The sequence below is a fragment of the Taurulus bubalis genome, assembly GCF_910589615.1.
Source record: "Taurulus bubalis genome assembly, chromosome: 20".
Classification (NCBI taxonomy): domain Eukaryota; kingdom Metazoa; phylum Chordata; class Actinopteri; order Perciformes; family Cottidae; genus Taurulus; species Taurulus bubalis.
This window is the reverse complement of record NC_136608.1, coordinates 12950048-13022136: the sequence shown is the minus strand read 5'-3', so window position 1 is coordinate 13022136 and position 72089 is coordinate 12950048. Positions and strand designations below refer to the sequence as shown.

The window sequence follows — 72089 nt, the reverse complement described above, 5'->3', positions numbered from 1 at the left end:
ATGTGATTTCTGACAGTGATGTAAAGGAGTTGAGGGCCACATGGAAAAAAAAAACACAACCCCTGCTATAACTTGAGATCGGCGTCGCGGTGCTATCATGTGAGTCTCTGAAAGACAAAGAGTTGTTTGTGCGGTGGAATGGCTGCTCGCTCCTGTCAAACAGTCTGACCTCAGTCACAGCAGCCCAAACTTAAAGTCCACTGAACCATCTCTCAGGGGGAACTGTAAACAAAGGCAGGGTGTTTGACTGGTGGCTGGCTTTCACGGGATAGACTCCCACAGGTCACGTTACCTCTTCGAGTACTGCTTTAACTACTACTGTTGCACTGCAACTAATTATGGTGAAAGTAAAGCGGAAACAATTAGTGGATTAATTGGCTGTTTTTTAATACAAAGTATCAAACCCTCTCTGCTTTTGACTCCTCTAATGGGAGACTTTTCTTTTTTTTTATATCTTATATGATCGCACAATGAATATATTTGGGTTTTTGCCAGTCGATTGGAAGACCCTGTCCTTGGGCTCTGGGAGCTTTGGATTTGGCATTTTATTAATACATAAGAAATAATAATCAGCAGCTCATGTTTAGTGACAATTAAGTTGCAGTTGAAACCCTAATTGAGATACAATTCTTTCTGCAAATATCATTACTCCTAACGATACTGTTACCAGGGCTGTCCTCGACCAAAGAAATTCTTAGCTGACTAACACTCAAATTATTTTGTTAACTAATAAATAAAAATCTGAAAAACTGAGTTTCTCTTCACCTCTTTAAATCTTGTGTTTACTTGCGCGATATGTTCAGACGTTTCTTGGAAATAAGTCATTCAGCATGTAAAAAAGCATATAAACCAGACTAATTGACGCAATAAATCTTAGTTGACTGAGACCAAACGACCAATGAGACTAATCGACTTGAAGAGGGCAGCTCCCAAGCCTGACTGCCACAAATACTTTAGTTAATTAGTTGGTTTATTCATTCAGAAACATTTTTTAAGGGTCAAAATGTCTTTTCCAAAAAAGAGCATAGTGTATGAGACTATGCAAGTTTATGGAAAACTGTACGTTTGGTGTTATTGTTCAGCTAAGGATGGTCCATATCTTGGCAACTCGGGTAGCAAAGATTTCTATATTAAAACAGCGGTGGCTTCTCGATGCATTAATGACATCTGACTTTGTTATATTTCTCTAGATAATAAGGTTGACAGGTGTTTTGAGTAAAGGATCAAATATGAGTTTAATCCAATGCCAATGGTTTAAGAGTAGTGGCAGCAACAAAAGCACGCAGTATATTTCATAACCCAGCAGCTCAAATCAGAACTCAAATTCCGTTTTTAATTGACAATCAAGATGTTCATCATGACTTTCATATAGGACAATCTGCTGATGCGGCCAAAACGAAAGACACATTGTCATTTGAATTCTCACTTTATCAGCCAAACTATTCATTTATTCATCAAGAAAATAATCGGCAGATTCATCGAAAATGAAAATAATCGTCACTTGCCCCTCTGATGGTTTGTTAGAGCTACTGCTGCCATAAAATATTATATGTAAGTGTAATACTTTTATTAACATTTCAATAAAGATTACATTTGTCAGGAAGAGTTTAAGTTCTTACTGAAAATATGACTTAAGCCAGCTAAAAGTAGAATACTTGTAATTAGTAGACTGCAAATTATTTAAACTGATTTTGATTGACACTTGTGATTTAAAGCCTCAGACAGATTCCCAAACAATGCAACTTAATTTGACCTTTTATCCAACAAGCAACAATGTGATCCACCATACTGGGACCAGTTACTGTACTGGGACCAGTTACTGTACTGTGTGTGAACAGTTACTGTACTGTGTGTGACCAGTTACTGTACTAGAACAACTAACGCTGTTTCCATTACTATTCTGAGCCAGTTCAATTCTGAAATGCACATCTGTACCACAGCTGGGAGGAAGCTATTGGATTGTGTGAGGCACCAGAAGAGGCGTGTGTTTGTGTATTTATACGTTTGTGTGTGTGTGTGTGTGTGTGTGTGTGTGTGTGGGGGCCCGACCACTCAGCTTAGGGTCAAGTAATCTCAGCCTATTTTCTTTGCAGATACTATGCCCCTCCCCCTCCATACCTCTCCGTCTACATCTGGTTGATGTTAAAACCACCTTACAGCATAGTCACATTTGTATTTCTATAAAAAAAAGACTTGGAAATGTTACTTTTAGTTGATCGCATTCAATCCTTTTTAAACATGTCTGTGTGAACGATCTGCAGAGGATCAGTGAATTGTGAGCACCAAGCCTCAATAAAAGTGCATTCAGAACATGCAATGAGTACAATATCTTGGACAAAGAAGTACATTTTTATGAAGCTGTCACTGGTTCTTTTATCCTTATTCATGTTTATTGCAGAACATTCTTGTCAGATAAGGTTAGGTAATGAAGGTTAGCTAATGAGAAGTTATACCGTCTTGACAGGAAGAAGTGGGCAATGCCTTTTCAATACATAATATCCCTAAAGCATATCTCTACAACGCCTGTATAGTACCAGTTAAAGGATGATTTTGCTGTTCTTCTGTTCTATGTGTCCTCTTAGTGTCAAACAATCTCACAGAAAGACCAAAACCAACTGAATGTTATCCATTTATCTCTCAATACTCCCACAATCCCATTAATTTACTCGTGTAGATGTAAATCTGTAAAAACGGGTCACACATTGATCGTTGGATTTAAAGAAAGCTTATGTAATTTCCTGGCCACGGCAAACTTTACTCGAACAGGAGTAAATAATGCATTTATTGGAGGCTATTTTCTGCGGTGGATTAATACACATGTTGTGCTTTGGTGGGTAATTAACGGGTGCAACAGTGTGTCTCAGACTGTTTTAATAGTTTTTGGACCACAATGAATGGAGCTCTATGGCACAGAGCAAAAGGATACATCAGGCTTTGTCTAATCAGGCAATACTTATAAATACGTTCAATTCATAGTCGTAGTAGATATATTTTTTTTTAGGGTTACCACCGCTAGCTTGAATCAAGTCCTTGAGGTTTTGTCTGAAGGATGCAGGGGAGGTCAAGAGAGGTCAGCGAGGATGTCAGTACCAGGCGTTAGTGTTTGGCTTTTGGGATAACTAACCTGCTCAGGAATGTGTGTAGCGCTCACTCCTACACGGTTGCGTTATCAATCATCATTACAGGCAGTTCTGCACACGGCTTGGGAGATGGACCCTCCTCTGTGGGCTTTTCTCTTGAGGTTTTGGTTCAGAAGATTCTTCATGGATGACCTGCTCATCACTGATGCAAAAATAAGTGGAAAATACCTCAGCCTGGCATTTTAAAGGGCCTCGTTTTATGAGTCTAAAGAATGGACAAAGTTGTTCATGTGGCACGTTTCAGTGCCATTTTTTTGCCACAGGAGCAAATGTAATTCCTGGTTTGATTCGAACTCTGGCATAAATAAAGCCTTAAATTCTAAATTGTGCATCGGCTGAGGTGAATCTCTGTTTTCCACTGAATTTAATATCTCATGAAACCCATGATGCTAGTTTTGATGTGGCTTTTATCACAAGACGGCAGCCGATTAGTTTTCAAAATGTTTTCATCCTACTTTTCTCTCGGCCCGCGGGTAAACAAAAAAAGACAAAAAAATATTTTGATTCTCAACCAAAAAAACAGCAGAAAAGAAACAAGCTTTAGATTTCCCCTTTGGGGCAAAAGCAGCAGCTGACCAAACACAGCTTGGTGAGAGTGAGCGACGGTTTTCCATCAAACTCTGGAAAAAGTATTTGTCATAATACTTCTTGTATCTGTGTGGCACTCGTCCACGTGGAACTGAAGCAGTTTTATTTTGAAAATTCCGGCATGCTTATTGATCCGAAGTCCTGTTTTGTCCTTTTTAGATGGCTCAAAATGCTTCATGCGTTCACATACGTCATGCAAATTTGGTTCATAATGAATCTTAATGTAACATTTGTAGAATAGGACAAATACAAAGCACTGTGTATGATGCTTTGGAAGAAACTAGCTTTCCTTTCTGTGGGGTGTGTATTTGAAATGAAGCACTTAAGGCCCCTTGTTCTAACAACAGCCCTCAGCTCATAGTGAGGCCATTGGTTTAATTACGCTCTTAATGCCCATGTGTCACCCTGCTGGGTGTGAACCTGTGACCCCATGAAGGAGGAAATGAAGTCAACCCTGCAGCCCAATGAGACTTCTGAACAAGTAAAGCCACTGTTTTAACGTTGATAGGTCTGGGCTTCAGTTCCGCTCTTGACGCACTGCACACCATCTTAACTCCGATTTAGTTTGAAGTGCTGTGTGCAAGTGAAGGAGAGAGCGATACGCGTTTTGAAAGCAGCGGTCAGGGGGATACGGTCCCGCGTTGTTATGGATGCTTGAGATGCCGAGCATGCCGATGCTACGAGGCCCGAGACCCCTGGGAGAATAGTGCCACTATTCCAGATAGCAGCCCGCCCACGAGCCCCCGTGACGGCCTGACCGCCGGAAATACGGCTTGCTGCGTAATAAGTCCCGGAGATCGCTTTGTTTTTTTGTACAGACTGCAGGGTTAATTTGATGCAGCAGCCATTTGAAAAGGAAGAATTAGAGGTTGTACAATAACAGGATGAGTGATGACACTTGTTTTGTTTTTCAAATAGTCATGAAAACACTTGCAGGCAGGTTTTTAAGCTTAAAACTTGTGCTTGTACAGAATATAAGCAATGGTTTGAACTTTAAAACTAAAGGGGATTAGGGCGTAAGCAAATGAATACATGAATTATTGATTAATCTGAAGATGTTTTCTTGTTGAATCGGTCTGGTCTCTAAAATATCTGAAAACGCTGACGATCACAATCTCCTCAAAGCACGTTTGTGTCCTTAAACGTTCTTGTTTTGTTCAATAAACAGGACAATAATATTTTATTTACTAAAGAAGACAATACACACAGTTGCGAATCTGAAATTACATTATCATGATTACATGATTACTGTCATTATCGGCAGTAACCACTGGATTTTTGTCTGAAGTGGTTACCGACTGTGGGGATGTTTACTATAGTGAGCTGTTATGGCCTTTGCTTTTGTTGTAATTTAATTTATAAAATAATCTCATCACAGGGTCCTTTTTTAGTGGTTGTTATGAAGTTTTGATCCAATCACACAATCTTCTTCAGCGGATGGATGTTTTATCTATTTCGTCTTCTGTCCTTCACTTAAAATTCTTCTTCTTCTCTTTTTTTAATTCAGATTAATCGAGCACAAGATGATGTCCGACGCCAGCGATATGTTGGCAGCAGCCTTGGAGCAAATGGATGGCATCATAGCAGGTAACCACATTGTAGACTTGGACTTTCAGACCATAGCACTTCTTTAAGTGGGCATGGCGTAATATGGGGTCCGGCCACATCTGGAAACCATTGAGTTGCAAGCTGGGAATTCTACGTCCAGTGGACTGTAAACAATGTGCCCTTCTCCTGCAGTTTAATGTAATCCCCCTGACTATATATATTTATACGTAAATGTTTGGAATAATGCTGAATGTGTGCTGCTGGATCACTGGCCCTTTCTGCTTTCACTGCAATCCTCCACTGTGAGAAATGAAAGAAAGTTTCCATTGTCCCCGCAGTGACGGAAACTAATGATTATTCAAGCTCCCTGAGTTTGGAATACAAACTCCTGCTCGGGAACTTTTTGGCATCTCCGCACTGGTGCAGATGAGCAGAGCAGGCCTCGCTTTTTCAGAGGTCCCCACTTTTCCGCTGATGTGTGTAATTATAGCGCTGACATTTCCAATGGGAGCGAGGCGGCTGATCACATGACATCCCCCAGTCCCCACTGTTTCCTCAGAAACCACAGCCGTCATCGAGCCCCACTCCCTCGCTACCGTGGGGGAGCCATGCTTTTTAATCTTTTTGTATGTTTACTTATTTAGCCCCCTTTTTGTTAGCGTTGGCCCGCTTCATTATGGCTGACATTTAAGACCGATGGTGAGGAGAAGGCGGAAGTACACGGTGGGAACATAATGCACCGGAGTTCAGTCAACACGCTGCTGCATTTGCCTCCGAGAAAATGTGGTTTCCACAGATACGGGAGAAGATTTATTTGATTTTATTGTGTCACATGATGTTTGATAAAAGCCTTTGCCTCCAAGCGAGGTGTGTGTGTTGATGAAGAGGTGGACAGAATAGCATTAAGTACCTAAGTACAGTTATTTATGCTGCTGAATTGGAAAAAAACAAAACTCTTGCGTAGGAGTAAAATTATAATCAATGTCCTCAGGGAAGAACTGAGTGTTCTCAGAGGAAGTATGATACAAATCTTTTAATTAAAACCCTTTTTTGGAATAAAGTGAATAAACAGAAAATGAGTATCAAACGACTGCAATGCCCTTGGCGAAGTCCACAAATAAGCGACTCAATTACTGCAGGAAATTAGATATTTTTTTAGACGATCAATCGTCTGTCTATAAGTTATCTATCTATTAGTCTGTTTGGATAAAAACCTGCCATTTTGATTACTTTGATTATTGATTGAACACATTAGATTGATAGCGGCTACAATAATGATCTGTTTCTGAGCTTGTCTGAATGATTCGTATGAAATAACCTGTTATTCTTATTGTCATCCCACATCCAACTCTTCCTCTCCAGGCTCCAAGGCCATGGACTACTCCAACGGGCTGTTTGACTGCCAGTCGCCCACCTCGCCTTTCTTGGGGGGCCTTCGGGTGCTGCACCTGCTGGAGGACCTCAGGGGAGTGCTGGAGCTCATGGACACCGAGGAGAGGGACAACCTTCGGTGCCAGATCCCCGACTCCACTGCAGACGGGCTGGCAGAGTGGCTGCAGGGGCGATTGGTAACAAGTCCATTTATAAAGGGCCGTTTGTTGCGTGCGTTTGAAACAGAAGATTCGATATGTGTTTATATTGGAGCTTTTCTCACTCTGGGGCCGTTAACACTTGTCATTTCAAGGGTCCTGTGTCCACTTGAGAGCCAGATGTGATTTATCACGGCAAAAGACTTCAGCATCTTAGCTACAACAATAACACTTCTGCTCACAAGCTAAGAACCATCCATAAACTAACACAAACACATGCATGAATCATATTAAGGCATCACAAGGCAAGGCAGATTTACAGCGCATTTCATACACAAGCACAATGAAATTAAACAAAAGGACATTCTATTCTAAAAGGAACTTAGTTTACGAATAACCTTTGGCTTATCTGATTGTAATGGCAATTAATTCAAACCGGCGGGTGGTCTAAATTATGATTTGGCAAATACTTTTCTCTATAATTCATTATGCTTACGTTCTTCCATTCAAACTAAGTATACTCGTCTCCCTTGTCATTACAAAGTGTCCAGATCCTCTGGTTTCTATCCAACCTTTTATATCTCCCACTGCCCGGAGGAATTCTGGTGCTGTTCACTCTTAAGGTTACAAATAGGCTGACAACAGGTACTTTTTGAAAGTTATTTTTTATATTCTACATAAATATCACATGATGTCATACTCCAGCACTAACGTTGCCACTTTTGCTGTTCAAAAGTTATTTTAAACCAATTGATGTTGTTCTGCTTTTGTGTGAGTCAGTTTGTGCAGGTTGGCATTTTACCTTTTAGGGTATACTTACATTGATTTGACGTGTAGATTTTCAAATATAGCAATCGTTTTCCAACCCCTCACACTTCACATGCATATGACATAACTTGTCAAAAAGATCTTGTTTAATATCTACAGGTAAAATAATAAGCAAACGTTGCTCGGGAAGTTTGCTTATGAAGCTCCTTAGTGGCAATTATAATAAATAATGACATATAGATATTTAAAGCAATCAGTCTGTAGGTTTTTTCCCATTGCATACCAACTGTAGTTTACTAATAGCAGCTAATGATTCCATCTTCATTTTGGAGATCTTTGGTCCATCAGTTCAGTGGGTCACAAACCCACTGAATTTCTATTCATGAGGCTGACCTTAGCAATGAAGTGTCTGTGAGGTTGTGTGTGTGAATGCATGAACGTGGTCTCAGATGCAGCTATTGCAAAGTTTTTTAGCAGTTATATAACCATTTTTGTTTGTTGCAGCACCATGTATAATAATGTCGGTGTGTTTGAGAGATGACCTGCTTTGAATCATCCTCTGAACTGCTTTGCGTCTCTTGATCGTGCTCCGTTGTCCATACTGTGACTGTTTATTGTAAAAGTGCTGTTATGACGTGCTTTATGGATGATGGAGTTTCTATAGGCGTCCTGCTGCAAATAGTTTCCATCTTCCAAACTCCCGTTGGCTCGTTGGCCGGGGCTCTTGTTTTTCTTCCCTCACGGCCTCGTGTCTCCATGTGTGAGCTGGAGAGACGAGGCCGGTTTGCTTTTGATTCAATTTTCAAATCCTTTTGATGTGAGAATGCTATTGACCCTCACATGTTTCTCGTGAAAACTCACTTCGCCTATCTGTTTTTTTTTTTCTTCAAGGGAAAACCATGTGAGTTCATTGTCAGGGAGGTTATATAGTTATCCACTTAAGGGATATGCGCCCATTAGAAAATCCATGTGGCTCAAGGCTGGTGTGTATTTTCATTTGGACTCCGCAGCCAGAACTGCATTTCAACATGTTGGCCAAAGGCCGGCCCCCGTCTTCTTCCACAAGCTCTCGACTCGGTGGAGAACCGTATTGAAGTCGTGCAACAAATTCAGCATATTTGTTCAGACGTCACAAATCGACACGCATTGTTTCTCATTTCAGACTAACGGCCACGGCCCAGAAGCAGTCTACCAAGAACGCCTGTTGCGGCTGGAGAGTGACAAAGAGTGTCTTGTTCTTCAGGTTTGTGAGCACCACTCTTTATTGGAGCGTCAGCGCAGCAGAACAATTGCTCTTGAATAGGCGTTAAGTCATATTTTTTTTTAGAGAGATTTGCTTGAAAGTTTGGTGGCTGGGAGCATATGATCCGTATCATCACCATGTGACCTTTAAAAAAAAAAAAAAAAGCATAGGTAAAGCCAGAGAAAAGATTATTCATTAGTTTGTTTAGGTTAGCGATACTGTTTTCCTTTCTCAAAATAGTTGCAAGATGAATTAAAGGGTGGCATGCTACCTAAAGATGGCGCTACAGCTATTTGATAAAAGTAAAGGTCAAGGCATTACTCTCTTTGTGTCAAGAAATCCCATGAAAACAACCCCCTGACCTGTCTGTGGCTCTCAGCCCCGCAGCCATTCATTCATACTGAAGATGTCAATTCACAACAAGTACACTTACTTTACAAAACAGCTGGGAACTGTAGTTTTTAGCAAACTTTACTCACGATATATTTTGTCGTGGCCTATGTGCATGTTATTGGTGAAAAGGAAACATGTGCAATGGTGTGGCTCTTTAGTGTGTTTTTAATAGTTTTTAACAACAAAGGAGCTCCAACACAGATGAATGAGATGTATTAGGCTCTGGTTACACAGATAATACTGCTTTAGGAGAAAAACTGTTGATTTGGGCTATTAAATAATGTTAGTTAAAACCTTGAAATGGCAGTTTTTAGTGGTTATTTTTTTTTATTTTAACGCAAGTACACAAAGAAACAGTACAATTGTGATACATTTAGCATTTTTCTTTCCCCCCCCACCCCCAAGCATTCAGGTCAACAGTATCATTCTTATGAACAAACTCCCTCCCCGACCAACAAAAACAACAACCTCTTAATTGAGGATCCACAAACAAACAAAACAAAACAAAATCTAATGAAAAATAAATAAAATGTAAAAATAAAAAAAATGGGTACAGATTAGATTTTTTTATGTACACTTAAACAGTTTTTGAGCAACATAATCATATATGTTAGAGGACTATGTGCCTTTGAAGGACCAACAGTATGTGCTCTCAGAGTACTTTGTGTGATTCATACCAATGTCTCTCCGTTGTCCAGGTAAGCGTTCTCACAGACCAGGTAGAGGTGCAAGGTGAAAAGATTCGGGACCTGGACAACTGCCTGGATCTTCATCAGCAGAAACTAAATGCTACTGAGGAGTTGCTGCAACAGGTAAGGCCTCTATAAAAGTTACCATAACTTCTATTCATCCCAGTCCATTTCAAAATGTTCACCTCTCCACTGAATATTTAAATGCAGCTTTTGCCAAGTGTGCGCCTTGCTCCACAGGAGCTGTTGAACCGGACCACACTGGAGACCCAGAAGCTGGAGCTGATGGCCGAGGTGTCCAGTCTGAGGCTGAAGCTGACGTCCGTGGACAGAGACCACAGGGACAACGAGGTACAAACGCCTCCTTAAACCGTGACGCCACGTGAAGTGGAGCAGAGGTAGCCCAAGTTTCTCCGCTGCACCTGCAGCTTGTTTCATGCGATGCGTGACTCTGAATCCTGGAAGCCACCCAGTCTCTGTTTTAAAGTCACAAAGGTCCGTCTCACTCGACTGGATGTGTCATGTGGTGCAGGGTGAACTTCGTTAAGGGTTACAGAAAGGGGCTTAAACACCACTTGTGCTCCAGCCAGCAGCTGTTTCCTGCCAGAGCCCATACCTCTGCCCCTCCCCCTCTCTAAGGGGCTAAAAGGTTGGGGGATTTATAGTTTCCATACACTCTGTCCACTCGCTGGGACATATATGTTTCCAGACAGTAGACGTCTGAAGGGAGTTGGCTGACTTGAATGCAACTGCATGTCTTTGTTTTTGTTTCCATTTCCCCCATTAAGCTTTAAATCAACCTGCAACACCTGATTTTGGCCAGACATCACTTATATACTGTCAGAAGTGAACCATGTTTTGTTAGCTTTCTTCAAAGAGAGAGTATTTTGTGTTATGTTGGACGAAGCGTCTCTGAGTTTTTCTTTTGCTTAGAGGTCTCAACAGTACAGTCTCTCTTGCATGAATACACTTCCTAATTATTTGAGGAAAGAAAACATTGTGTGCATCGTTACAAATGTCTACTTTTTGTTAAGATTGCGTGAGCAACTTGTTTACATTTAAGGCGTTCATCCTTTTGTGTTGTCTGAGATTTTATAACCAGGATATCTTATTGAATAAAAACAAGAAATAATAGTTGGGCACACAAGTCGTCCCAGTGCGTGTTATCGGCCACTCTATTGATTAATATACAGACATTTGCTGTGTGTTGAAAAACATTTGGACACACAGACAAGAAGCCCAAACAGTATAAAATTGTGTCATCTTTTTTTCCTTTGCGTTTTACCGCTTTATATCCATTACTTACGCATAATATGAAAACTTGTTTGGCATTCACTTCCTGCAGAAGTACCTCCACATTTTTTTGGGACTTTGGTGCTCCACCCTCTATTTAGTTTGGGCATCTTTCATGAGGGTGTTTACATATGCTAATTAGGATGAACTGAGACGCTTTTAATTTACGAAGGCAATGGGAACAGGTCTTGAATCTGACTGACGTAGACCTTTCTAAGGACCTTTCTCAACAGCAAATTTAGGAAAAAAATATGAAAAACCCTTTAAAGATATTGGTGAATGAGGCCAGTAGAGATGTTAATGCTCTCCTCAAAAGAGAACAGTGTCCAAAGCACAGGACTCCGACAGTGCTGCGGATTGTGAAAAAAGCAGTTTCACAATAGATGACCGTGACGTTTCACTTTTACTGCAGGATTTGTCTTTTTCAAATTCCCTCCGATGGGACATCAGTCTGAAAATAACGTTTGGTGCTTTTGGCAGGAATTCTCCCATGACCTCTCTCCCACACGGTCTCCATAAACCTCCTCAGTACAGGTTTCTCTTCGACTTTTAATGGGTAATGGGAGTTCTTTCTCCTCCCCAGGGCTTGTACCAGGAAGTAACGGACCTGCGGTTCAGGGTGACTGACATAGAGAATGAAAGACTGCAGTGTGAGAAGAAACTCAAAGCTACCAAAGTGAGTGTGTGAAGCTCCAGATAGCGGACGCTTTACTCTTTTACATTTGGCTGTGGGTCAGAATGATCCTTTAAAACGCTTCATTACATGTTTAAAACCCTGTGATTTCCCCCCTGTGACATCTATTCTCTGCTCCCTTTCCTTACTCCCTTTTTCTTCTGTGATTTTAACATCTCTCTGCAACATGCTAACCTGTCAAGCGTCCGAAGCGGAACAGTGAGCGGTTCACTGGAGATGAGGTGAACGAGGTTTGATCTCCAGCCTGTCCTCTTCTTCCTTTCTGGCCCTTAAGATCCTCTAAACCTGCTGCTTCTCCACTGCTGCACACTGCTTTCCTGACTTTCACCACACTCGCTGTAAGTGCTTTCAGCTGTACCGGTTTTAGTATTTGTACCTGGTTCAAATCCTCTTTTTAGCTCTTTTTTTTTTATCAACACCTGTAGACTGAAACAGCATATTTACGAATGACTAAAAGTACAAACAGTCTTTTTTATGGTATATCTTTCCAAGATACACATCTTGTTAATCAGTGCGTCGTCTTAGTTTTAATAGATTTTCAATTTTTTAGATGCATGTCCAGTTTTTCCGTGTGTCCACAGTTTAGTGACTAGTATGAGCTCCCACTGAATCCTGTCACCACCAATCACAGTGTGTTAAATAGAGCACAGAAACTAACAAATCTACTGGCTGATTCTTATTATTTTGTGTTGAAGGGGAACATTTAAATCCAATTTACTCATCTGGAGTACTGTGGCTCTGAAGGTTCATTGTTTTAAGTCATTTATTAAGCAAAACTCACAAGAATTATCTTGTTCCACCTTCTCAAATCTAAGGATTTGTCTGGTATATGTCATGTATTGACTATTTTGCTGGTCGAGCAAAACAAGCCATCTCACTGAACTTGTGATGTGCATTTATTTATGACTATTTTCAGACATTTTATCAACTAAAGAATGGATTTGACAAGAAGAAGAATAGTCATTAGTGATGATGGTGTATTGTATTATAAGTGTTGGTCATGACCTTCCCTTTTTCCCTGTTCATCTTGTTATTCAAAAGCTATTCTGATTGTATCCGTCTCCCCAAGTTTCATTCACACAAAGTGATGAGAATCCCAGATTGACGACTTTCCATCTTCTCTCATTGTAGGAGGAGCTGCAGCTTCTGCAGAGGCAGCTGGAGGAGCGAGAGGAGGACCTGAGGAGGCTGAAGGACGACAGCAGACTGAGGGTGGAGAGCCACAGCAGAGCCGAGGGAGGAGAGAGAGGTGGGGGCTGTTTGGATTAATGTCCGGGAGCTTCTTGGACTATTTCACGGAGTCTAATATTACAAAAAGGGTTTTGCAGGGATTAAACAAACAGACATTTCACATTCCAACAACACCAGATTCCCCTCCAGCATCCTCGCTGAAAAAATAACGGCTGCTTTGCTTTCATCTGGATTTCCCCATTAATTATTTTTTCACTATCTTCCATTTCACGGACAGTCTGAACTATAATGAGGCGATCTGAGGCCCTTTTGTTTTTACTTAACTCCTTATCTGTCTGTCTGTCTGTGGGCTCCATACCAAACATATCTGACTGCTTTACTCCTTCCTCCCACCTCTGGCTTTATCTAATCCACTGATGGAAGAGGAATGCCACGAGCTAAATGAAGGGGAGTCTCCTCCACATGTCTGCTGTAAACACGTGTTCGACACGATAATCTGATCGGCTTTGTTTTGTCTTCCAGCTCAGTGTACAGACACTTGTTGTGTGTTCACTAACAAGATCAAATCTGCAAAGCTACGCCCCTGACTGGGTCAGATGTCTGCGGTTAAGAGAAGAAGAAAAAAACTTCAACAAAACAAATTAGGATTTTGAAATGACTTTGACTCAGAAATCTGTTATTTTCTGGATGTTTTGCGAGACACTTATTAGCACTGAACTTAAAACAAGTTTATCAAGCCACTATGCCTCTGCAGCACTAAAAGAGAAATTGAGAAAACCTATATAAAAGAATATAAAAGAAAATGCACATACTGTATATATATCTTCGGTTCACCGCCTCGCTCAGAGGTCATCTATAAGAACACTAAATTCGCGATGGCTATATTTGCGTATATTTCTCGTAAATGTGTGAGTTTTTATTCTATTCACTTTAATTTAGAGACAAATCTTTTTTTCTCTCTGATATGTTCGTCTTAAATCTTTTTTTCTTGGAATATTATCCCTCTCCCCAGTCTCCTTACTTTTGGTGTCCAACTCTACTCATCTACCTCAATGTAATGACAAGTTCTACTGCGGTACACACACTTCACGTCTCACACAGGGTTTTCTCTGCAGATAAACATGGTTTGGATTAGATTACCAAGTGGTGAGCATGTGTTTAATTGTGCAAAGTGTCTAGTAAAACACGCAGAAAGTCCATGTTTTTGATAACTTGTGCTTATAGTTGAAACAAGAGTTCATTGCAGCAACACGCTGAAACAAGAGCTGCACACTGAGCCCCAGTGGGTTCATTATTTCTGCTGGTTTCAGAGCCAGGGCGGAAAGTATAAAGTGTGTGTTTTCGCCCCAGATACAGAAGTGTTGAAGATGAAGATGGTGTTGGAGTCCTTGGCGTCGGCCAACGACGTGAAGGTACAGTGTGATGTGACGCGTTGGTCATCAGCAGCAGCTTTGATTAACTGAAAGCAGTCGTAACTGGAACATCCTGCGTGTTTCTCTACAGGAACAACGGATAAAGGAGCTGGAGGAGTCACTCACTAAGTGCAAGAAAGTGCCGGAGCAGGTCAGAGGTCAGTCAGTCAGTGTAATGTTACTCTTTATTTATCGGCCTCCATATTTGCATTCCTGTTATGCCAATGTTGAGCCAAAGTTTTTGGAAATTTGTAGGATTTTGCAATTGCTTTGGCCTAAAAATCTCTTTGTTTGCTGATGCATCACAACAGTTAACATTATCATCACTGAATTGTAATACGCGTTGCATTTTAAGTTCAACTTTTTATTATCAATTAAATGCTGCCAGACAGCAACTAATTCTAATCAAAACAAAGTCTGCAGCGCTCATTTCCTCAAGATTGGACAAATAGCAGCTGGAAAACAAAAAGTGCAATGAATGCAGAAGACAGAATATGAAATTATGTCGAGCATCATCTTCTCCATAATAAACTGTATTATTGTAAACAAGTATTTTACATAAAATGTTTTATATTTATTTATATATAGACTCTCCTGTTCCTGTACTTTAAATATACATTTAGTCTATTTCATGACGGTTTATGGCAGCCTGAAACTTCAAAAGATAAGCTGGCATCCCTGATGAGTGTCCCAACTGTCCTCCCTCAGAGAAGTTTAATGAAGACGACTATGACGATATCCCAGATGATCCCTCGGTTTCCGTGTCCATGGAGGTGGATCAGGTCACACCGACGCTGGAAGGGGCGGCAGGAAGAAGCTCAGGCGAGGTAAACACAACCTCTGTCTAAACAGATTGGACACAGGATGAAACCCAGACTGGAGACTTCCTTTTAGAAAAGCCCAATTTCAGCCTTCATGCAGAGCTTCTGTTCGAGGGTGCAAACGTTCTGCTGTTGGGGAGAACATGTTCAATGAACTGTGTTTTTCTCTGTTGTGTCAGTCTATTCCATGCATAGCAGTGCTCTCTGAAATGAACGACCTGGACAGAGAACAACAGTTACAGGCGGCCAGAAGGTAAAACAGATCTAATTATTGTTCCCACATGTTATTAAAACTGCTTTATTTGAAACTAGATGCACTGAAATGAGTGAACTAAATATTAATTTACTCTAGAAGACGCTTTGGATCTCTCTACAGTTTGGTCACAGACATTTCTAAAAGACTACAGTGTGTGTTGAACAGTTCTTTTTTAGACAGATTTATTCAGCATATGGAGTGTGGGTGGAAAGAATTGCTCAATGTTTAAAGTTAATTTAAATAACAGTTACTTTAATATCGCTCATACCTACATTCTGGCTGATTAGACCTCTGTGCAGGTTGAAAGTGGGCGTGGCTATGTGAAGTCACCTGACTATGTACCAATAGGAAGAGCAATGGTGACATTAGTCCCAGCCTAGTATCCGCAACAATCTGCAATCTAAATTGCGTACTTTTTATTGTTACTTTAAGTCCATACTGCGCCTGCCCTTACAGAGGAAGTACTGTTGCATGTAGCATGCATTCAATTGGGACAAACTGCTTCGTCAAGCACCTTGAACTTTGACCCTCTTGTTGATCCATCTGACATACAACATATCTGATGCATGATATCTCTGCTGTCATCTAGCTGCCAACTGTGCTCTCAGTGGCTCAGCAGATGTAACGTATCTTCCTCTGTGCAGAGGATTGTGGGTCAGAAAAGCATGAGACCGGATGCATCCTCTTATTTTTGGAAGACTGTGTTTGGCAAACTATGTATTGGGACATCCTAAATCTTTATCTGACATCCTACATATTATGGTACAATATGTACAGAAGATGTTAATGAAACCAAAGTCTGTGCACGCCCACACGGCGCTGATGAGAGGTCTAACTAAGCTACGTGTGTGTGTGCACGTGATACGTCTGAAATGTACTGTGAAGTTTGGAAGTAGTTACAGCTTATGGCCAGCAAGCTGTCATTCAATTTTAGTCAGTTTATCACTTTGTTGTGTTGAAGTTTGTGTCAAATAATGAAGTTATTTGTTCTTTTTGCATGTAACTTTCTCAGTACATTTCTATATGAACTCTTTCTTTTAGTCGATTTTTTTCCTGTATAGTGTCTGCAAAGTAACAGTATTTCTACGGTACTTGACGCTGATGATATTTCAGGATTCTTTAACCTTTAAACACTTTAATTCTTGTTGTAATTTCAGTCTGTCAGACGTCCCACAGCCGGGTAGCTCAGCCACAATGAGCAGCACTGACCAGGTAAGAGCAGACGAACATGCCGACTACAGAGACCTGCAGGACTCGCTGTGTGACATTGTCCTGCTCTGACACCAAGTGGTTAAATAGTGCAACTACACTTTTTTCTCTCTTGTACTTTTTGAATTTAATTAAAGGCAAAATGGTTTGTTTTTGCCCATATCTTCAGTTCTCTACACTCCTGTATTTCTCTTTTTTTCACAGTCCAAAAATAAAGCAGGACCTGGTTCCTCGTCTCCTTCCAGAGCAAGTGACGGGAGCTTTGGGACCAAGAAGGCCCGTTCTTCTTTCGGCCGTGGCTTCTTCAAACTGCGTGGAGGCAAGCAGACAACCAGCTCTCCAAACCTGGGTGATTCTGAGCTCCTACTCGCTGGGCTGTCCCAGAAAATGCATCACATTGTTCCATATTTTGAGACTCGTCTTAATGTTTTGTTACTGATCCTCGTGTTTCTTTCTCTGTAAATTGTGAAGATCGCACCCGGAGTGCCAGTGCACCTGCGTTAGGTACAGTAGAGCAGAGTGGCCTTGTTGGCCTGCAGTATGGCAGCTCTGGATTATACAGCTGGATGTGAATAAAGACAGTACTGACGTCAGATGATCACATACCGTCATACTGATGATCCAATTTTCTCTAAATCCGTGGTTCCCAACCTTTCTGACTCGTGACCACCTTGTCACAGTCGCAACAAATAATGATTTTGTATTTCATTTGACCAATTTAAAGGCTTGAAGAGTTAAAACTACACACTATTTAACAAGAAAAGTTGGAAACAACTGCTCTAACTCGTTGTTTCTAGAGTTTCTTGCTCTGGTTTGAGGTATTTCTGTCCGTGATCTCACTAAATCATCCAGCTGTCCCTTATCCATGACTTTAAACCATCTGCAATGAAGACGTTCTGTTGGTACTTTCCAGTTAAGTAGTGAAGCGTTTCTCATTCGCTGTAAATGAGAGAATCTGTGAGTTCTGTCGTAGGACTTTAATACTCCTTTGCATGGGTGGCAGCTGCTGTAATACTCTTGTTGAATTCATTATTCTTTAGTTTGTTAACATTGGGTCGTAGTGGTGCGTCTGTAGTCGTGTGTAAACTCTGATCCAGCTGTGTTGAGGTTTGTCACGGTAACGTGGATGTCATAACCTTTGCAGCTGAGACTGAACGTAAAGGCACAGATCACCTGGACTTGGCCGGCGCTCCTCCACGAAAATCTCATGACGGAACCCTCCTGCCGTCGTCGCCGGAAACCAAAAAGAAGTCCAAAGGCTTCAGGAAATTCTTTGGCAGGTAACATTTAGGGGTGCGTCAGCTGTACTTCAGGGTAATACAAGACCGTTATTTGCTTAATCATTTAGACTGTGATTCTCCTGCAGGCTAAAGAGGAGCCACTCCAGCTCCTTCCACCTCGACGATGAAGCGGACATTGAGTTCAGGAGGGGAGGAGTCAGAGCCACAGCCGGCCCGCGACTCGGCTGGTCACGTGAATCTAAACACAAGTAGGCGTCAACGCGGTTCTTAACTGGCAACGGTTGCTTTTGTTAAGGTTGCACCAGTTGATCAATATTCCCTCTCTGTCTCTGCCAGTGTGGTTGAAGTTCCCTTCTCGCGGTGGAGTAAAGATGAAGTCTGCGCGTGGCTGCATCAGCAGGGCCTCGGGCTTTACATCGCTCAGGGGCAGAGCTGGATCAAGTCGGGGCAGACGCTACTGAGGGCATCGCAACAAGACCTGGAGAAGGTAGGGAGGTTTTGTTTCAGCGAGATATCGTTTTATTTATCACAAAACTCAGCATTCAAATGATTGTTACACTGCAAACATTATGAGTAGAAAGAAGTTATTGAAGACACACAGAATGTAGTTTTTTACCATTGAAATCACATTATTTTTAGCTTTCCAAGCCCAAGTTTAGACGTCCAAAACTCACTGTTTACTTACTCTGACATTTAGGCAACACTATATTAGAGCTGCAAGGATTTATTGTTTTGTTAATTGATTTGTGTAATTTTTGGAGACAGAAAGGCACAATTCTCTGATTCCGGCTTCTTAAATGTGTGTTTTTATGTGACAGTAAACTGAATATCTTTGAGTTGTGGGCAAAACAAGCAATTTGAGAAGGTCATTGGGACTTTTCGTAAACAATAATTGACATGTTTCACCATTTTCTGACATTTTAAAGACCAAACAACTAATCGATTCATCCAACAGCAAAAATCGACAGTGAAAATAATCTTTTAGTTGCAGCCCTACACTATATGACGTTGTGTTTCCCCTCTTGTTCGCCTGATCAGGAGTTGTGCATGAAGCACCCTCTCCACAGGAAGAAGCTGCAGCTGGCTCTGCAGGCTCTCGGGTCGAATGAGGACGACCTGAAGGGCAGACTGGACCACAACTGGGTGACCCGTGAGTTGTGACGTCACCTTTTCTAAATAAAAACGTCTGTATTTCCCCCCTCGGCTTTGAAATTCACAAATACATGTTTCAGGGTGGCTGGATGACATCGGCCTCCCGCAGTACAAAAGCCACTTTGACGAGGCTCGTGTTGATGGCTGCATGCTGCACTACATGACGGTGGTGAGTGGAAAACCTCTGTGGAAGCTTTTAAAGCCCCTTTAAACATTCATGTGACACCTTCCTTTCTAATACTTCTTTAATATTCCGGCTGAACTTTCCTTCTGACTAAATCATCTTTTTGGTCATTGTCTGACCCCGTGGTGGTTTTCCCAGGAGGACTTGCTGTCTCTGAAGGTGGGCAGTGTTCTCCATCACCTCAGCATCAAGAGGGCCATTCAGGTCCTCCGCCTCAACTGCTACGAACCCAACTGCCTCAGGCGACGACCCTCTGATGAGGTATCACACAGGAAGTCACAACCCATACTCTTTCCTTCCTTTTTAGTTTTAAAGCCGCTTTGGCTGTTTCTGCCCCCGAAAGCTTTTGGATTTTCTTTCATTTAAAACTCTCTGGTTGTTGTTGTCCAGAACAACATGACACCAGCGGAGGTCTCCCAGTGGACCAACCACCGAGTGATGGAGTGGCTGCGCTCTGCGGATTTGGCAGAATACGCTCCCAACCTGAGGGGCAGCGGTGTTCATGGAGGACTGATGGTGAGAGGGCTCGGATCAGGATTAGATGGAAGATCCTCTTGAAATAATACAAAAATATATAAAACCAATGTTTCAAATGCTGTTTTATTATTGGCGTACACATTGCAGTAATGTTTTTCTTTTGCACAGTATGCTGCAGGCAGTCTCGCTTTATGATTTTAAGACGGCACAACAATATTCCCAGGCGCCGCTCTGCGTCAGACGTCGTTCTCTTCTCACCGTGATGTTTTCTCCCATGTCTGAAGGTGTTGGAGCCGCGCTTCAACGTGGAAGCGCTCGCCCTCCTGCTCAACATTCCTCCCAACAAAACCCTGCTGAGACGCCACCTGGCGACACATTTCCACCTGCTCATCGGCTCCGAGGCGCAGCGGCTCAAACAGGACTGTCTGGAAAACCCCGACTACATCGTCCTCTCCGCCACCGCCAAGGTCAAGGTAACTGCCCTCCGCACTCGACAGACAAATCTGTCTGCTGGGATCAGCTCTCGCGGGTGAAACTTGGTCCAACGGGTTTTTCTTTTGTCCATTTTCCACACTGAACTAATTGTGTCACTCAAATTACAATGATTTTGTTGCGTTGCTTGTTATCTTACGGTCCACACCAGGAGCTGCTTCATTTAAATTAAATCCTTATTTCAGTGGTTTTAACACTAAAAACTAGACCAATGCAACAAATCTTGACCACTTTCATGCTAATAAACAACCTTCTTTTCTTAAAAAATTAAACTAGTATTGTTCATTAAAGATCAATCTGCCAATTATTTAATATAATTAATATTGTTTTAAAAATATCAGAAAGTAATTCAACATTTTGGGAAAGCAACTGCCTTGATTCTGTCCAAATGGAACAGTATCTGCCTACCAGCACCTCTCAAGCTCTTTAGTCTACTTCCTGTTTGGTTAATCTGTACAAAAAAGATGTTTAAAAACAAAAAAGATATATATGTCTCATAAAGAACAAGGCGAGCTGTTTCCAGTCTTTATGCTAAGCTAAAGGCTCCTGCATCAAACAAAGACATGCGAGTCAAGTCTTCTCATATAACGCAACCTTAAAATTCGTGCCAGATGCTGGATATAAACCCACGACGTTCCGCTGCTGACCGTCTCCTTTTCCCCCTGCAGCCGAGACGCCTGTCATTCGGGGGTTTTGGCACTTTGAGGAAGAAACGCCACGACGACAGCGACGAGTACGTCTGCCCCATGAACGTGGAAATGCCCAAGAGCAGCAGCTTCCAGACGGGCGTCCGAATCTATGAGGAGCACCTGGACCACCTGGAACAGGTACGGAGGTATTTCCTCACGAAACATCACAAATCTGAGTTCTTCCAATGTGGTCGTCTGCTGCTCGACTCTCTGGTTGTGTATTTTCTTTTGGCAGATGGAAGACTCCGAAGGGACCGTGAGACAGATAGGAGCATTTTCGGAGGAAATCAACAATCTAACGGTGACACACTGACCTTCTCCTGCATGCCTGGACATGACACCTGATTTATGGGGTAGAAGAATAACCGACAATGACTACGTTTACGAACCCGAGTTCTTTTGAGTTTCCTTCATTCTCTCCGGTTCTCTTTGTTTCAGAGCATGCTGACGGAAGATGAGTCTTTTCAGGAGATTTCCGTCGACGCAGAAGAAACCGACCACAACTCTGGTGTTTGATTAAGACTTTGCTTTGTGAAAAAAAACAAAAAAAACTGTGCCAACCACAATCCAAATCCCTCCACCTTCCACCAACATTTGTAGCAGAACATGTGTTTTACAGCCATAGCTTTCATGACCATATATATACATATATATATTTATTAAAGCTGTCCAAAATATAATGCATGAACTGAAAATGCAATGTTTTATTGCATTAATGTACCTCTTATTATTGAAACATTAATATTTTGTTTTCAGTAATAAGCGAGGTAATATCTATTTTTCGAATTTGTTTTGAGTGCAGTAAGTTTTCATGTCCTCGGCTGCAGTCAGATTCATTTTTGAATGTGGTACGTAAAGCTGCTTTAAGATAATTTCATTAAAATTACAGCAACCGTCCTCACATTTACTTCTCGTGGTATCTAGCCACAGTTTGGGTTTTGAGATCGAAGGTTTCTGCCACGAACACTCAACTTCACTCGTGTGTTGCGCTCGCAGCATATTCCTCCACAAAGTGTTCAGACTGAGGTATGGGAGTTCTTTTCTCTGCATCACTCAGGACATTGTTACTGTTTTCAACGCTGTTAGTTCTGCACACGTTATTCCGTTCACCTACATAGTGTTGAGAGAACTAAACCAAAATGATCTGCAGGGCTCGATACTGCCAGAGGAAGTGAGTAATATGCTAATATCTTTAGTTTGAGAGTTAGGTGGATCGATGCCAGTTGTTACTGTGCTTTTTATGCAAGAAGCTACAACCCTTGATTGAGCTTAGCATCAAACCTGGAGGCCTTGCTCTCCGAAGCGCCATTAACACTATTTTTCTAAAATTCAAATACCACATAACTACAAATTGACCCGCATGTTAATGAGTGAGCATTAAGATGCATCCTTAAACTTTTCCCTCCGCTTCTAGTCTTCATGCTAAGCTAATAAACGCTAAGCTCTACTTAACGAGTGGTATTGATCCTCTTGGCGTGAAAGCGTTTCTCTCCAGATGTCAAATGTCTTACTTTTAAAGAAACCACATGACTGAAACCAAAGTCTGTTTTTTAAATTTTTGGTAATAAAAATGTAGAAAATGCATTTGTCCTGGTTTTTATTTTTAGTAGTGTCTGCTACAACAGTTATGATCCAGCACTTGTACAATGAGGGAGATTTGAAGCATACAAAAACAAATTCAGGAGCAATGTTTTTTTTAATTTTGCATATCCATCACAGGTAGCTGCTGTTGCCAGACTTCATGTTAGTAACCACATCACAACCAAGAACATGTAGCAAAATATTGACATCTTTGACGATAGATAGAGGGGCCGGTATAACAAACACATTCGCAACAGCAATAATGGATTAAATAATACAATTCTGTATAAATGAAGCACGTGATTGCAATGCATAAAAAAAGCTTCGCAAGTGTTAAGGCACTCAGAACACATCCGACAAACCTCAACTCTTCTGACATTGTTGCAAACAGATTTGTAATCACATACTCGTCTTTTCTCCCCAAACACTTCCCCTTCAGTGACACTTATAGATTACATCAATTGGTCCGAGCTGTGTTGCATGGATATATCGTAGCCTAAATATTGTACACAAAGTGCAATACCCACTGCAACTTTAAGTGCTTTAAAGCTTTCGGGGTAGTGAATAAAACGGAGCGCCCTCATGCGCCCAAACCTCCACTTGTTGGACGTGGACGGACGTCTAGAAGGTGAACCTGCGGCTGCTGGAGTGGTCGACTTTGTCCAGGTTGGGGTTGCAGGCGAACTGGATCATAGGCGGAGGTCCACACATCAGGATGAGACTGTCGTCACTGGGAGGCGGCAGGTGTTCCCTCACCATGGCCTCATCGATGAAGCCCTGGCTGTACTCCCAGTCTGACAGAGAAAAAAGGTGTTTCAATAAGACAGAGTGTAACAATTTCTCAGACTTCCCAATTTCAGAAATAGAAAGAAAAATATGGCATCCAATTAGTTTTGTCAATAAATTGCACGCATTATGTTTATAGCACAGTGTCCTAAATGGCTGAGATAAACGCAGCAGTGCACCGTTTTGAGCGAAACTGTCCATTTCTATTTATTCTTGCCGCTCGCTTTGAAAGTGCCGCAATGGACCAGCAACGGCTGATGGTGAAGTTGAAAACAAGAGTTTTCCATAATGGTAAAATTATTTTTTTTTTTTGGGGGGGGGGGGTTGAATCTTGGAACTTTTGATATATACACATATATTCTTTTCTGACATTTTACAGCCTAAATTACTAGCCAGTTAATTCAGAAAAATAATAAATCAATAATACATTTTGTGTGTTAGTTGCATACCTAAATATAAATACAAGGGAAATAATCACAGGTATAAATGAGCAGATTGGTTCTGTAACCACTTGTCCACACAGAGACTCAACTTCCTGTACACCATCATCTGCTCTGCACGACAACATTTGAAACACGAGATGTCAGGGGCAGAAACAAAAGCCGTTTTCAGACTTCCCAAGAAGGAACCTCACCGTCGGCTGCTCTGTCCACGGTGAACCACAGCTTGAACCGGTCCGGGTGGTTGACCTGGATCTCCTCCAACTCCGGTCGCAACAAGATGTCTTTCTCCGTCTGCGATAGGACAGGAAGAACAAAGTTCCACTTCCGCTTTAGTATCAACCACTCTCTCCTCAGTTGTAAAGGAAAACAAATACCTTTTTCATAATTCTTCATCCTGTGAAACTGACCTGGTTTGCAAACAGCAGGTAACACACCGTGTGGTCCTGGGGATCCTTCATCACAGCGGTGATGAGCTGCAACATGGGCGTGATGCCTGGAAGAAAACAGGAGAGAGGCTTCAGACATGGAATTACCTTCAATATACAAAAAATAATAAAAGTATTGTCACCCGTGAGCGAACGTTCTCGCTAAACCACTAGCACACTGCAAACCAGTAAGAAGAAGATAAGAATTCAATAAAATACAGGGTCATGGGACTGCGGAAAGTGGATTTTTAAAGCGATAATGAAAATAATTGTTAGTTAAAAAGGAACCCACAAGGCCGAAAAAAAAACTGAAAAGAACTAATTAACTATTATTCATGCGACATTTCCAGCGAGACTATAATACAGCATAGTACATATATAGTAATACAGCGGAAGAGGATCCTAAGGGCAACAGCAGCGAGAGGATTTCAAATGAGAACCGGATGGAGAGAATTAAAACATCCAACATGGCAATCGAGCCACGCAAAGAATGGACAAGGTTCGACAGAGACGAGATTGGGATTCAAGGGACATTAAAGTAAGAAGAGGAGCTGTGGTGGACTAAATTGATCATGAGACTTTTAGAGATGAGTTTAGAAGTTCTCCTCACCAGTCCCTCCAGCAATCATGCCAACATGTTTAGCCGTCTTGGTTTCAGCCGGGGACTTCTTGTCCGATTGGATGGCAAAAACACCTGTGGAGGAAAACGTTACAATATCAGGTCCAGCAGCTGCAGCTCGGTTCCAAACTGAGCACCTTTTCACCCACTGGATAAGGACGTGTGTCATCGCGCTCACCTTTGCCCTTGTAAACGAGAAGACCACTGGGTCCTCGGAAATCAACCGTGTCGTTGATCCTGAGGCTCTCCAGGTACTGACTCATCTTCCCTCCCTCTGGGAATTTAGGATTGACCTCTTTGAAGTAAATCTGTTGACATGGGACAACAGAAGAAAGTGGATTAGGAAAATAAGACCAACACCTCTACTTGATTAAAACAACTTTTCTACTGGCTGTACCTTCACCACCAAGTCCACATAGCCTTTGTCATCGTCACTGGACACTGGCGTGTACGGACGGACGACCAGCTTCCCGTCTATTCTCGCAGACAAATAGATATGCTGCCCTGGAGAGGAACAACGACATATGGACTCGGTTCACTTTTGACGTCAACAGCTTCTCGTTTGATCACGACTAACAGCAAGGATAGGTTTAAAAAAAGTAATTTGCACATTGCGCTCATAGAAAGACGACACACTGCTTATTGCTAGATCTTTTTTTTTAAAGTGATGTTTGCAGCGACTACATTACCTTCTTAGTTCAATCGTTTGATTCCTCGGCACTATGTTTTGTCGTTGTGCTCTTATACACGCTGCTTGAGATTTTTCTGATCGTTTCCAACAAACTTAAAAAACAAACACTTCTCATAATGACTGATTCCTGCTCGTCTCCATACTTTAATTACTGAATAAGTGCATAATATACTTACCAATAGGGAGACCAAGGATGTGTTCAGGGGAAGGCAGGGCGAAGCGGAACTTCCTTGTGTCATGGCTGACAATCTGCACAAAACAAACAAACAGAGGAGTTCATCAGAAAAAAAAAGCTGCATTGAAAAAGCCAATATAGCAAACGTGGTACCTGAACGCACCTGCTGCGTTTGCAAACAGGCGATTTGCAGCAGCAAGCAGTGGCCGTTTCTGAACTTGCTGCCACTGACTTGATTCACAGCAACATTGTTCTTGCAAATAAAAAAAAAAGTTAAAATTATATTCAACCTGCTTACCTGCTTGTCCAACAGCCGCAGTGCATACTTGATGTTGGGGTCCTCCAAGGTGAGGGCCAGCCTCTTCTTTCCGAAGAGAAGTCTGAAGATCAAGTTGATGATGCTGTCGACGCCGCCTCGGATCAACTGCAACCATAAAAAGGTCAAAACTAAAAAAACACACGAGAGAATGAGTGACACCACCAGCTAGCATTAGCTATCAAACGTTTGAGACCTCCGTGGGGCGTTGTCTCGCTTGAGTCGAGCCATGTTTGTTTAATCCATAACAGGAGAAATGAGTCATAGCCATGCCTGTGGCCAAGGGCCCGAACAACTTGGTTAGGGGAACTAACTTAGCGATACATGCAAGCTAATGTTAGTCTGAGGTAACACAGGGGATTTAGCCTAAACGAAACACACCGGGCCACTTCTCGTTAAGTTGTACTTACACCAATGATGTAGGACAGCATTTTTCTGTCAGTCGTTTAACTGTAAAGGTTGTTTGATAATGCAGGAGGCAGCGCCAGATGACTTTACTGCAACTGCGAAGGTAGTACGAGAGCTGTCAGTCATGCAAGGCTGTCAAGCTAAGGCTAACTGGAGCATATATACGCATCCGGTCACTGTTTTAAGAAATAAAAGCATTAATTCGTGAAAGAAAAATGCGTTAATTTCTTCAAATTACACCGAGAAAGCCACGCATACCAACGACTATAGTTCATGACAAAGACAATACAGTTTATATTTGTTTATATGCCCTGAAACAATACGGACGTGACATGTGTTAAACTGATAAACGCAACTTCCGGTATGATAACTGCTAGTTCCCGCTATCTTGTCGAAGCAGAAGCTCAATCGTCACTTCCGCCTGAATTTTCAGAATAAAACTAATTCAATAATAACGGAAACCGTGGACTTCTTAGAATAAAAGTCCACAATTAACAATTGGCATAAGTACATGAGGAGTATTACGAGGCCAAATGTGGGAGGCAGATTACTTTTAATAATAGCAATGTCAAAAATGTTATTTCTTTTTAAGTTTGTCATAAAGTACCTAGCTTTTATAATTGTTTAATGCTACATATTTGCATCTTGTTTTTACTTGTTCTGCGCATCTGTTCAGATTATTTATTATTTATTTATTTTGAATCTTGAAACATTCCCTCTATATTTCAAGCAATATGTTTAAAATAATGTCTCCCATTGGCAAAATAATCAGAAAGATGTTTTGATAATTAATGCCACAGCTTGGCCTATTTTCGATATCAATGAAGTGACACCATTTGGACATAAATTCAGTCCTTCAGTTTCTTTTCACAAGAAGTTCAAGTGAGAAACTGAACAAAATATATGATGTTTTACAGGACTTTACTTACAGCTTATTTTAGGCATATTTTTCTCTCTATTACAGAAGCATTGCTACTCCCACTGGCAGGACAATTGGTATAAACTCATTCTGTGCAGCCAACACAGCAGCCTAAAATCTATAAATCTACAACCCCAGGGTGCTCTCATCATCAAATTCACTCTGAGGCTCAAATCAATGTGACATCATGGCAGGACAAACCTGTCCCTGTTTTCTGGCTCTGGTAGACATCAGTTAATATTCACTAATAGAAATTGATCTGTGCATAAATCAAAATGGAAAGTATCATCTTTTTGTTTAGTTTATTTCTGTGACATTGTTGTGCTCATACACTGTGCCGTGCTTCTTTGTGTCCTTTAGGTGGCAGTAGTGATCTAGTTAACAGGCTGGGATGGATGATTCACAACCACGACAAAAGTGTTTAGAAGCAAACACCATTAAAAGTGGAATTTGTCACGCGGACACTTCTGGATGTGAAGAGAGGTGCGTGCAGGAGCAGTGACTCATTCTTCCTCAATCAATACGAGCACCGTAGTGAACGTAATAAAGGTTAATTTTGTTATTAAAGCTTCTATTAGAGGCAGTCACGGCTACTTAAATGAACGCTTTGGTGACATGTAACTGAAAGTACGACATGATAAGCTTCTGTATCAACAGGAAATAAAACATTTTTATTGATCATTTGTGTATATGAAGTTATATAACACCAGTCAGAAAACTCCACAGAGTGAATCACTACACAAAAGTGAAACAAAACTGTAAAACACCTCGTCAAAAATGAAGGTATACACAGCAAATATAACTGTCAGCGGCTCGCCGTCGCCGCGAGCAATATGGCAGGAAAAAACACCCCAAACAGTTCTACGAGATTACAGAGAAAATTTCCACACACAAAATACTCAAGCAGGCAGTTGATTTACACAAAGGCAACTAGGATCTTTCTACAGCATCAGATTCTAATACTTTACACAGCTTTTGTTTTCGAAAGGTCAGTGTGGCGTTTTGTCAGAGCCACTGGAGGGACTCTTTAGTTCCTTGTCACACAGAGAGCTTGGTTTTTACAAGAGGATAATTTGGGGTTTAATTATGCATGCATACTTTGATAATCACAACAGGAGCATTGTGTTTCAGGTAAAGGTTTTGTGGGGTTTTTCCCTCACACACTCACATCACAATTCGATGTGTTCCGCAATGCTGCCTGTCACTGAATTCCCCATACATATTTATTTCCGTTGTATTTCTGTAATTTTATTTCAGCTTTGATCGGATAATGAATATCAAATTGCCAAGGCTTTTTTTTTTTTTTAAAAGAGGGGCTGGGAGTGCAGCTGTATTAAAGTATGTTCAGTGATTTTGGAATGCAATCAGTCAGGGGTGATTTTACCCCAAAGGGTTATGAAATAAATTCCTAGTTGAAAAAATATCAAAAAAGGGACATTTTGTTTCCAACAAAAAGTGCAAAGTACATCTAATCTCATGGTGAAAGTAATCTACACCAACACAGTCCATACTGTACATTCAGAGTTTTCATCTCAAATATAAAAGGGGGTTTTGAATCAATAGGGCAGTTAACAAATGAAAAAAATAAGTCCATAATGAAAATTAAATCATGATGACGAGATATAGTATCTGGACGATAGATGGATAAAATGATATTTGCAGCTGAATAATCACTTTATATTTATTCTAGATATACATTTCTTGACACAAATATGTAAATATATACACAGCATTTTAAGGGGATATTTAAATGTAGAGTCTTGTTTGGTATTTAACTAATACTCCCTGAAACTTCTGATGCTGGAACTGTGTGCAAGAAGAAAAAAAAACCTGCCAAAAAAGGGCGGGAACCCTAAACCGAGGTCGAAAGGTGTCAAAGCTCCAACCTGTAAGCTGAATCTACGTGTGCTGTGTCCTAACCATTTCACTGGAAAGGAGAAACATCTCTCTGGACTGGAATCATCCACAAGGGTTAGAATCTTTTTTTTTTTTTCCCTCGGGCAACACCACCCACGTTAACACTATGGGATGAACATACAAGTATTGCACAGTGCTCAACAAAATGCTGTGTGAAACGACCCACTCGCTCAGATAAAATGTCTTTCTGCCTTTTTTTCCCGCATCTCTCTCGCTCTCTTTCTCTGCGTGTAGAAGGGAAAAATGGCAGTAAACGCTACAACATCACTACAGAACAGACTGGTTTCGCTACCTACTGATAAGTCTACATCTCTAAGCACACACGGCAGTCACAGTGATACACAAAGCAGTCCTCAGAGACTCCTATGGAATGACAAGTAGCTTTTTTTATAATAGTGCTATCAACTACACAATAACATTGAAAACATTTAGAAAGTCCTCCTGAAGCTAGCATCGAGTATATGCAAGAGGTTCCTCCAAGATAAGAGACTTCATGGTTTTCACGGATTCAGACTTATTCCTTTGCTAATTGGACCCGTAGTAAAGGACATGATGGAGCCTACGCAGACCATTAACTTTACGGTTATTTCGCAATCTCTTGGTGTAGTCCTGTACCAACAAGAAAACAAAACTGACGCAACTGCTGTTGGCTAAAATGTGATTTGTCATCATTGCTTTCTTTTCTTTCTTTTTTTTCGTAAAGCCGATCGAACAGGTGGATTTCTGGCTCCCCCTGCAGGTGTCCTGAAATAAAGCCAGCTCGACAATTATCCCAACAATTGTTTTTTTTAAAGACGTCAACAAGCTAGTTCAAAGACATCCAGTGCAAAACAGCAGCCACATGAAAGTTAAAATTGGCAGTAAAACATGGCTAGCTCTATTGTCACTGTGAGAAGGCAACGCAAAGCAAAGACTGCGATTCAGGGCACCATTGCAGCCAAAGACATTGTTCCCAATAAACCAAAGCTACAACCACTAGCACGTGGGAGTGTGCATGAAGAGAGGATCTTTACATAAGTCACCTCTGAAAATGGCAGTGTTTAGAACTCGCTTCGCCTCCGTCAATATAATGATATACATTGACCCAACGTTTAGACATTACTCTGTTTTTTTCTTTCCTCTCCTCTGATTGAAGGCAAGGGGATTGTATCAGAAGAGACGCCCCTGGTGTCAGTAGATCTCCCCCTCGTCCCGGCCTTTAGTAAAGATTGTAAAAAAAATCATGCAGTTTACGAAAAATAGTCAAGACGTTGAATTGCTCTAAAAAATAGTCCTCTTAAAACCAGAGTCCCGACTCTTTATTTCCGTCTTTACTTCCTCTTAAAGATCGGACCCCGGCCTAAATGCGCTATACTTCCAACAACGACAAGGCTGTTCAAAGTAAACAGTTAACAAAATATTGTTAAACGAGCTTAAGGACACAATGGCTACAGCTTGGTGCTTTTTTCAACATGGGGTTGGTTTTTTTAAAGGTTAAGAAATGAGTCATTGTTTGAAAGCAATATTTTCTTTTTTTGAAAAAGAAAACTAGCCAGTTTAAGTGAACAATGGCCTTTAAAACGAGGACCTATTTCACTTATTCTGCCAAATATGGATAAAATAAATGCTAACTGGTTATTGTTTCTGGTAACTGTGCATCAAGCTAAACATATAGGTCCTCTGATTGAGAAATAAGTACAAAAAAGTTGTAAGAAATCATGTGCTTGTATAATTTCCAGCAGCATCATTTCCCCCTCAGAACCATAGTAGTTAATGGCCTTCTGTTTTGGAGTTTTTAGTGTATATATTCATCTGTCTTTTCTGCGATGATACTTTGCTTAACTTAAAGCCAGACATTGTCCTTTATAATGTAATTATATTTCCACTAGTGTCTTGCAGGTTGGAATTCTCCTTTTTTTCTGGAATGCAATAAGGTAATAAGGTAGAATTTTTAAATCCTGGGATATATAATATTGGCTTTCCTCTATATCTCCATTTACATCATTTAAAATAGAACATCTTATTAAAAACATCAAGATATACACAGATTAGGAAATGGGTAACAACATACAAACACATAAACTAGAAATCATTTTTGTCTGCATACTTATATATACAACTGTGGCACAATAAATTCTTTCAGTCATGCGCTATCTATACAGATCATATTGCTTAAAAGAAGGGGGCATTTGGTTGGGGCGGTGAAGGGCACAGAGATGAAAACAAAAACTGCTGAATCAGAGAGGAACAAAAAAAAGAGAGAAAGCAAGAAAAGAAGAGAATATGATAAGGAAAAAAGCAGAGGGTGGCAGATTGCAGGAAGTTTGAACAATTAGGATTGTTTGTGATATTAGGAGCGGTAAAGCTGGGTGAGACTGAGAGGCGGGGTAAAGAGGGGTTAACATGGATGGACCCATATATCACTGAGGTATTTACACATACTGGCTAAAGAGTACTACAAGGCAGGTGCTGAAAGGGCCCTGCCTATTTCTTGGTGGAGAGCTGAGAGTCCACCTCTTCCTCGGGCTTCAGCACGTGCCACTGGGCGATGGGTCTTCTGGGGTTGGCCAGCATGTCGGACCAGTGGCGGAGCTCCGTCCCCGAGCTGTTGAGGCCCACAAAGACCTTGCCAATGGCATCGTTCTTGCCAATCTTGTCATAGTCCAGAACAGTTATAACAACTTGCACTTTCTGTAGAAAGAGAAAAGCAGGAGAGAAATAGAGAACGTGAATGTAAGTCAAGGTGTCGTCGGCATATGGGCGGTTAATGCTGACTGTTAGCTTTTGTCAAACAAAGAAACTCCACTTTGTTAAGTTAGTGTCAGAATTTTTACGACATAAATGTTTATTGTTTTGATTATGTGTTGTATCTGTTTAATATAGCTGTCTCTTATTTCTCTTCATACGGTTAAAAGCCCTTTGTAAAGTTTGTTTAGAAAAGTGGTTTATTGTTGGTTTATTATTATTTGTATTAGATTTGTGTCGACAGACGTGAGCTGTGCTGCATCAGGGCATTAAAAAACCATGGGAAATAAAATCAAGACAGTTAAGTTATGTTAAGTTCCTGTGTGTGTTGAACTGCAAATGCTAAAGAGAGTGTTCTATTTATTCCAAACAGACAGAAAATGTGAAAAGCATCAAGGTTTGTACAGCTGAGAATTTTCCAGAGGAAAATCTACTAGATTCTGAGTGGTTAGAACAGATTATTCAAAAGTCCTGATAAACAAAGCAGGTTTGCCATGTTACGGTAGCACAGAAAAATAACGATATGAAGCACTGCTGGTTAATCCACTAATGCAAAGATGTGCTCCTCCAGACATTAATGTTGATTAACAGTAACTGAGCAGGCCTCGGTTATTTCCAGAGCCAAACACAGCAGAATGTTTGATTACTCAGAGGTCTAAGACTCAGCCCCGGCATGTGTTCATTCAAAGGGACACTACAAAGAGGAGTAACCTGGGCATTAATCTCTGGCAGAGAATATGAATTAGTGAACAAAGAGCCCTGATTAAGTTTCGATCCACTGGCACACTGAGACGGGGATACTGCATGAGCTCAGAGCCGCCGCTGTAAAAGAGCATGTCTAATACACCATGTAATGAAATACTGAACATGGTTCCCAGATGGCTGGTTGGGGTTAGTTGGTCTTTAAAGGGCCAGCTCACCTTCAATTTGCTAATTGAATCACGGCTTTCTTATATTCAAAATCAGCACACTATTTTGTTAGTCATCACTGACCATCAGTATTGCTTTGCTGGTTCTATTCTTCTTGCTATGAGGGATTTACCAATAATAATCACATTATGGAATAGCAATGACCACCAACACCTTGATATTTAAAAAAAAAAATAAGCTTATTTAATTGATAACAATCTCATGAACAAGGGTTTATCAATATGGCTAGTGTCTCTCTCAGTGATAATACAAAGGCTGGTAACTGTGAAGACAATACTCTGCACTCTGACGTTGTTCACCAAGAACCACATCTTCCCCTGAAGCCTTAAGTTGTTGTTTTCACATGTATGTTTGTATACGAATGAAACAAATGAGACACAATGTCTTGAACTGTGAAATTTGGCATTTTTCCCACTTTGGACAGAGCCAGGCTAGTTGCTTCCACCTGCTTCTAGTCTTTATGCTAAGCTATGCTAAACAAGTCTTGACTCCAGTTCTGTATTTAATTCTGATACTGTACTTTTAATTTCATCTATTTTATACATAATCTAAACACTGTGAATTGGCTTTGGGTATAGAACTGCTATGTACATTTATATTTTTTTAGTACATTTTAAGTTTTACAGCTAAGTCATCTATTAACAACTCAAAAGTTTTAATTTGTTTCGATTATTCGTAATTAATTGCACAAACAGTCCTGAGGTCAGGTTCAACTCAAATCCCACAGCCGCCTCTGCAGATAAAAGTGGTTAATTTGCAGCTTTCTAGAAGCTGTAATTGGTTATACAGGATGGTAAAAATCTAATTGGACTGTATTTGTTTTCCCTCCAACATTAGATAACATTAGAGGCGATATTGTGGGAGTATGTCTGCAATTAAAGGTCACCACAGTTCTAAGTGTCTTTATTTAAAACCCGAGGCAGCGTAGCCAGAGGCCTACAGAGCTGATAGTCAATCAGAGTAACATTTACTACAAACTCTTGAAGGAGTTGGACTGATTTTGACTGATTGATGGTCACAGTCCAATTAGGTCAATCGAGTATGTTTTAAACTCAGGTAATGTTCGCCTGGCCTTCAGAAGAGCAGTCAATCCACCTAATCAATGACAAGTTCATGATTTAATCAATGGCACTCATCATTATTTAACCTGACTCTGAATGATGAGATAATACATGTACATGTAGCCGTAATACTGGTATCAGCACTAGTAAATAAGGGCTTGAATTGGATGAGTTTGATTGGGATCAACACAGTTTAAATTAAAATTGAGGCTCATAGACCCAAACCCGCGATTTGTGAGCTGTGACAGGCTTAATCAATTTGACTCAATTACTGTCTTGCATGAAGAGATAATGCAGTTTGTTGCTTTTCCTTTCTGGCAAAGTGTGTGCATTCATTATCCATTCCTTTGCAATGTTCTGGAAAAAGATAAACGCTTTACTTCTTCTACATGAGGTTACTTAAAGCATACTAATGATTGTAAGACATGCAAGAAATAGCACTGAGGTATATGCTATAACAGGCAATAACAAGTGCATCGAATAACATCCACCGAGCAATTGGCTTGTCAAATTGCGAAACCAAGGCGGATTTTAAAATGAGGTGCCTTTGATTATTCTGTTATGATGAAAGGCCTCTAAACTGATTATTTGGAAAATGAGCTTCCACTTATCAATTATTTCGATGCAACCAAATGTTTGTTGGTTCTTACGGCACAATTGGTCTCTGCAGTAAAGCCCATTACCTTTCAGAGATCTCAGAGTTATGAGAATGAATGTTACATAAAAACTGCTCTGTGAATGGATGAGAATGTACCTGGATTTGTTCAAACGGGACTTCGAAGCTAAAGGACTCGTTGTAGTAAGGGTTGAGGGTGTTCTTCTTGATTGTCGTCTTCTTCTTCTTCAGCCTCTTGCCGTTTTGCACCAGGTGGAGCTTCGCATATGGATCTGCAGTGACAAAGTAAAGAATATGATTTTACACTCTGGATAATTATTTTTGTTTACTTGACAGACAGTGTGGCATATGTTGCGGTTATATGGCATGCGCTGTAACCACTCGGCTACCAACGACCTCTTTCTTTATCCTCTATTTTTCTCTTCTTTAAAAAATATACTCCAATACTCTCCTTTCAGCTCTGTTTTTGGTCTCCACCGACCCCTGAGGGAAATCTCTGGCGCTTTTCCGCCAAATGCTCAACTATGTTCCCCAGCTAGTCGTTAACTTTGCATCACTGCCATTTGGTGCTGGGAGAGTCTAGTAGTGTATTTATCAGAGGTTTCTGCTGCCTGCCGCAGGCCGTGAAAACATACAATGAGCTGAAAAATGCACGAAAACACAAAATAAAATCCCCGTAGAGCTGAGGGGTGATTATTCTCCGTGAGCTCATCATGACGAGCAACACTGTTAAAATAAAAATATTCATGTGTTTCACTTTTATATTATTCATGGTGGAGTTTCACTGAAAACAAAGCTCTCTCTTTCAGGAACGTCACATTCACAGAGTTACACACACACACGCCTGGAAGCTGTCAGTAAAAACTCTGGTAATAAAAAAATATTGATTATAGCAGCTTCAAACGGAAAAAAAACAATCTTCAAACCTTCAGTACCGGCATCTTTGATCGACTGATACCTCCCAAACAAGGTTATAAATGGTTCTAAATAAAGCATGGCAGTGACAGTCCTGTTTGTTTACGTCATTCAATTAACCTTCGCAACTCAAGAGCCTCATTTGCGTCGGTCCGAATGCTCAAACTCAAGTGGAAACCAAGTGGTCTGCTTCATCCACCCTCATCCGCTCTCTGGCAATCAGTGTGAGTCTGAAAATCAGCAAACCGCCCATCGCTTTCGTTTATGACTTGACAATACTCCTCCCGATTTATTTACATTCTACAAATTGTCATCAAAAATAAATTGGAGAAGAGGAGAGTTAGTGTCTTTGTTTGGCCTCGGAGGGAAAATGGAGAAGCGGGACCGGCTGCAATCGCCTTTTCAAAATTGTGAAAGCAATACCATGTCTTTTGGGATTTAATTGGGCCATCGTAAGGGACAAAGTGAGGCTGTTCAATTTGCACAATGAGATCCTAATCAGTCCAAAGTATGGGCAGCCGAAGAATGTAATAACTTCCACTGTAATATTCTGAGGCTTACAAAAAGGATCCAGAATATGAAGAATGAGGATTCAATAATAACTGCAGCTCAAAGAATATGCAATCTTCTCATTCGCTCACATTTTCTCCTCACTAAATACAATCTACGGCTGCAGTTGGTTGGGCCTTATTAATTTGGAAAGTGGGAAATGAACAGTGTTAAACTCATTTACACGTTACAGAGAGGGAATGGACATCATTGATGAGGGCCGGAAAAAAAGTACCAAATGCAGTCTTCTCCTAATATTCCATTGCAAACTTAAATAACTTTTTCCCGGCCGTCCAAAGTAAAAGTTAACTTGTAACTTCGTTATTGGTATTCTCTGCCAGCCTCGCCTAATTTCACTGTCTTGCTCTCTTCCTCTAAAATGATATCCAGTTTGCCGTCTGCCAGATTCCATGTGAATGCAGACTTTACCTTCTCGTGTCCTACGGGAAACGAGGTTACAGTCGACATTATGCAGTAATCTGCTGACTTAATGTCTACAAAAAAACAAGTTTCTATAATTGAGCCATTATCAGAGAAAGATGGACGATTTCTTGGCCATGTATACAAGTTATCTGGCTTAAAATTGTGTTTAAAATTGTGCACTTATGCATAAAAAAGACTACTGATGCATGAAAAGGCACATTTGAAGTCTTATTTCTTGAGTAACCTGCTTTATGACCGACCTGGTCTATTCGGTGTACTATTGAAATGAACAATAGTACACTTCCCTTCTCTAGCACAGTATTTATATTGCCTTCTGAGAATAAATGCTGCTCCCAAATAGTTATTTTCACTTATTTTAGCAGGAAGAAACTATGTATCGGTAATGATATGATTATTGTTCCACTACGGATATGTGTATACTTCATGTTTTGGGCGTGTGGTAGATTGACACGATGGCTTTTAGCAACATTTATTATAACAGAAATGTGAGGGAACTCTTCAAAACGACAAAAACAGACTTTTTTATCATTATAAATGAATTAATCCGACCAAAATACATAAACACATCAAACACAGGCCGTGCTTTGCAGTGTGAAAAATGTCGACCAGATTGACGGAAAATTCTGGCTCCACATGCGAAGACCGCATAATGACGCTTAATGGTCTCTGATCTCGGTCCACCATCATGACGACTATACAAGCGATAGGGGGGAAATTGTTGAAAACCACTTTGTGTCATTTATCACTTTGGACGGCACGCTGCTTGAGAAAGACAAACACAAACAACAACAATCTCAGAGATGCTAATGAGGTAGCCTCTCGCCGGAGGCTAACATTATTATCTCTCACTGCTGAACCTCGGAGCTGTGCATCAGAAGGATTAAGGAGGGAGACTTTGAAATCAGAGCTTATAATTAGTTGTTGAAAGACTGCTTGCTCTGGATCTCATATGCACGAAGACTTTATCACGTTCAATGTTTTTGTGATGTGGGAGCTGCACTTGAGTAAATCTATGTATTTAGCTGCAAGATTGTGGGATTTCTAGCAACTGCAAATACTGAACAAGCTTAGCTCCCTTAATCTTTGATCCAATTTAGCGGGATAAGGACCTGATTGGAGACTGATTCGTCCAGCGCAGCTGACATGCACGTATAGAGAAAAACAAACAGAGTAAGAGGGAGAGAAGCAGGGAGACTAAATAGATGACAGAGACACGAGGGAAAAGGTAACCGGTTCCTAACAGAGTGGGTGTCCATTATTACTCTCCTGCTGAGAAGAGATGGAGTGCTGGGAGGAGTAAAACAGTGTGTGACGGTTGCATGTGTGTTCTCAAAACACATCCAATAGTATGTTGGTTTGCACTCAGCTACAAAGCTCTATATCTCAGATTTACGATGTTGTACTGAAGGCGGTCTTGCCTTCCTAGGAGCCTCTCAAATTAAAAAGGGAGGAGGACTTTGGAGAGAGAATCGTTCGTTGTAATCATCTGCACAACCTCCATATGTGTCAGATGTTGTTTGATCTAATTCAAAATATTTCATAGACTGCATCTGTCCAGGAGTAAGCTTGCCCAACTCCATCCAGAGTTTCACCCAACCTCTCAACGGTGCAACCAGGACCCAGTCATTCATTTTGGGCCTTTCCAAAAAAAGAGCCAATTTTGGGCAAAGGTCTTTGAAACTCTCTTGTATATGTGTGATACTTTCATAGACCCAAAACCAAGTCAAGCAGGTTTTGAATAGAGATCTGAATCTCTCTCTCTCTCCCGACCAACGCTCTTGCTTTTGGCTTTTATATCGTTCCATACAATTGGAAGTCTATCTCCCTCCCTATAAATAGCCGCTGGCTTGAGGAGGTAATGGTTCACTCGAAGTTGGAAAAGTTCAGATACACCACTCAGGGCTCGGTTAATACTTTTTTTTCAAAGTAAGGCAACTATTTCTGGTGTAATATAATAATCTCTACAAAAGAAGAATAACTGATAACGATAACTTCCTAAAATCAATCATTGGAGAAACTTTATTAAATGTATTTTACTATGTGTTTGTCATTGTTTTGCCATTTATCTGTATTCTTTATAATATAACTATTATTTGTATAAATTATTGTGTGGTGGCCATTCTTCCAGGACGGTGGGGATGCAGATGTTGGCATAATATATAATCTACGATGTGGAAATATTGAAAATCACTTTGATACTTTTGATTGTCCAACAGTATCTACTTTTCTCCAGCCTCAACTAGTATGTTTCAAACAGCATATCAGCCCTTCAGGCATTTATTTGATCTGTACTCATTTTTTACCAAAAAGCCTTAACTTTGTGAACCTTGCAGACTCAAGTTACAATCGTACAATTCTCAGTATTATTCTGTAGTGTTTCTGCACTGAATGAACTCGTACAAATCACTTGTCATTACTGCCAGTGAGTGAAGTTTCTGCAGGTTTCCTTTGTCTGCTCAGCCACGGTTGGCTTTTCATTGCTAATAGCAACTCCTTGCTTCTTCCTCTGCTTAATTCAAAGTAATCTTGCGTAGGCAGACCTCTGTCTCATCAAATTTACAAAGGTCTAAAGAAAGTCAAGCTTCAAAGCTGAGAAATGGTAAAGAGCAACGAGGGTCTATAAAAGGGATCTGGAGGATTTCTGCTTGAGAAACAAAGACACGTTTAAAGAACCATTTTCAAAATAGGAATATTGGTCACAAGAGTTCTGGTCTTGGACGTCACATTTGCAGTTAAATGATAGTTGAGGAAGATTTACCATTTAAAATGTTTAGTATTTTATGAAGATTTCAGACAGACATAAAAATAAAAATGAATATAGAGCCTCTGACTGACTCATATCAAAATGACAACCCTAGAAAAGAAGTCCTGACTATATACACATATGCATGTTGGACGCTTACAATGTGCGGCTAATAGTTTCGGGAAGGAACATACCTAAATTAAAAAAATAATTGGATATGCAAAAAAAAAAGGAAGTTAGCACTGTACTGGATCTTGTCAAAAAGACAATAGGATTGTTCATGTTGAGCTATTTCATTTTTCTACACCTGTCAAGCACTTTGTGACCTGTCTGTAAAAGGTGCAATATAAATACATTTAACTTACTTTTTACTTACTTAACCAAGTTCAGTCCAACAAACGAAGGCATAGAGTACCAGCCAATCAGAGGCAAAGCAGGGCGGACCATGCCTTAGCCATAGTTGGATTCATAATTTCGCAAACCAGGGAGGGGTTTAGAAAACTGTGTTAACTGAATACTGCTCCAACAATCATGGCAATGATGTTCAGTACATATCATGTATCCTCTCATATTGGCAACTGTGCCTGAACAAACACAATACAACAGCCAAATGGGATTATGTAAGATAAAATGAAAATAAAACGCACCTGTGGCGCCACATCACTGTTATCCAGACGGCCCTTATCTTTCTGGCCAGCAGATGAGAGTTCGGCATTATTGGGTTTTGGGAGACTCGCCGTACCTCATATCCGGGCCCTTTTACCGCCTTATCCCAGACTGATGTAATCTGTCCCATTTCATGGATGAATGGCAGCGCTCCTGATACAACAGCGCTTCCTCACATAATGTGTACAGCAAAGAGACTTGACTACGCAATCCTGAGTTATTTCATCTGAATCCTGGATCTTGGCCATGGTTTTATGGTCCATACATTAGAGGCTAGAAGCAGGTTTCTGGATAAGTGATGAGCGCTGAGCTACTAAAGCTGTCTAATTCTAAAGTGCTTACTTATAGTTTGTGTTTAAACTGTGAATAACTGCCAGCTGGGACTCATTTGGTATATTGTGGTGAGGGTATCTCTTACAATAAAGGCTTTCCTATATCATGTACATGTACACACAACACCAAACAAAGAAGTTGTTTCTTCCACAAATGTTTCCGTGTCCATCGAGTGTGGCCGCTGCAGGCGCTGGCAGAGTTGTGGCAAATGAGCACCAATACAAGCGCGGTTAAATATAGCCCGGCTGTCAACTTAGCTTTCCTCCCATCATTTTGGATTTGCCACGGTGGGTGAATCCAGGGGTAACTGTCGGTTTAGTTTTACACACTCAACTCAGCGGTCGGTGAATGGCACACACGCCACACGCAGACACACGCGTTTACAGTACAGCTCTTCTCTGAGGTTCAGACCCACGTGAACAATGTACACTTGTACAATGAGAACCTTAATTATCTGAAAGCATAGAAATCGTCCCGTAACTCATCTGCTCCACATGATCTACATACTTTGCATTTTTGCACTTTCGTTAAAATTCGTTTAATTTTCTAAATTAATACGCTCTACTTGTGTTGCTGCTAGTGTGACAAACTAATTTCCCCTAGGGGATGAATAAAGACTCTATCTATCTATCTATCTATCTATCTATCTATCTATCTATCTATCAGAATTTTTTTGTATTGAAGCAAAACTGTAAAATAAATAGACGTTGATAATAAAATAACTTTTGCATTCTGAATCACTTTCAAATCGCTTCCTTCTCTCGGTTCACCATCTTAATGATTTCTTTGGTCCATTGTTTTACTGACTGGGAGAGAAAACCTCTCGGTCCAACCAGCCAGAGGAACAAAACAAATAAACCCTCCAGCCGAGAGGCTTGATGGGGAACGGGAGCACCGGGTCGGAGCAGTGCGGCTTCATTACCGCCAATGCCGGCGCCTGTGTGCTCTGACAGCCTTCCCCCCCCACTGGGGGCCATTACCTGGTCAAGTGCCGGCCCCACAGTCCTCTGGGAAGTCTTCTGAGGTACAAAGACGGTGGGACAAAACTATTTTGCTGCCTCTGCCTCTATGAACCCGCATCCAGACACTTAGCCTTTCGTATCCAACGCAATTTTGAGTCCGGCTCACCTTTGCCTCAGAAGCTTGAAGGACTGACAATGACTTTGGCTCAGTTGTTAGCAGGTATGTCCTTCAGAGGATCGGTGGTTCGAACCCATTGCTGTGTCTACGGTGTATAAATGTAAGTTGCTTCGGATAGAAGCGTCAGCTAAATGTAATGAACCATTTAAACCAGAACTGAAATAGTTGCAAAATGACACGTTACATCTGTTTGTCTGTATTGTAAGTGGGCATTGCATTGTGGTGTGGGCTGCAGCACAGAGAGAGAGAGAGAAGCGGCAGAAAGAGGAAATCAACTTGTCCGCAATGCGACTGGGATTATTTTGAGACGACAGCTAAAGAGTATGGTGCTCGGCACTTCATCGCACTGAAGCGACAATCACCGGGAGCGCCGAAGAAATCAAGAGTACCTTTATAAAAAAAGCGTTGTCTCAAAAGTTTTTGTGAGAGGCGCAGCGTGGAGGGATGTTGCATGAGGAGCCAATCAAAATAATTATTTCAGATTATACATTGGTTAACGATAATACCCACATCTTCCTCTGTGAGCCATAATTAGCCATGGTAAACAGGATGACAATAGAGGAGAAGGCTGATCCCGGGCCGTCAATTACTTGTCCTCCTCCTTAAACTCTGGCTGAGACGCCCTGTGGATGGAGGCTAATTATTGTTATTACAGACCTGCCCATTATTTCATCCGCCCGCCACACTTTTAAGTCCATTCTCTAAGCAGAAAAGCAGTCGCGATTAACGAAAATCAAAACACAAACTGCAATTTAGAGCATATATTCTGGTCGTGGGTAATTAGAAACATGCACCGGGCTCTTACTGTATGCTAATAGATCACCCGGAAACCCACAGACTGGTGCACAGAGATAAAACATGCTCCAATTAAATGTGGCATACGGTACGTGGTGTCAAACTGTCATGGCTTCCCCGCTATTTGGTTTCTCTGTGAAAAGAGAAACCTGGCCTTCAAAGTGAACAGATTAACACCTTTTTTCATACTGGCGAGTCAGTGTGGCTGACAAACCGCTGATGCAAATGGTCACAGGTGAGACTTAATGCCAGGAGCATAAAATGGCAGCGCAGGAGGGGTTTTATTTCCGCCAAATGGCTGCTTGTGCTGCGATAGATGAAAGGGAACTGTGGGCTTTTAATGTGTGCCGTGTTACTGTACTGCAGGATGTTTGGCCATATGTGGAGAGACTGGGCTGTCAGGCAGAAGGCAAGTGGACACAGGTGTATGGTAATTGAGGCAGAAAACGAGAGAAGGCGAGAGGGAAGTGCACTTTAAAATGAAACCGCCGCAGAAAGTCGAGGTGGAGGAGGCAGGGAGGCAAAGAGTCCGGCTGATTGTGTGATTTGTGTGCTTGAGTGTGTGCATGTGGCGCTCTGCTTGTGCATGTTCATGTGAGTGTGTCTCGTGTTATCAAAAAGGACCGGCCAGTCGATGCCGTCCATCTCCAGGAGATGGGTTTTTATAAGCCGAATCAATGTGTTTTTTTTCCAACGTTGACCAAAGTGCTTTAGATAGATAAGTACAATCAAATAAAAACGCAGACATAATTGTGTAACGGATCAATATCACACCGGCAGCTCTGTAATAATGCTGGATTTATTCGTGGTGAATCTTAGTTAAGGCGCCCATAGATTGTGTAATGACAACGATCATACAATTTCACTGCATGTCACTCGAAATGGGTCTTGTGCAAAAAGATTATACTCAATTATTTTGGATTGAAAAGACAGAAAAGATAAAGAAAACAAGAAGCTGTCGAGGCTTTTACACAAACACACTTATATTGAGAGAAAATAATAACCATCCAACACGTTCTTCACTCCCAACTCAAACACGGCAGCTTTGTTAGATTTCCTACATGCTTCAAACTATGACACGATAGGTAACGCCCCTTACGTGGATGGTGTCTTTTCAAAATAAAGCTCTGTGTTCACAGGAAACATACAGTGTCTGCTCGGGACATGGATATAGTCTCTTTTCAAAATAAACTTCCAATGTTGGTTTACTTAGTTTTCTAAGCAACAAAACTACTTGGTTAGATTTAGGGAAAGGTTTAAATAAGTATATTTGTTCCATAAAATGGAATATATGAATATGTATACACATTGCTGACTGGCCTCCACTTCAGCCAACATTTAAACCGTCATGGGGTGAATTTGTGATCGTCCTGGGACAGTGATGGACATCTACCAACCTTTTTTTGTTGTCCCTTTATGAAACATTGCTCCTGCTTTGATTGATGGAAACTGATTCTGTGTCTGAACCTGTGGGTGTTTGCATGTGCAATGATTTCCCACCCCTCTCCCGCCCACGCAAGTGGCACATTCTGTTACCATGACATCAGACCCACTATTCAGACTTGACTGTATTGTGATAAATGTCATCTATTGATCTTAATGCTGCACTGGTTTACTGTTGGAGCTACATCCCAGCAGGAGCATTCCTTTATGCGCGCCACAATCGTTCGTGGTTGTTTCACACAACATTAAGTCTGAACAGAGCGGCTTCTTCTCGATCTGAACATCTTTCGGAAAACCCTGAGAGGAAAGTGAGAAGATAAACATTCTAGTGATTCATTTTCAAAGTCGGATGTAAATTATTTTTCTCTCCTTGGGGAAAATGTTTTTGCCAGAATAATCTTTCTAACTTCCTTAAAGATTTAATTTTGCCGGGATCAAAAGAAAATCCTCCTCCTCCCCAAATATTGTGGTGGTCCATTTTCTGACGGATCTTAATTGTGTTGTTTATGACTTAATAATGGGTGGAAAAAAATACATTTTCAGGAAGCATTTGTTGTTGAAATACTCATTTTATATTTTGTACATTTTCTAAATAGGACTAAAAACATTCATATTGTCTTCCAGTTGAGTTTTAATCCATCCATGCACTCAAAACACAGTGTACATATATTATGTGTTCGCAGGTTATGTAAATTAAAACATGAAAAACACAAATGCTTTTAGTCCTATTTAGAACACTGTAGGAGGTGCACTTCAGTTGCTTGTGCCCGAAATAAGTACAACAACAACCACTTGAAATGATCCCGACAGCCAGAAACACTGCAGAGAATACTATTTAGATCAGACTTAATAAATGAATCTGGAGATTTTATTTGTCACTTGCATCTCAAGTATTCCTTTGCATCTGTAGAGAATTTGTACGATTTTATTTTTTCCAGCTAAAGTCATGTTTTTCTTTGACAAATGTCATCGTGACCAGTGATGTGTTTGGGTGGTTGTTAAAAGGAAGGAGAGTGTGTGCTGCAGTGCATATATAATTACAGACAAAGGGCCTGTCAGAGGGAAAGTCAGTGGGAACACGCACACCCCGTTGTAAATGTTCTCACCTGACAAGCCTCCCACGTCCATTTTCTTCAGGTTTTTGGCCTCGAGGATGACCACGGTCAACTTGCCGGCGGTCGGAACGTATCTCAGAGAGAAGCAGATATCGCCCAGCTTCTCTTGCTGTTGGACAAACAGAGAAGCAGAGGTGAGTTTTAACAGCAACTAATGAATCCACCTTTACTGCATCACATGCTCACAGCAGATGCTCACACTATAAATAGGTCGTAAATTTCCCTCCGAAGCACATTACAAAATGTTCAGTCAACCAAATCTGAAGCTCCTGTTATTTTTTTTTACATGCTAGACGTGTTGTTTATTTGGTTCTGCTCCCCACAAACAGAGAGGAGAACTTTTAACGATTTTTTTAATGAACTTTTAAAGCTGCAAGTGCCAGACGTTTCAATGTGAAAAGTGATGGTAAAGGTTAAAGTAGAGTACACTGACACGGGGCTATTGAGTTGTCTTGGTAATTACAGAGTCCATGCAGGCCATTTACATCAATTACATAAATATTTTCTTGTAATTGCTTTAAGTGCAAACATGTTATGCTTTCTAGTGTAGAATATGCACAGAAAGCATACATGATTCAGTGTTATGCAGAGCTGTGAAACAAAAACATGTCAGTATACAATACGAGTATGAGTATGGAGTGTTATGTGATACTTTTCTTTATTGTTGTTGAGTTGTGACTTAAATTACTTTCTGACATCATTCACAAATAGTGAACAGTGCATGTCTAATATAAGCAGTAATTATTAGAGATGATTTACATAACAGTAAAAAAAACATGCAGATCACAATACACATAAAAAATTAAGATTTTTCCTTTTTTGGAGATAAATATATCTTAATATATTTGAAAACAGTCTGCAGGACAGGCTGTTAACAAGGTTAATCAGCATGTAAGCCAGCTGTCTGCCGTCCTATTGTATTAACATAAATAACACAAAATATTATACACATTTCAAAATACTGAAGTACAAAAAATAATCCCAACAAACACACTTTTAGCCATTTTTTCTAAACTGAAAAACTCAATGTCAAAATAATTGATCTGTTGACAACCTCCAGAATCTAGATTAAAAAATGAACATCTTATGTGACAAAAACTACAACGCTACTTTTAAAATGTACTCTGTAGTTATACTCTAATATAATCTATTGAAAACTGGACTTTAATAATTCATCTGTCTATTACATATCTATGAAATTCATCAAACTGAACTCTGCAAGTGGTATAAACTGTAAATGGAAGATTAGCAAAGGGTTTGAATTATAAATAAAGATATTCATCAATATGCGTCACAAGTATGTCAAAGGCGATGACTCATATGACACTCTGCATCTCTGAGTCATCGCCGATCAATTACGCAATAAATCCTGACATGTTTTCAATATTTTGCTATGGATTGCGTCTCTTGTTGTGGGTTTGAATGCTTTCTAATATTATTGGCCCCCACTTTCGTGTGCCACGAGGGGGTCTGACTGCAATCACTTCACTGGTTCACACAAATCACCATCACACACACACACACACCGTCTCATTGTCACACACTGAACCGAGTGTGAGTCTCGTTCTCGCCATATCTCTTATCAACGCAGTCGACCGCTCTCCCTCACGTGACACCTGCCTCACGTGTTTCCCATTTAAATGGAGAATATAATTAAATTTTCTTTTTTTCTTTCATCAAGTTCCAATAAAGACCTATTTCCTCATGCAGGCTCAGTGTGCCGAAAATATATTTCTATGAACTGACAAAGGTCAACTGCTGCCTTTCAACTTAAAGGGCATTTTCGGAACTTGCGACTTCGTAGATGACCTTCAAAGTAAAGGGGCTTATGTGACCTTGTGTATTAAATCTTTAAAGATTTGGACCTGAAAGAGCCTCTCTTTGTGTGTTTGGACTGATATGCTTTCTTAGTTTCAGTGCTTTATTTTATATATCTAAAACCAGTGGCTCACCGGCTTTTTGACTTATTATCTCTGTTGAGCCCTATAGCTTTTATATCAGGAAAATCAAGAAAAAATCATGGTATAAATCCCTCCACCCCCCCCCAAAAAAAACATGTTAGGTATCAAATTAAACATAAAAATCAGCGCTACAATAATATATAATCCCGATGTACAACCTCTAAACACAACTCAAACAATAAATAGGATTAGGGGTTAGGGTTATTAGGATTAGGGTTAGGGCTTAAAGGGCTATAACAAACGTGTAACCTCCAATCACAAGGTACAAATATAATTCTGGGTTTGGGAACAACTCAGTTAGAGAGTGGTTTTTCCTCCTCAAACGGTTTGATTTTTTTATATTTCATGAGGCGTGAAGCGTTTTCCAGTATTTCAGTCTGAAAATAAAACAATTTCCTGGAGCAGAAACATGCATTTTTGGGTTGAACTGTGAGTTTTAGGGAGCTGATTGTGAGCAGCAATGTCCACAGTTTGTTATTCCCCATTTGTGTTTCCCCTCATTTCTTGTAATCTTTATTCTCTTGACACTCTAATAAAGCCATCAAATCTATCCCATTCATCATCTCGACTCCGTTCCGTTTTCCGTTTCGTACATTCAGGATCATAAAGCATCACTCCCTTTGTGTTGTTCTATATTATATTACTGTATCTGAAATACTGCGTGAACGTGCTGAGTAACTCATACAAAAGCACTTATTATGGACAAGTAAAAAGAGACATGAGGGTATTTAACAAAGTTGAATATTCACAAACACTAAAACAAGTAGAATAGTTCAGAGTTCATGGATCTGGTAGAACTTAATCAAATAATGTACTTCCAGGTAAGATGCACAATATTTTGTCAGACAGAAAGAAATTATGTTGTTTAGGATAATTAGTTTATTGAGAGTTTACTGTTAAGTATTTCTTTATTTGTACTTAATTGTTACATGTTCGAAATAAATAAATTCATTTAAATCTTACCCAGTTTAGCTAGCAATCGTCAACAGGTATAATTGCTGCACTGCCAAGACAAAGGAGTCCATTTCACTTTGGCAGCTTCATTTGCAGCTTCAGAGGCCGACAGAAGCATTTAATAACAGAGTTGTTGACAAATGAATCAATATATTGTAACTTCAATGCATTCCCAATTACCGTCCATGATTAGAACATTAAATGAATAAATGTAATAATAGAACATTTCAATACTTTTCATCAGGAAAACCGCTCCAGTGTCTCAAACCGTACGTAACATTGTCAAGTGGAGCCGTGAGACCAAACGCTAATAAGTACCGTGATGCCCTTCAACTCAAACAACATCTCCAGCCATTCAACACTGCTATAATTAACCTTTAAATCAAACCCCCGTAATCCTAAAAATGAGGTTCCCTTGGCAACACATGCTATACGCCATGACATTTACCATGAAAATTGAATTTCCTGAACTGCTGCCTGGGAAGTCACACTTCTATTAATTGAAGGGGAAGTGCGGACATCTGATTAAGTGACATTTCCAGGAGAGATGGATTACTTCAGCCACGGCACCACATTTGTGTTTCGAGCACAACTCGCCTTGTGAACGCAGCAAAAACAATCATTTTGATATCACTTATGCACGCACCCAGAAAAGAATACTCGTATGATTAAAAACAGCAGCTATACCAGATGAGCAAATCTGATCCCTGACACACCAGACAGGTGCTACAAAATGATTTCAAACCTTCTCATTTCACTTTTTCTCAGGAGTGATTGAACCTTTGACATGTGTGTCCGCCTGCAGAGGTTTCATACGTCTTACCTCCTCCTTCTCGGCGCTCAGCAGATCCCGCCACTCCTCTGTCACGTGGCTGAAGTCCACCTTGTTCATAGGCACCTTGATGTCGCCGATGGCATCGTGTTTGGAGAAGCGGTCAAAGTCGTACACCGTCATGATCAGCGTCTTTCCACCGAGCTCCACGTAGGGGACCTGAGGAGGATGGCGAGAGGAACGGGTCAAAAAGAAAACAGACGGACTGTCAAATATGACCCATTTTAACACGGGCGGAAGTTTATGCAGAGAGAGCTGGAGCTTTTCCAAAGAGATATGTTGTGCATCGTAGAAATGAAAGTCTACTCCTCTGCTGCTTCCTCTGACTCCTGAGTGTGTTATGATGGAAAGAAATGGGAGAAAAATGGAGCTTTGATATAAAAAAACATTAAAAGTTACTACTTTTAACTGGTTATGAAACAGTCTCAACTGAATACTGATGCCGCTATATGACCTACACAAGCAAACTACACCATGAGCAACAATACTGGATATTTCTACAGTTATTCTTAATGCTTGTCATTATGTCCGCTTCCCCGCAAAATTAGACCAAACTATTTGTGTCACCAGGAACTCCTTCAGCTCAGACTCCAGCAGTGACTAGCAGAGACAGATCCGGCTTCCCTTTAGCCTTCAAAATGCAGTCGCAGCTCCGGAGGGACACCACGCTAATGGGGACCCAGCAGTATCGCTGGGTCCGCTGGAGGGAAAGGTGGCAGGGGAGAACCAGGACCAAGACTGCTTTTCTAAAAGCGACTCTGGTGCTTGGAAACAATACCGCGTTTGTCTAAAGGGGCTGCGGAAATCAACACGACATTAAAGTTCCTCTTAGTAAATATTATATTATCAGGAGGGGCTTTTAACCACTAAGTGGAGGCAATAAATCCTCTTTTTCTTCTACTTATCTATCCACCGAGTCTCTCAGCTTTGAGTTTGCAGGCTAGACATTTTCACTTGTAAGCAACCGGTTAAGCTTCAGTTACGCTTTATGAACGGATGAATCATAACAAGGAAACATTTGGATCTCTTATACTCTGTGTAGGTTTCTCCTCGTGGCAAACTAACACTCTACTGCAGGGGACAGTATGCAAAAACCAGTCAGGTGTGCAACCTCAAAAGACAGGTGAGCAAGTGTGATCCTTGATTGCCTTAACTTTAGGGACGCAACGTATTCAATAGAAATGTGTTAGAGCACAATAAATGAGCGCGAGGGGAAAGATGAGACCGTCCTTGACATTACCTGATAAAAACATTACATGATAAAAACATAGAATGAAGTATAACAGAAAACACACAACTAAACTTAGTGTTGAGATGGATATCACATCACATTACACTTAACTGAACACCAAACACCTGCACTCTTCACTGTCGGGTGAATAACACAACTTTCCCCACTGCTGAGCTGCACCCATGCATCTATTCTGGCCGAGGCAAGTCCAGGGTGTAGCGGTGCATCTGCCTGTGTTAATCCCAATCACATTGAGCCTCTCTCTGTGTGTGTGTGTGTGTGTGTGTGTGTGTGTGAAAGATATTCTGTCAGGAGCTTGTTGATGTGCCAGCTGGTTACTGTCTCCACACCTTTCCAGCATTCATGGCTGCATGCAAATCAGATTGTCAGTGGAACCAAAAGATCTCCAGCTACAAAAACAAACAAAAAAGCGACTTGAAATTAGCAAATGTTTTTCAGCATTGAAGTACTGAAGTGTACCTTGAAAGTGAACTGCTCATTGAAGACAGGATTCAGGGTCTTCCTGTGGACCTTGGTCTCAAACTTCTTCTTCTTGTCCGGCAGCAGGTAGACCTTCACGTATGGGTCGGACGTGCCACCCATGTCCATAGCAGGCAGCTCTGCGGCCTGGATGATCCCCACCATGAGCTAAAAGGGGAACACGAAGGGGTAAAATAAAATGAGGGACGGCATGTCAAACTGTCCACTCATCCAAATGATCATGACTCCCACGTTCATCCCACCATCATCCTTACAGAGAACCGTGTATTGTTAAAGAAATGTCTAGAAATATCTCTGAATGACTTGAGGAACATGAGGTTTTTCTTGTCTTTTAAAATCACGAGCAATCAATCTTCCATAAAGGGGGCTTTAAGATGATTCAGTGTCATTTTATTTCTGGGATATGGCAGCATTACTAGAAGGTTATGTCTGCAGAGCCTGGCAGCGGCTGAGGAGTTCGTAAAGGTCAGGATGTGTCAGAGTGGGAATGAGAGGAATGTTTCTCTTCACATAAGGCGGATAATTGATAACCACAATGGAGGGCCCGGGAGGCTGATTGACCTGCCAGTCAGAGTCTAAAACTCAAAGTCCTCTCAGGAGGCCCGGCTAGTCAGTCAATCAACTTCCTATCAGGCGGCCATCAAGCAGCAATCTGGAGGCTGACCAGGGCACTCGGGCATGGAGCTCTACAGCTGTCGGCAGCTGCATCAGTTTACTGCGCGGCGCTGCCGGCGACACGGTGGTAAATAGAAAAGCGTAGGAAACAAAGACAATTGGCTGCAGTTGGTAAACGCCATAAGGCAAGTAACCAAGACTATGAAGTAAAAACTGTGTTTTACAGAGTGAAAAACAAAGATTCATATGCTTTGATTGTTTTTGTGTATGAGGAGGTAAATACACCAAACATCCTTGTATATTATTTAAGGTCAACTGGCAGAGTTTAGCAGGTAAATAGCAGTTTGACAAAAGAAAATCCCAACTCAAACAATGTAAACTCCTGCAAATAAAGATCATGCGATATGTCCGAAAGCTTTAAAAAAACAATAAAGCTGGTAAGAGGAACTTGAGTTCTGATTGTTTAGTCAAAGCTACACCTAAGCAGTCTGCTTAAAATGTCCTCACTTCATCATTTTATCCCATTAGAAATTTGTGTGAAATTGTCAGGATTACCAAATGAATTATTGAGTTGAGATTCAAAAACGTATTTTGCGAGGTCACGGTGACCTTCGACCAGCAAATTCTAATCAGATCATCCGTGAATCCGAGTGGATGTTTGTACCAGATGTAATGAAATGAGATATGACGTTCACGAGAATGGGACGGCAAAACATAATGCCTCTGGCCTGCTGGTCACCACCGTGGAATAAACAAAAAAAAGCTCTTGCTATTTGCTCCCACACATTGCTGTTTAATTTGACTAATGAGATTATTTCTGCCTTCAGAGCAACTCTTCCCCGACACATTCTTTTGTTTACATAACTGAAACGCCACTGAGCTAAATGCACCTTGCGTGACCTTGCTCTTTATCTCTGTGTCAATGCCATCATTAAAAATATGTGTAATGTCACAATTTTCCCTTAATACACGGTATTTGTCTCAGTACTAGTGTATGTACTGATCTGCATTGGATGGTGGTGAGATTCCAGTAAGGAGAGGTCTTCATGAGATGGAGTCTACGTTCTGTAAATGTACCACATATATACACACACACACCGTAATCACACACACACACACACACGTCACACGTCACAATACTAACACGAGACGAGATCATCATGGAAAGTATGGAGTATCCTCGATTTGTTTACTGCTCCCCAGGTTGTGCACAACATTTTCTTGATATTTCTCTGAAATGAGATTCTGTAACGATGTCATTGGACCCCTTTGACATAAATATAACTTCCATGATTGCGCGTGTGCGTGAGGCTCATCGTGATCACTCACTGCCAAATAGTTACCTACCTCAGAGGGTAAATAAAAGACTCAATTATTCTAGTCGTCGTTTACCCAAACCTAAATGTAAACATGTTTGGCACTGAAATGCTGTGAAGTGGCACTTGGATTTTGAGGGTAGCAATTTCATCCTTGCATGCTGTCCTTCTGATTTCCTCCCATCCATCACCCAACAGTCAGCGGCAGACACAGCGTGCCACGTCCTCTTTACTGGGAGAGGCACTGGTGCTTCAGACGAGAGATAAGAGCAGGGAGCGGCTGTGAATGTCGATGTGTCGTCTGTGTGTCTTCCCTCCTGCTGTGTGACGTTCAAATCACCGAACTCACAAACCTTTAAATCAAAAACAAACCAAGCAGCGAGCGCTACTTCTGAAAGTTAAATTATGCGGAAACCATTATCTTCTTTTCTCAAATTTGTCTCCAGCTGTGAGTCTTTTGAGCGTTTCATATATTCCCTTATACATCATAATTATCTTTAAGAAAATGAGTGAAGGGAAAGACTTTTTGGAAAGCCGCATTCAATTACAATAACCAAGTAATGTGGTGGGGTGTTTTATTTCATGTATGCAACTGTGTTTAGTTTACATATTCTGGCTAGAGCTTTTTACATCAAATGAATTATCAATTATTTCCCCCAAAAATCATTGATAGTATTAAATGTGACATCAAATTGTGAAAAAACTTCATCAAACATCCTCTGAGCCCAAGGTGACGTCTACTGAAACCCCAAAATATACAGTTCACAATTAATTCTAACAGAGAGAAGAGAAACAATAAATATGAATAATATATATAATTGACGAATTATATGCGCCCATAAGCTGTGAACCATTACACAAGTGCAATGTTATCCATGACATCTCCTTCTTTTTGTCTAAGACTTTTTACTTTTTCAAGATATTTCACCTGGAGGCTTGGACATGTTGTCTAATTGAAATTAATGATACATTTGGTGCACTTTGGTAAACAAAAACACTTCCTGACTTATTGTCTCCTCTCGTTACACAACTTTAGTTCAACCAACCGTCTATTTCAGCACTAATTATCCCAGGATTGATTCCTAACACCTGACTAATGACCATCCCTCCTTTGAGAGAAATACTAAATAAATACAGTGTTTGCACATCTGTGTGGGTGCATCTGTTTAGCTAAAGACTTAGTCCCTATCACGGCAGACAGAGGGCTGCTGGTATTTAACCCGTCTGTGTTTGTCCGTTCCTCTTCAGTTCAGTGAGCAGCACGCTGACCACAGAGGCTCCAGGACGGCTTTGTCCCAAACGCATCACGGCTCTGCTGTGACCGCTTCACACACACTTCAAAAAGAGGACCAATAGTCCGTTTCATGACTAATATTGCATGAAGCATCTCTGTGTTGTATTTCAGAAATGAACCGTCAAGAGGTATTCTGGAATATATGATAAAAAAAGAAAGAAAACATGAATGTTTTGAGTTCAACACACTCTGACTGGACGCATTTCAATAGGCCTGGTCTTGACCTGCAAATGAATAAGGTAATGATGTTGAAAGTATGATTGACATCGTAATTCCCTTCCTGCTGTGCTGAGGCGGCTCTTTGTGGTTCATTTGCTGGGCATTTGCCTGATGTCGGCGCATCGCCGCTCCCTGAGTGATTTGGATCTTTTACAAAACCTTTTGTCTCATTAGTGTATAAACTCAGAGTCATCAACACTAAGCGGAAGCAGCCAGTTGTGGTGGTTAACAGAGCTGGAGCTCTTTGCCATGTGGACCTGACATTAATCTGTACATCTCTTCTCAAGTCTGATCATGCCTTAGTCTCCGCGCATGCGCGCACACACACACACACACACACACACACACACACACACACACACACACACACACACACACACACACACACACACACACACACCAGTGTTTCTCCCGTTTTCTTGGCAGGAAGGAACATTTAGCGACTGATCTCTTAAGCCATAAAGGGAAAGTTAACAGTGCTTACGGCCGCATGTTAAAAGATGCGTGCTTTTAACATTTTTGAGACAAATTGGTATGACAAAATAAATGCGTGATGACATATTATATTTGAAAATTTTGCTGGATACAAATCTGGTTAAGACCCTAAATTAGGAGTTCAATACTGAATATCACTTCCCAACCAAGACAGAATAATTAAACTGGATGATCCTGCAAATCCCTGCAGATCATTTTGGCTTCCTGTTCCTGTTTCACTACATCTGTGCGTTGCAACTACAGAATAGAAGAAGCCAATTACCATCCACATAAAGTTTTAGTTGAGTAACTAAAACTCTTGCTGGCAGTTATTGAAATATCATAGTCACAGGGCAAAAAAAGTTTTGGTCTGTGTTGGGACGTAAACTGCAGTCTCCAATGCAACACTCAACCCAATTTAAAGGGAAGACTACTTTCTGCATTGGCGCTGCAATGTCGTGGACTAATGATGTCACTTTGAGTCCATTCTTTCAGGGCAAAGATATACACACTTTTGCCTTTAGATGTGGTCAGACATCACATTGAGTATTTGACTTTGTCCTTAAATCGCGTGCTGTAGAATCGTCCAATGTGAACGTAATTTCTAGGGACACTGGGTTTGAACAATGACATTTAATCCCGTCAAAAAAGTAAGGGATGCACTGAAAAGTGCCCTCCCCATGCTTCAGTTGTGATCGAATATCATCTCTGACTGCAAATTATCCCGAGACGAGACAATCGCTGTTCTCTGGTAACATCCTCTCTTTAACAGCTGCCACGTATTCAGTAATTCACACGCAGATTCCTACTTCGCAAAGGAAGCCGGCGGCGTAAAAAACCTCTCTACCCCCGTGTCAGTTCTCCTGCAGCAGTTCTGTGGCGCTCCCATTGATTGCATGGGCCTCAAAAGCCTGAGGAAGAAAAATAAACATTTCCTGAAGGCCACTGTGTCCGTCACTGAGCTGAAAAGTGGGTCAGATGAACGGCCGCCTCCCTCTGTTGTGAGCGTCTTTAGCTTCAGAGTGGCAATGAGTCATGTCACACTGTCACAAAGTGGGGAAACTGTCACCCATTCATTACACTTCAGCTCCACGGTGGAGCCCATTACCGGAGTAATCAAGAACCTTATAGAGAGACCTGTCATTGCCTCCCACGAGATGACAGATCCCTCAGTGAAATGTAATATTGTCCGCATAATATCCCTTTTTTATGAAATGATTCAATACTTTTCCCTCAGAAAATAAATAAGCAGGGCTTGGGTGACTGAACACTAATTACTGACTAAACAAATACTGATAATTATTGATGATTCAAGGGGACACAAACATGAGAAACTGTGTGTACCGATCAAAGTCTTATTGTTATTGTAAGGGAGATGTACCTAAGCCATTGTGTGTACAGGAGCAGTTTAACTGTCTAATCTCTGGCTGTCAGTTCTGTTCATAATGGGGAGTTAGCAAGCCCAGTGAGGGACAGCGCTGTGTTCACGCACCGTGTCTATTATCTGTCACACAACATCTGGCGGTAGGAAGTTGATGTGTTGCCTCGTTCTGCTTCTTCTTTTTTTTTTTTAAAACTCAGCCTGCTGGAAAAATAAAATAAAGCAGATGGGTTTCTGCAGGGGCTGTTTTCAATCGAGTAGAAAGAAAGAAACAAATCCAGAGACTAAGTAAATCCCAATAGCCTACTGTATCTTTTACAAGGCTCAGTAGCGAACGAACAAACTCCACCACCGTGATATCCCTGTGAGATTGCTCTCAAGCTTCAGTGACCGAACAGCAGTGGTGACAAAACAAAGGGAGAATGTTGTGCAAAACCTGGGTTGGGTCCTGTTTAATCTCTGGAGAGATGAAAAGTTGGACCCCCTGCAGAAGTTGGGTGTGACCATACTTACGAAGGAGGACCTTTGGCAACCACGACACACACAGAGGGATTCGGAGAACAGACCCTTACCGTATTCTCGGTGAAATTGTAATCCAGGGAGTATTGTAATTTGCCCAGTTTCTGGTCCTCCTTGGGCTCTTCCTCTTTCTCCGTTTCAGTCAGCCCTGTCTCTGCATCCTCCTCATCCTTCAAGGCCTGAAGGAGACACCCACCAAGAGTCAGTGTCGCCTGTTTGTCGCTGGTGCTAGCACCCAGCCAGCCGTTCCCCGCCCAGGTCCTGCCAGTGGACCTACTCCTGTAAAAGCTGCCACTTGTTTTTACGGTGCAATAAGGGAAAGGGGTCGGGAGGAAACGAGGGAAGCAAGCACTAAAACACCATAGCAGTTAACAGCAGGACATGCTCTGTGATGCACTAAAGCGCCGGGCCTGGTCCCCTGAAGATGCTTTTTCTATCAATATCTGGGTGTTTCTGTCTAAAGGGAGGAAAGATCAAATGATGTCGCCAGAGATAAGAGCAATGTGCAGGCGTTAGAGGAGGAAGAGGGGAGGGTGAAGAGAAGGGCTGCACCCTTAAGGTCGAGGAGTCGAATCAACCGTAGGTGAAGCCGCAGGCCTATGAAGAACTGTGTGCTCTTGTAAACAATCTAAACGTGAACACATTCTATAGATATGGATGTGTTCCATCGAGCACCGCGTCCGGAACCGTGAACCACGTTCAGCCGGGGCCTTTGCAAGAGGCTGACCCAGAGCCAGTCGTGGTGCACGGCCCACATATAGGAAATGCGCCAGGCGAGGTCCAGCATCCCGGGGAGAGGTCCCATGATGGGAAATATTAAAACATGTTCAGTGTGACGCTATGGCGGGCCGCATTTGTGGTCAAAATCGTCACTGAAACTCATGCCACTGGATTTCCGGATTGCCAGATCGTCTATATGGGAGAGAAAAAAACTGAACGAATAGCCAAAACCAATTTAAATAAATTCCGATTCGGGTACAGCCCATGTAAAGAGACACGGAGAGAGAGAGGAAAGTTGAAAGAGAGCGAGAGAGAGAGATGCTTCCAGAAAAGATCACAGTAAGACAATTCCCTTGATGTTATTTCGGGCAGATAAAGTCTCTGGCAAAAACACATATCAATTGGGAAGAGTCTGCAGTGGCAGCAGAGTGAGAAGTGAAGTTGCCCTATCGCTAGCCTTGCACTGAGGGGGACGTAGCAGGGGGAGGGAGGAGGGGTGCTGGTGGGGGGGTGGAGGAGTTTCTTATAAGACCAACATGCGATTGAAGAGGCAAAGACTAGCTCTCAAGGTCATTCATTCAGCGTCAAAAGATGCCTTCCAAGATGTCTCTTTCGTTAGGCATGCAGAGCATTCTCTGTCGTTCAAACCAGTGCTCTTCATTCCCCAAGTCTGGCAAACGCCCTCAAGACAGACAGTCGCATTGTCACCGTAATAAACCCCTAATGCGCCTATGTGATCCCCTACGCCGATGGTAGCTAGAAGCATCATGCCAGCAGTGGGTGGGTAGGTGTTGGTAGAAGGGGTTGTAATGGACATCGGGGCTCTGCTCCTATTAGTTTGTCAAGTCGCTCATGTGAAAAGCAAAAAGGCAGAACAACACTGATTTTTTTTTTTTTTTACTTTACGCTGAGCCACTTTGGTCTCGGCCTTTTGGGAGAAAATCTGAATTGAGTGTTTTTTAGGTTTTCTTTGGCACGTAAAAAAAAAAGGGTAAAAGTAGAGCAGGTAAAATGATTGAGGAAATCAAATACCCTAGTTTATCAAACGTGTTCATTTATATGATTTTGTGAGGTTTAATCCAATTTCTGCGCATCCAGTGCTCCAGGAAAAGGTACGATCTGTTTCACCTGGGTTGACAGGTGTGAATGCAAATTCTACTGCACGTCGAGAGCTTCCTTTTCATCTCCAGTTTCAAAAGAGCATTTACTTGTAGAGCCTCTCAATCATTCTACGTGCGCTCGCCGCCACTTGTTTTAAATGCAAATTAAAGATTCAAAAGGCAGGAGACTTTAGCTTGGCCCAAAAATCAGCGTGGTTCAACCTTGTCAATGCGCACCCAGTGTTTCTTTCATACATATATATGTGCGTATGCAGGTTATACGCACATATATACAGCAGATATACATGTACTGTGTGCATAGTTACATATATTTGGTTCTATGGGAGTAAGTTGTTGTCAAGAGGCTATAAAAAATAAAAACATCAGAGCAGCAGGCTTAAGAAGATCCAACAGCAGTTTGGAACCTACCGCCAGTGACCATCCCGAACAGTCATCAGACACAACACAGATAAGGAGGACATAGAAGGAAGAAACACAAATTGAAACAACCACACACAGGAGTTAACACACCAGAGTCTTGGGCACACCAAGAGAAATGACCGCTCGCCTCGGAAGTGGCAGATTCACCGATCTCTAGAGATTAGTTATAAGGGGGCGCCGGATAATTTTGATTAATGGCTTTTTGAAAACATAAAAAATGGATGCTTCTGAGGCGGCGAGAATATTGGAAATTAATGGGAAATCTTTTCCTCTAACAAGCACAAGTGATGTGCTTTAGTGCAGCTATTCGGGAAACACTGCTGGCTGTTAAAGCTGCTCTCTGTCACATTAGAACATAAATTAGTTTGTAACATCCACATCTTAATTCATGCTTTCTTCTACAATAAGTAATGAAGCAATAAAACAATGTCAGTGTTTTTTCCGTCTACGATTCGGATGCACCTCTAATAGCAGAGGTACACTCTCTGTGCATGATTCCACTGAGGACGGCGGTATAATGATGCTCCGCCTGAGCAATTAGTGCGCTAACGCCATTTGAAGTGTCAGGGTTTTTCATTGCTCCCCGTTCTGTACTGGTGAAAGGTAGGGTTTAATTACTTTTCCCTTCCATTTGTTTATCGTTCGGTGATGTCATTTCTCTGGGTGGATACCACTTCATTACACGGCAAACGTTACTCACACTCTTCAACATGTGAGCAGGTCCTCATATGACCAAAAGGAACACTCACAGGAACGAAAAGTAGGAGAAAAAGAGAGAGATTGAAACGCTCTCTTTTTCAAATCTTCCGTTAACTCTCCTGTAATTATACTGAATTATAATATTAACTAAGTGGTGGAATATCATACGAGGTAATACTGCATGTATATCTTTGGCAACCATTAATATGTAAGACATACAAAATACATACAGTAACAGCAATTGCATAAAGAAATAGGGAGGTTTTTGATTGCGACATTTGCAGCAACATTATTGTTGAAAACACACCTTCATGTGTTGATGCAACTGCAAATGTGATCAATCAAACCGGTCATAATTAGAGGCACTAAAAATATAAAAAGAATATATAATTAACACAGCAAAAGGAACTTAAAACACTAAACATTATTGGATATATTTTTTGATATATTTCTGGACAAATATTTGCTTTACTACTTAGCGTAACATCGTGCAAGATCCAACAAAAACAAAATGTTTTGGCGGTAAGCGCTTTATGAGAGGATAAGTTTCTGGATTTGAATCGACAAAAGTTCAAAGTCTATACCTCGGTTTTGGCTCCATCCTTGACGTCCATCATGTTGATGGCATTTTTGCCCTTGTCTTTGCCCTTCTTTTTGTTTTTCTTCTTGAATATCCATTTTTTGCAGACGCAGAAGCAGCACGCTAACACCAGGATGATGGCCACAAAGGCGATGGAGACGATGGCCCATGACGGCACTGGGGAGAGACCGAGTGGTGAAAGAGTTTGCATTAGTAACTTTTGGAGAGAAATAGAAGAAAATAACATTTCTGTGAAAACAAGTGGTTATAGCGACTGACTGAGGTGAGATAAAATGTGTGTGCCTGCAGAGTTGGGACACTGGAACAGCACCTAAGGCAGCGTCTGGGTCCATCAAGAGGTGGCAGACTCTTTAACGATCGGGCCAGACACCCGACTGAACAGCTTCAGCCAATTTAGTGGAGGTAACAGATGTTGGCATTTTCCACTTGCCATTTAAACAAAAGATTCTCGGACAGCTGACACCTTCACGGCAATCACCGGCAACACAGAACTTGAGCTGGGACTGAGAGCTGGTGGTGCCGGGTGGGCTTGAGAGGCATTAGCGATGGTGCGACCGTGACAAGCCAATGATGCAGTAAAATCAAACAGATTCACGGGGGTTTGACACACATCGTTCACATGCTCTCTGCTGCCGCATTACCTTTAGAAACAGGATGAAATTAGTCCTTTGTGTTGAGATTTAAGGCTTTGAATTTCTTACAGATTACAGAAAAACCTTTCTCAGAGGCAGAGCTGTGGAAGCCCATTTTCGCAAGTCTAAGAAAAAAATGATGAGGTAGAAAGTTGAAATGATGAGATAGTAAGTGTGCATGTGCTTCAGTGGCGCTGGCTCTTTTTTTTTCTTCACCAGATAACAGGAAGGACTTTCTATCTCATTATTTCGACTTTCTATCTCATAATTATTACTTTCTATGTCAATATTTATGAGACTTTCTGTCTCATAATTTCAACTTTCTTTCGCAAAAAGTTAACTTTCTCATAATTTCGACTTTCTATCTCATCCTTATGACTTTTTATCTCATAATTTGTTTCTTTTTCTGGTGGAAATGGGCTTCCATAAGGAGCTGCATAAAGATAAAAAAAAAAGAAAAAAGCCTAATCTCATTGGTTGAATTAAACCTGAACATTTAGAGTTCAGTTCCAGGGGAAGTTAGAGAACAAGAGCAAGGTTTCTTTAATTTAAAATGTTGTAACCCCACAGTCGTATAATCAATTTCCCAGTAATCATGTCCAGTCAACATGTATATGTTGTGCCCTCCAGCTGTTTTTGTGTGACAAAGTTTTGATTTGCATTTCTGTATGTTTTTTGTTAACCTTCAGCACAGCATACAAATCAACGAGGAGTCTTGAAACAAAATCCAGAACTAGATGTCTTCTTTTACTTTGGAACGTCACTTCATTGTGATGTGTTTACGCCGAGAGCCAACTCGGCCTCGATGGTGCATTCAGTTTCTTGCTGGAAGGTCGAAGAGACACATTCATTAATCTATGATGTGTTTTTTTGTTACTGAAGTTATGATTGGACTTGTTCGAACCTTTAACTTCATCACAGCAGCCAAATGCGGGTTATAATACACACTTCATCCGAATAGTACACCCCTATTCTCTAACTTCATATCCAGCATACTTATGTATTACTTTACACAACAGTACACACTAGACACAATAGCTTGATAGGTTTAATACACAGATAGAGAAGTAGGAGCTAGCCTTAAGACCTTTAGTTTATACACACCTTTTGCATCAAAACTATTCACAGTGATGCGACTTTGAGAAAGCATCAACGCTTTTATATTTAAAGTAATGTATATCCTATCTATTGTAGCTTTTAAAAAAAAGTGAATTTGCCTTCCTTTTATTGTGAAAGGAAATAATGGAGGGGTTGATGCCTTTATTCTCGAAAAAAAAGATAATTCATGCAACTTTTAATCCAGGCTCCATTTTTTTTACTTGAGCTCGACAGCTTTTTCACGTCACGCCGACGATATTTGAAGATATTTTAAGGAGGAAACTAAAATCAATGCTTTTTAAGACCTTTCAAGACCTGCAGATACGCAGCTCAGCTAAATAATTATAATTATAATGTTGTTGCACTATACTGTGTGGACCTGTTTGAGGAAATTGGACAACTGGCAGTTAACTCCGTCACCTACAAGCTGTCAGACACTCAGCTCAACAACGCAGTGACGCTATAACAGCCTGCTGCAAACACAGTGACACCTTTCTCATAATCAGCAGACAGTTAGTGCTCCCTGATGCATGCATACAGCTACAGTAAGCAGCACACACAACGACGGAAGGAGGAGTGCGTTGCTTTAAGTAGCAGAGAGACGACACAAAGTCCAGATGGGCTGAAAATAATGAGACCTCGCAACAGACTTCTCCCTTCAGCAGTCGTAATCGCTGCTCCTTTATTCTACTCAGCAGACACCAAACACCTGGCAGCCCACCCTTCATTTTAATAGAGCGGAATAACAGACAAATGAGCCAATTTTGGGGCATAATTATTATATATTTTTTTCAGCACTTACTACTCTGAAAGGAAATTGGGAAAACTTCTGACGACAATTTTACAGAGAGGCAAATGGGAGAAAAAAAATTCTGGGGACTCAATTTCTAAATAGTATCATCAATATTCTTTTATCTGCTGTAAGAAATGGTGAAGAAGTATTTGCCAGAATAATCTTTCCAGAATAATAGTTTTTCTTCATCTGTGAAATAGGTGGGAAAGAAAAGTTAAAGAAAAGTTTGGTCAGGTGAAAAAAAAGTTTTGTTTTTGCTCAGATGTTTCTTGCTGTTACTTTTTCATGTGAAAACAAGTGACATTTCTTTTGCATATTATTTGTTGTTGTTGGAGGCTTATTGTAATACTCATTTAGGCCACAAGAGGCACAAGTGCAGCACTACACTATTAGCTAAATAGGACTACAAAATATATATTTTTTTTTCACGTGCGTCTAACTAACATTACTTGCTAACACACAATATACTGTATGTACCTTGTATAAAGAGTGCATGGAGAAAAGAAAATTGTGGAGCTTAAAAGATTATCCTGGAAAATTCATAAACACAGGAGAGAAAACAATTCGCTGGATTTTTCCCTTCTCACCTGCCTCTCAAGGCCGCCATACAATATAACATATCCATCTTCTTCTTGAGAAAGACAACATGTAGTTCTCGTCACGGTTCATTTAAGGAAGCAGCCCAATAGTGGTCACACATCCAACAAACCAATAGATAAAATAAGTCCTTTGAAGACTATCATAAAAAAAAAGAAAACTCCAAAAAGACCCATCAAAACAGAAAAGTACAATTACAGTCTATCACTCTGGGGTTTTGCTCGCCAGCATTCAGCCGCGGTTTCTTCTCCGAGGTCCGAGGGGAGAGAGAAGAGGGGAATCGATGCTTTGTTGACAAAATCAATAAGCACTCTCCTCCAAGGAAAAACAGTGAGTGATGCTCTAAAATAACTTAAGGATCTCCAGCGTTGGCCTCGCCCCGGAGCCGGCTGCTGACGGAGGTGACACTGGATGGGACTTGTTTACCATGAGCCATCCAAAACTGACAGCATTTCCTTTAAAAACTTGAAGCTATACTGAGAATAAACTGTGAGTTGGGGAGAGTTTCTTCACCTTTAGACACATAAGGACAAGTCAAAGCCAAATTATTGCACTTAAGTATAGATTTGTCATACAGATTTGTGGTGCCACTTTTTAATTAGACACACTATATAAAATGTTTAGAAGTCACTATACTTAATTAGCTCTGTTCATGGTTAATACCACATTTAACGCCATTATGAAAGCCATAATGAAAGCCATAAATAAAGGATCATTTTGTGTTTGAAATTATGAAAACTCCAGGAGACTGGTTGTATTGTTTAGCCGCTGACCTGCTGAAAAAGTGTCACACTAGCGCTGGGCTAAATTTCCAACGTATTAAACTGCAAACTAGAAAGATTAAAACCCCATGATCAACTACTTAATCATATTTATAACTGCAAACGTAATTGCTTATTACAATATAAAGTAAGAAACCCATGATACATGTATAAATCAGAGTGTTTACCTTTCAGTTATGAAGTTATACATGTTGGTAATCAATTTATAAATGCTTGAAAATGTTAACAAGTTGTTAATAATTGGATTTTATTCAAGATGTGTGCAGATGGTCAGATCTTTTTTACAACTTCTTTTTTTAAATGCTTAACTGACTCATAAAGCTGAACTAAATTATGCATGAACTATTAATAAAGCCATTGTTACAACGTATAAACCCTTGGACATTCATAAAGATGGCAATACCAGATAAGTCTATGCTGAGAGCCTGCATGAGTGGAGATGAAGCCAGAACTTCTCTTCAAAGTCAGTTATTTTTTTCATAAAATCCTGGAATTGCTACTTTTAAGTCGCATATACAAACGCTAAACACAAGGTGACGTGAGCAGACGGTCCTTTAATGGAAGTGTCACGACAAAATCACATCGATGAGAATCACCTGAAACTGATGTCACTCCGCACTCATCCTGGCATTTCATCAAAGCTCACGCGGTCTGATGGAATGCTCTTTAGCCAGTAACAGTGGAAATCAGGGCATGAACCCTTATCTTATTCATCAAGCGTGCGTCTTCCAGTGAAAGGCACTTCTGTGCTCCTTCATTATAGAAACCTGAGTTCCAAAAAGCAATAAAAGCATCCCCTGATTAACTACATTGTGTTAGAGAGCGAGCAAGAGAGAGAAAAAGAGTGAGAAAGTGAAAGAGAGGGCGAGAGGGAGTATTGACAGCGTGCACGCCGCACTTCAACTCCCAGCACTTATCTCTTGTTCCGCGGAGCGGCATGTCAAGGAAAATGGAGTTTCTCTAATGGGAGGGCTGCGCATGATGAAATCCACGTTTGCTGTTCCTCAAAGCGCAACGTTTTTTTTTCAGCACTGTCATTGAAATGGTGTACGAACCAATGAGAAACCTTGAAAGCACTTTAGAGAGCATGGTGAGGATATATATATAAATATGTATGTTACTTTGCAGAACATTTTAGTGGCTCCTGGTCTACCAGTAGAAGTATAAATCCCAGATCTATATTCAGCCAGTAGAATAGAAAATATAATTTGACACAAAACCTCAGGCACAACTGATTTGGGCTTTGATGCGCCACAGTTCTGAGTTTGCTTTTTCCGGGAAAGAACTTTTAAGATCTTGTTTTTATCAGATGGTCATCATCATAAGGCAAAAAGCCAAGTTTCACTGCCTGACATTTTGTGTCCTCTATATATACAGTAAGAGAAAATACATTATTAATAAACATGTAGGACTATGAGTCATTCTTACAATATTTGGTACCGTGCCATAGAGAGTGAGAAATATGCAGATCATCCAATATACATCAACGTCACATAAAATGCATTTATCCCATAGTAGTGTAGGACAAAGTGTTACAAACAGAAATAATGGCAACAAACCCTGAATTATCCTTTATTAGTATTTTTGAATTAAGAAGATTTAACTTGGAAAACAACCATGTCAGTGCATTAGGTTCAAATGAAGGAAGTCTCTGCATTGTGTTTATCCATTACAGAGAAAGACCTAGTCAAAAGCTACTGAAAAAAGCTTGTGCAGAGATTGTGCATCTTTTAAAGTATTCATTTATATCGACTGGGATCAGCATTAGTTTGTCACTTACATTGATGGATACTTTTTAAATTAATGCCATGATGATTGATGCCAGCGCCACAAGATGTCTCTGCTCTGACTCCAATCTGTATTTAAATAGAGTTTCTCTATAATATATAGCACTTTACATTTGACAAAAAGCTTTTATGAACTCGGTGGAGTTTGCATTTACGTGTGTGTGTAATATTGCATCTGGGTTATATCCACTTCCAGCAGCCCACGCTAATCCAATGTGGTAGGACCCTGTTGGTCAATTAACCTTGACATTAAATCTTGTTACGCTTACGAGAGCAACACTTTCCCCGCTGCGGCTTGTTCAAGCAAACAATACGTCTGCAGCAGGGAGCATCTTGTAAATATCTGCAAATATGAAAGCTGATGATCATGAAAACTGTCCTCCACCTGCGTTTGATTAAAAGAAAAAAGAGATTTCTTTGTGATTTGGTTAAAATTATTCATATTCTGTGTGGCCCACTATTGAGATTGTTATCAGAACATGTAGCCGCATCGGCTAGAAAACCATAATTTGAAGTGACACTGCTTTAACAGAGCAGGAGGTGGATTTACCACAGCCTTCAGATAGAAGAGCTCCGACTGTAATTTCACGGAACAAAGAAACATAGAGCAGTTTAATGTGGTGCACCGCTCTGTCCCGTAACCGTGTTCACACTGAATATATATTATATAAATAGTTCCACCTTTAGTTGAGCTCATTTGGCCATTTGAACTTGGGTAACACCCAATATAAGCACCATTGTCTGCATTAATCCCACCTCACTTCCACTGTTACACAAGCTTTTCATTTTCAATATATACTTTTAAGAGGGATTGTTTTAAGCCACACTAGAGTGAAATACCTCATTCTTCTGGTGCCAGCTTAGATAGATGAACTATTGGATCAATTGCCATTCAATTTGGTCTTAATTTAAATAGTCCAATAATTTGGTTTGGAGGCTTCACCTCTCTATAAGTATACAATAGTCTTCACACAAACTGTTGGTCATTCTCAGCACATTTCTGAGCACAAACAAGGCATCGTGTTTACAAAAGCTCCAGCAACAGAGACTCATAACATACACAGGACCCTCGAGTGCTGACACAATCTCAGAGAAGATGGAGGATCCGTTCCCCATCTGTCGGTCGAGATCTGGCTCGGGTTTGACCGGCACCTAGTGGCGTCTCGCGGCAGGGACGCTTTTGCAAAACGAGGGCAGAGACCGGGCTGCCGTTGGCTTGTCGCCAGCGGCAGCAGGCGGGCGGAGACGAGTGGCTCTGCTGATCCACCTCTGTAATCCCTCTCTCTTAAACTCTGCTGTCTGTTGACTGTGAGCAGCCACACAGTCAAGCTCTGATCCATCTTTTCGTGTTTTTCTTTCAGCTCTTTCTTTTGCTTTGTCCCAAGTTACACCACAAAGTCTTATTTTAGTATATTTTTTAGCTGCAACCATCTGAAATATGTATCGTACATACTTTGGGTAAAAAAAAAGTCAGAAAGATCAGTCCCAGAGTGCGTAAGAAAAAATGTATTCAATTAAATTTGATTAATTATGACGGGTTGCTCAACTCAATCTTTCAATTAAACCTTTTTAGAGCTATTACAATGTTTGTGAGCCTTTGGCTGCCTAAAAAGTCGCTGAAAAAAAAGTAAAAAAGATTTATTTTCCTGAAATGTCAATCGCTTGTCTGTGTTATTTGGAGTAACGGCTGGAGGAACCAACAGTCATGGATCAAACAGCTTCTGTGCTCAGAGGTTAATTGTTATCGGGAAGTAAAGCCTTGGGTGTTTAAATAACGTACCAAGAAATTCAATACGGTGGTTTCCTTTGAGGCAACCTCTTTGCTCAAAAGTCACAATATGGTTTAGTGTGATTACAAAGTCAGACCTCAGTGTGTGTGTGTGTGTTCATGTTTCTGTGGACGTGGAGGGATCATTCACAAATGGATTAGATTGCTTCTTTTGTGTTAAAGGAATTATTGTACACACAATCAGGTTGATATATTTTAATTAGCATTTATTGCCTCTGATTTCCATCGCTGTAGTCGGTGCTTTTCTCTACTTCTTCAAATGTTATTTAATTTGATTTGTGTATCCAGCCCAAAAAAATATTTTTTGAGGATTTGGTGCTGTCCTTGGTTATTATATTCAGGACCAAGTGGATCAAATATGCAAGATTTTGTGGGTGTATTGAATGAATGACCCTGTAATGTTGTCTTAGTTTAGCAAACCTTGTTTACGTTTATTCTATTGTATCTCAAGTATCCCTCCTGAAGAGAGCCAGAGGAAATAAAGCATCTTTTTTCCTGGTCTATGTTTCATAGTTTAAAAAATAAATATAAAAAAAAAGTTAGCGAAACAAAACTGTCAAGCAACAGACCTCACCAAACTGGAATGCAGAATCCAGATAACTGGAAACAAATATGCATGCAAACACATTTTTGTGACTTTTCCTTGAAAAGTTGAAATTGCAAAAAAAAAAACAAGCACAGTAAATGTAGAAAGACTGCGATAAAGGCTGTCGTTTTTTTGGGGGATGCTTGAGCCATCAGCCAGCAGCTGAGGCCAAATCCCCTGCTCAGAGATATGCCCTGCAGATCCTGATGGACAGACATTCTGCAACAAGTTTGTCCAGTCTGACAGCCTCATGGGACCAGCCTCAAAGCCTGCGGGGCTTAAACTGGGATATAAGCCCCGTAAGAAAACCTTCTGCAGCAGCAATAGCTGAGCCTGCAGCTTCTTCTCTTGCATATTCCTTGTTGACTGAATCCAGACCGTATCGATATTCCACGGAGTAACCAGACTTGGGGCATTCATCATCAGCTTGGCAGCACCAGGGAGTAAACACTGCTTTTGATTGAGGGATGAGGTGAGAAAACAGTAATTTAAAACTCTATATACCAGACCATTTTCTGTGAGAACCTCTCAGAAAGGTTTTCTGCCCAGGGTATAAAAAAGAAGCCCACATTGTATTATTTTTCTCTAGATTACAATGTCAAAATGTGGAAGAAGTAATGACTTATTCTTCTCAAGGCGATGTGAAGAAGTTGTCAGGCTTGGGCTAAATGTAGTAGGAATAGCAATGCATTCGTAATACTGACCCAAAGGGGATGCAAACCTCTCCAACAGCACACACTTCCAAAGTCAAAATGTTTTCTCATTTCCCCATCAATGAAAATATGCTGTTCAAACCCACACGGATAATAAAGCTCACCAGTTGAAACCACGAGTCATCGGAATATAAATAAGGTACTTTATTTTGTAAATATGAATCCTCGTCCAAATAAATCGTCCTCCGTTGAAGGAGGATTTTGTTCATGCTGACTCTCTGCACCATTACGCCTCTGAAATACTGCCTCTCCTTTTCACGCTGTGAGAATTACTTCCACAGGAGCATGCTGATGTATTTAAGGTTATATTTCTGCTAAATGCTGATACCCTTGGATCTCCAGGCAGTTGTTTGGTTTCATCCCGGATGACACAATGACAACCACATTATGTTCTGTACTAAATACTGCAACATTCTCCAGGCACAACATGCACATTAGTCAAAGTTTTGGGTTTGAATGTTTGGTGATAAAAGGGGAGGATGTGTTTTGTTATCTGGAAATGAAGACACCGTTGTGGCTGAAAGCACAAGAAAGATAGAAAAACTGAAAATGTAACAGCAAATAATAAAGCCACTTACGCATAATTTAGCAATTTCTCATGTCAAACACTTGACTTATCGTCGCCAGATGTTTAATTAATTAAGACAATTCCATCTAAACCATTAAGTGCATGACACACTTGAATTTGTTGTTGACTCGAGCAACAAAATGAAAGATGCAAGTAAATAAATAATTTGTTATAAAAGCTGAGGACCGCTGACGTTTTCTTGCACGTCATCAGCAAAAGTTCACGCACACCTGAGCATTTTGGAGTCATGGCTACACGAGAATCACGCTGAATGGATTTGAATCAGAGGGAGTGTAATTATGGACACATCACATGTTGTTGCACAGCGACTGAAAAACAGCCTTTATGAAAAGGTGGAAAGCCTGCAAACTAGTGCTTTTTTTTCTTTTTCTGAAAAGATATTTTTGGAAATTTTCAATGCAATCATGCTTTTATGTTTGAGATGAATGTGCTTGAATTCTGAGACTTTTCTCTTTCTGGGCTTTTTCGGGTGGTTAACCATGCCTGTAATCTTAGAGCCTATTTGCTGGAGTTCTTCCAATACCAGTGCCTCAGATAAAGCCTAAAAATACTTGAGCGGGTAAATGAGTCTATCTGATATTATGCTATCACATAATTTGCCAGCTGATTTAAGGTACGCAGGTACAACAACAATATGTGTCACTCAAAACTACTCATTCACTCTGCAACTTTTAACAGCGATCAGAAAGAAGCAAGATGGCTCCCTCGTTGCATCTACATCCAACATCGATGATGGGAGGAGCTAAAGATTGAGCCATCTCTGTAGGGAGTTGCACATGTGCAGTACCGAGAGTGTAGCCGAGACTGTCAGTCTATTGGTTTATACATTACAGTTGCATGTTACACCTTTTAAACATGTTTGGCCTGACAACGATTCAACTGGGATTGAAACCATGTCTGTTTAGATGTAGCTTATTTCAAATCAAACCCTTCCTTAATTATCACAGCATCCATCTGAATTAATGCACAATAATCAACACAACCTGGTTGTTGCATAAAACTGCGTTTACAGCATCACGGATTGAAAGTTGTCTGGAGCTGCAAACAACGATTATTTTCTCTATCACTTGGATTAATTAATTAATGTCAATTTTCAAGGTCTGATCTAAATTGTCATTGAGTTGAACAAAATAAAAAACTTTTGCCAGGATAATCTCTCTTAGTTCCTTATCGTTTAAATTAATTTTCTATTTTTCATCTGATGAAAACAGGTCAAGATTTTACTGTCAATATTGTTGTGTTTGTTTGTAATTATAGTTTTGGCCACAAGAGGCTGAAGTGCACCACTACAACATGTTATACATAGAACTGAAAGGATGAAGGTTTTCTTCCGGGTGAGTTCTAATTGACACACGTTACTAACACAAAATATATATATATATATATATATATATATATATATATATATATATATATATATATATATATATATACCTTTAATTAAAAGTGCACTGTGAGATTAAAACCTCTTTTTTACAGATGTGAAAAATAGAGGCGAAAACATTATAATTAAGGAACTTAGAGCGATTATGCTGGCAAATCCTTTTTTCATCTTTTCAGTCTAAAGTCACGAACACACGAGAGAAAACAATCAAAATCTGATTTAGAAAATGGATCCGCATAATCTTCAGTCTAAGGGCTTTCGCAGAGAAAATATTGAATTTTGAAAGACTGGAGCAAAGACTATTTTGAGCATTTTTACTGAAAATAAATAATGAAAATGATTAGTTGCTCTTCCCGTTTCATTTCTAAAAATGTCCCACTGAGAAAGCACTGCAAACCTACTTACACGGGATTTTGTTCAGCTCATTCATAAACTTGTCCTTCAGCTTGGAAAATTCCTCGTCCTTCTCGCCGGTGCCCGGGCCGGCCATGTTGGTGGTGTTGGAGCCCGCCGTGGAGGAGAAGGCGGTGGTGGGCTCGGCCGCCGCCAACGCTTCCCTTCGACTCTCACTCATCGCCACGATTGCTGCGCGGCCAGGCAGATGCTGGACCAGGGAAAGAAGAAAAAGACAAAACAGAGTGGGTTAGATTATTGTCTTTTTTTGTGTGTTTTTCCCCCCCTGCTGTGACAGATGCATGTCAGAGGCAGAGCGCTCGCCTCGTCAGTTGACTGAGTCGCCGCGTAGCGTGTGAGCAGCTGCTGGCTCGGCCTGGGTAAACATCAGCTGGGATCCAGGATGAATTGGCCGGCACGCTGAATTCAGAACAAAGCTACTTACTCATTGCTTAAACTCCAGATTAGCATCACAGAGCAGAGATACAACATGATTATTTATTACTCTCGTACAACACAGGCAGTAAATCTCAGTACTGCTACTGGCTTAATTTAAATTCGGGGCTTTTAGAAGTCAAGCGAAACAGAGTACAGTAAATAATGTTGCGGAGCACAGAAGAGTACGCACCCACTATCTTATCACACCGTGCTCTTTGTACACAACAGGTGTATTTACTTAGCATTGAGGTCTTTTGTGAGCGGGAAGAAGGAAACAATGTGTCACTCATGTAAGCCAGAGTGTGTGTGTGTGTGTGTGTGTGTGTGTGTGTGTGTGTCGATAGTCATGTGTCCATGCATATGCAGAGCTTTAATGTCCATTATATAGCAGCATGTTGGTTGTCACATTACTTGGTATAGCTTCAACAATATTTTATGAAAAACGGAGTCACATATAATATCTTACTTTGACACTAACGACTCGATGGCTTTAAGGTGATAGAAGTACCAATGAATTTCAAAAGTGTCTGGCTGTTGTTAAAGTATTTTTTTGGTGTATAACATGTCCATTTCCAAGAGCTCAAGGCTTCAAGTTTCCTGATTTGTCTGACCAGCGGTCGAAAACCCAAAGAGATTAAATATTTTATTATGAAGAAAAGCAGCAACACTTCACACTTGAGAAGCTGAAACCAGTAAATGTTTGGTATTTTTGCTTGATAACATTATAAAACGGCTTAATGGATTATTAAAATAGTTCATTTTTGTTTCAGCTCTATAAGCAAAGGAGTCAGTATTTAACAATGTTTGTATTACCAATGCCTTTCATGCTGTCGATATATATATCATAACAATATGTGATTTCTATGAAAATGAAGTGTTTATTAGGA

At 40.7% G+C, this 72089-nt stretch overlaps 3 protein-coding genes across 3 annotated transcripts; 1 reads left to right on the top strand and 2 right to left on the bottom strand.

The window, feature by feature from the left end:
- Positions 1-5251: 5251 nt before the first annotated feature.
- Positions 5252-22577, top strand: LOC306752055 (liprin-beta-1-like; the record flags this gene model as incomplete). Its single annotated transcript, XM_079235749.1, has 26 exons — positions 5252-5315; positions 6639-6844; positions 8736-8816; positions 9908-10021; positions 10139-10249; positions 11775-11867; positions 12068-12106; positions 13017-13134; positions 14427-14488; positions 14580-14646; positions 15197-15315; positions 15489-15562; positions 16723-16777; positions 16979-17123; positions 17246-17278; positions 17919-18054; positions 18141-18263; positions 18352-18502; positions 19054-19165; positions 19248-19336; positions 19490-19612; positions 19742-19867; positions 20113-20301; positions 20989-21147; positions 21245-21310; positions 21448-22577. 26 exons carry the CDS (start codon positions 5252-5254, stop codon positions 21523-21525), a joined length of 2733 nt encoding a protein of 910 aa, XP_079091875.1. The 3' UTR covers positions 21526-22577.
- A 12-nt stretch (positions 22578-22589) lies between these two features.
- On the bottom strand, positions 22590-26578 carry cyb5r3 (cytochrome b5 reductase 3). The gene is made up of 9 exons (XM_079236158.1): positions 26456-26578; positions 26028-26153; positions 25731-25803; positions 25261-25367; positions 25042-25171; positions 24855-24938; positions 24227-24312; positions 24011-24110; positions 22590-23384 (listed from the first exon to the last, which is right to left on the bottom strand). The coding sequence occupies exons 1-9, from the start codon at positions 26474-26476 to the stop codon at positions 23212-23214; spliced, it is 900 nt and encodes a 299-aa protein (XP_079092284.1). The 5' UTR covers positions 26477-26578; the 3' UTR covers positions 22590-23211.
- A 5174-nt stretch (positions 26579-31752) lies between these two features.
- Positions 31753-70945, bottom strand: syt1a (synaptotagmin Ia; the record flags this gene model as incomplete). The annotated part of the gene is made up of 8 exons (XM_079235754.1): positions 31753-31959; positions 34759-34892; positions 44755-44872; positions 48502-48669; positions 50222-50389; positions 56114-56239; positions 59605-59777; positions 70777-70945. 8 exons carry the CDS (start codon positions 70943-70945, stop codon positions 31753-31755), a joined length of 1263 nt encoding a protein of 420 aa, XP_079091880.1.
- Positions 70946-72089: the final 1144 nt, after the last annotated feature.

Bases quoted from the DNA above. Each gene is read 5' to 3' on its own strand.
- cyb5r3 (XM_079236158.1), bottom strand. From the start codon at position 26,476: ATGCTGTCCTACATCATTGGT. The intron at 26,154-26,455 runs GTAAGTACAACT...TTATGGTTGCAG, and splicing joins TGCTGTCCTACATCATTGGT to TTGATCCGAGGCGGCGTCGA. The intron at 24,939-25,041 runs GTGAGCGCGATG...TTTCCTCCACAG, and splicing joins TCTCGTTTACAAGGGCAAAG to GTGTTTTTGCCATCCAATCG.